This window comes from Alosa sapidissima, chromosome 12, assembly GCF_018492685.1.
Source record: "Alosa sapidissima isolate fAloSap1 chromosome 12, fAloSap1.pri, whole genome shotgun sequence".
NCBI lineage: Eukaryota > Metazoa > Chordata > Actinopteri > Clupeiformes > Clupeidae > Alosa > Alosa sapidissima.
The window spans coordinates 25,957,110-26,029,198 of record NC_055968.1 but is presented as its reverse complement, the minus strand read 5'-3'; the positions used below and the strand labels follow the sequence as shown (position 1 = coordinate 26,029,198).

The 72,089-nt window shown below is 41.6% G+C and overlaps 3 protein-coding genes and 1 long non-coding RNA gene across 11 annotated transcripts in view; 1 reads left to right on the top strand and 3 right to left on the bottom strand.

Moving 5' to 3' along the window:
- gatad2ab (GATA zinc finger domain containing 2Ab) overlaps window positions 1-345 on the bottom strand; it is a 21,657-nt gene extending 21,312 nt beyond the window's left edge. For 5 of the 6 annotated variants that reach the window (XM_042056511.1, XM_042056512.1, XM_042056513.1 and 2 more), the window contains exon 1: window positions 129-344. The gene's annotated coding sequence lies outside the window, so the exon portion shown is untranslated. Of the gene's footprint in view, window positions 1-128 lie in introns of all 6 variants that reach the window. The other variant, XM_042056515.1, reaches the window with a different exon arrangement.
- Window positions 346-1,351: 1,006 nt separating this feature from the next.
- LOC121678136 (MAU2 chromatid cohesion factor homolog) lies at window positions 1,352-10,822 on the bottom strand. Its single transcript, XM_042057372.1, has 19 exons — window positions 10,568-10,822; window positions 10,107-10,124; window positions 9,463-9,528; window positions 9,153-9,248; window positions 8,517-8,611; window positions 8,357-8,384; window positions 8,053-8,208; window positions 7,809-7,955; window positions 6,459-6,549; window positions 6,249-6,352; window positions 5,675-5,752; window positions 5,443-5,508; window positions 5,254-5,337; window positions 5,066-5,115; window positions 4,733-4,810; window positions 3,596-3,707; window positions 3,380-3,470; window positions 3,123-3,250; window positions 1,352-2,333 (listed from the first exon to the last, which is right to left on the bottom strand). Exons 1-19 carry the CDS (start codon window positions 10,802-10,804, stop codon window positions 2,259-2,261), a joined length of 1,800 nt encoding a protein of 599 aa, XP_041913306.1. The 5' UTR covers window positions 10,805-10,822; the 3' UTR covers window positions 1,352-2,258.
- Window positions 10,823-17,547: 6,725 nt separating this feature from the next.
- On the bottom strand, window positions 17,548-57,243 carry LOC121724884. Of its 3 annotated transcripts, none has more exons than XR_006035323.1 (4): window positions 57,198-57,243; window positions 40,518-40,581; window positions 28,614-29,959; window positions 17,548-18,034 (listed from the first exon to the last, which is right to left on the bottom strand). It is a non-coding gene; the product is annotated as an uncharacterized LOC121724884 (long non-coding RNA). The 3 variants fall into 3 exon arrangements; XR_006035321.1 differs by lacking the exon at window positions 57,198-57,243 and adding an exon at window positions 52,738-52,987; XR_006035322.1 differs by lacking the exon at window positions 57,198-57,243 and adding an exon at window positions 46,842-47,079.
- Window positions 57,244-62,386: 5,143 nt separating this feature from the next.
- The window catches only part of tmem161a (transmembrane protein 161A), a 14,305-nt gene continuing 4,602 nt past the window's right edge, over window positions 62,387-72,089 (top strand). Inside the window, exons 1-11 of the mRNA XM_042111759.1 lie at window positions 62,387-62,684; window positions 63,352-63,455; window positions 63,594-63,677; window positions 63,803-63,900; window positions 63,985-64,141; window positions 65,925-66,076; window positions 66,186-66,249; window positions 66,402-66,545; window positions 67,124-67,237; window positions 67,918-68,092; window positions 68,909-69,005. Coding sequence (XP_041967693.1) covers window positions 62,682-62,684; window positions 63,352-63,455; window positions 63,594-63,677; window positions 63,803-63,900; window positions 63,985-64,141; window positions 65,925-66,076; window positions 66,186-66,249; window positions 66,402-66,545; window positions 67,124-67,237; window positions 67,918-68,092; window positions 68,909-69,005 — 1,192 coding nt within the window. The 5' untranslated portion in view covers window positions 62,387-62,681. The remainder of the gene's footprint in view (window positions 62,685-63,351; window positions 63,456-63,593; window positions 63,678-63,802; window positions 63,901-63,984; window positions 64,142-65,924; window positions 66,077-66,185; window positions 66,250-66,401; window positions 66,546-67,123; window positions 67,238-67,917; window positions 68,093-68,908; window positions 69,006-72,089) is intronic.

The following is a 72,089-nucleotide window of genomic DNA, read 5'->3' as shown; positions in this document are numbered from 1 at the left end:
AGCTAGGTGTTGCTAGCTAGCTTGCCAAGTAACGTTAGGCTGAGGACTAGGAAAACTTATAATCTTCGAGGTCATTTAATTGATACCCAAATTGTTTTCACTTCAGCATTATATACAGCTGAACTTACGGAGAAGGAGTGATGATGCCGTAGTTTCCCTCGAGACTTTCCCACGCGTTCCAAATAACTATTTACCCCTTAGTTCGGTGTAAAAAAAAATCCCGGGGATCCCCTTTCAGCCCTGCCCGTTGCTTCTCTGGTTGCCAAATAATGAGCCGTTTACACATGGAGACTCGGCGTCACAGCACTAAGCATGCGCGTTTAGCCACACCGGGCAGCCGGTTGGGACAGTGATGATCAATTCTGAGATGAGAAAGATGAGTTTATATCATGTGACCTTGCCATTAGAGTATCTCACCAACAGATGGAAACAAAAATACAAACTTTGAAGCCTGTGCTGTGATTGACAATTATGAGGATGCTCATCTCAGCTTCCCTATCCAGGCCATTTAGTTCATATAGCAGATAGAACTTATTAACTTGATAAAAAACATGATATTTGTATACCTATACCAGACATTGGTCTGTCTCCCATGCTTGACCCATTCATGCTTATTTCACAAATTTTATTAAACCATAAAATTAGCATAATAGGTGAAATGTAAGAAATGTGAAAAATGTAAGAAATGTGTGCAAGATCTGACCATGGTCCCTATGATAATCTAGTCTACTTCAAATCACATGAAATTGTCAGTGTAGCTCAATTCCCCTTTTCTCACTTTTCACTAGTTTACACAAATATAATCATCCAAATACGCAGAAGTTAGCCTTGTATGTATTCCATTGAAGTTACGTTGCATTAATTCGTATTAATCATATATAACGTGTCTTTTCTTTTTGTTGGCAAGGGGCACAATTTGCATAGGCCTACTGACATTTCTGAGCCTTGGTCCAATGAATTACAATGTCCTCCAGTTAAGCAAAACACAGTAAAAGGAGAGTAAATGACCTCAAATGTCACAATGTTAAAGAAAGTAAAAAAAAAAGAAAAAAAAAAGCTGGTTCTGTGCCTTGACATTATATCCAAAATATATATGCCCTTCTTTGGCCCATGCTGTTGCACTCTTCCACTAATTATCATGAGAATCAGTCTGTTAGTGTTAGTTTGTGTAATCCTGTTCAGCACAATAAACTCTGATGAAACTCTGATAAACCTAAGCCTACCCAAAGACTACCAGTCATGGATATGTACACTTAGCATAATGGTCCTCTATAGGGTCATAAACCATTTCAGGTCTATTCAGTTCCAGAAAGAAAAAAATAGGAAAACACACAAAAGCACACAAAGATCATTTAAAGTGGCGTGTTTAAAAATTTATTTTGAAACAACACAAAAGTCCCATTCTGCTTAAGTATTTAAAATTTCACATATTTGAAAAGCCCAACGATCATGATATGGATATTGGCTGAAACAATCAATGTAGTTATTACATGTAAGGGGTTGAACTGTGTCACACAGCCAGATCTGGGGGTATTCCTCAATTTTTTTCAACACAAGAACTGTATTAAGAAAGAGTGAGTAAAAATTGAGGTAGAGAAATTCAAATGTCCTATGGACAGTCTTCAGGGAGAAAAAAAAAATCAGCATAATGCATGCATTTCTGTAATAGATTAAGCGGGCATTTTTCAAAAGTTTGAATGGGAAAAGAAAAAAAAAAAAAACTTTTAAAAGGTAGGAAGTAAGAATCTTGATTAGATGATCTAATTTGCAGTACTGTAGAAACTAAAGGTGCATCAAAAAGCGCTACAACGGTATTGCTATACACTCCCCATAATTGACACCCACTTATGTAGAAAACCTTTGCCACTTCACTTCAAGATAAAATATTCCCAAAAAGAAGTCATTACATGAGTCTGCTCTAGTTGTATTGTGGTCTTTTGTTAATCTGTGGTAAAGTGGAAAATTGAGATACTAAACCTTCTAAATGAAGTGAGAGCCAAACGCCACTGTATCCATGCATTAAAATAGGTTACTGACAGAAAGAAATTGGTGATGTAGAGTCTTCACACTTATAAAAATACACATGAATGAATAAATAAATTATTTAAGAGGACAGAAGCCCTGTTCATTATCTGTCCATGGAGAGGCCACGTCCTACAAGAGGATAGACTGGACAAAGTCCACGGGAAGAAGAGATGAAGTCCAACAGAGGCTGTTGAGCTTCTCACGGTGCTTCCATAGAATCACCTGTACACTCACTACAGCAGGCTGGCAAGGCTGGTGGTGGGTCCATTCTGGGCTTGGAACTGCACAGGAGGTGGTCCATCAGTCCACTGTCACAAAGACAAAGTGAATTAAAGGCACTTTAAAAACAAGGTCAGATTTTCATTGAGAACATTTCTTGTTCCTACTGCCAAAAAAAAGTCATGAGGCTCCCCAAAATAACAAATATTCAGTACACTTCAGACACTGTCCAACCTATCAGACAAATGACCTCTGTCAATCAGGGGCTCGGACTCAGGACAGGGAGAGTTAAGGAGGCATCAATGCATTCATATAGCTGACACGTTTATCCAAATCAACCTGGCATCGCGTAAGGTAACACTTTATTTTATGGGGTCCTTGTTCCAGTGTATCAACATAATGAAGTACAGTGTAACAACCTATGTAACAATATGTAATATCACATACTTAAGTGGTCCATACATAATGTATTTTGTGTACCTACAAATCATTAGTACAGGTGTAATAAAAAAGTGCTTATTACAATACTTTGCCAAAGTTGTCTCTCTCTTTGGGGAAGGAAAAAAAGTGGCTATGGGTTAAAGTTTGGCACTCTTGACACCCTAACATCAAAGTGTAACGCCGGAGTAAAAACAACCTAAAGGCTATTTACGGTAGTTAACAAGTTCAAACATTTAATTGAGAGCAAAATTACGTTAATTAACACTGAATGGGCTTAGGTACACAAAAATACACTATGTATGGACAGAATAAGTATGTGGTATTACATAGACGCATAGGTTCTTACACTGTACTTCATTATGTAGATACACCGGAACAAGGACCCCATAAAATAAAGTGTTACCTCAAGGAAATACAGAGTTTGGTAAGACACTCACACTGATGAGGTTGTGCTCAGGGAGGCTGCAGGCAGCAATGTGGTCTTGCAGCAGCTGCTGTGAAAAGTTCTGGTGCATCTGAGCAGCCTCGTGTGCATCTATCGTGTTTCCACAAGCCTTGTTCAAATCTACAAAGACATAAATCCAAGTGAGACATGGACCGCTGGGGATGAGTGCAGCATGCACTGATCAGCTTAAAGATCTTCCACACATTTTCACTGTTAATAATTTGTTAGCTGTAGGCATCTTCAACTTACCTTTGAGAAGCGCTGAAGACCACAGCTGAACAGACATGTCTGGGATCTTACTCGCCAACTGCATGGCTGGCACCACCATATTGTTGCTTTCCTGTTCACAATAAACCCACACACATAAGCAAAACACAGGCCCTTTTAACATTTCCTTTCCACACAGCAAACTTTTCATGGGCAAAGAAAAGGATAGTATTATCAAGTCTTCTCAAATATTCTTACCCGATGGTTTCCAAGTACATAAAATATATGGCCCAGCAGTACCAGGGAACATGCAGTCAATCTGTTTAGGTCCTCCGCATTTGACATCTTCAAAGTCTCCCGCAGGAACCGCCTGAAACCACAAAAGGAAATCAGTCATTTCTACAGTTGCATTATGACATTAAGTATCAATCTGGTGTAAACATTGGAAACTCAAGGATTCCTGGAATGCACTCCCTCTGTTAATCATTCGTCAGTGGTTTTAAAATAGACAAATGCTATGTAGGCCAACTCTATTTTGTTAAAAGGTGGTACAATACTAACACAATATATTACAATGTTAAAGGCCAGTACTTCATGTACCTCGTGTTCAACGTCTACTTTTTGTAGTTTTGTAGAAATGCATTTTTTGTTGTGATTCTCACTTTTTATATTTTACATTTATAGTGGATTTTGTGTGTCTTGTGCGTCATTTGAGAACAACATTTGATTTTGTGAGAGACGTTAGATAGTTACATCAACGTGGGTTGTAACACCCACAAAAGTAGTCACTCTTGCCTACCGCAAACATAATATACTATAATAATATAGTTATTATAATAATATAATAAACATCTGCAAACAGTTTTTGCATTTATGGGATGGTAAACAAAAGTTATTACATTCACTTCACACAAATTAAATTAATTCCTAACTTCAAATTCTGTCCATTTTATCAGTTGTAAGAGCATGCATGTCAAAAATGATTTTTGACCGATATACTCTTACAACTGATAAAAGAGCTGTAATAAATCACTAATTTAGTGTGATTTTATGTTTGTCCTTCTACTTTTTTCAAACTTTCCACAAAAGTAAGATTTATTACGTGCCGAAACATGCATATCATAATTAAGACATTTGTGGTAATTAGTTATTTTGTTTGCGGCGGGCAAAAGTTATGTTTGTGGGAAATTATTACGTTTGTGTGTACTACAGTGAGTGTTGCTTGGAAAATCTATGTATACATTTGAGAAAATGGTGATTTGTTTCAGAAAATGACAGGTCTGACAGGTATTTTGACATGCAAAGCATACTGTTGAGACATGATGGTGGCCATGTCAAGTAAGACATTTACGAGACCTTTTCACAGCAGCTTGCACAAAGCATATACAAACTTACTTGGCTTCATTGTAACGCCCTTGGAAGAAGGACAGGAGGCCTCGAATGTAAAAGGCGGCAGCTCGAAGACAGTGCGAGCTGTAAAACAACCAGACATCTTATTAACTCAAAAAGTCAGGACTTTGGCCATCACTTAAGTGAGTACTGTAACTCACATGGCTGGCCATTAGAACCACTGGGTTTGACTTCTGTGCTTGCTTTTGCTACTGTGCATTTCAAAAACAACTGAGGTCTTATTTTGCCAGTCCATTGGAAAATGAACCAGCAATCAGTTAATGAACACTAGCTTCTCCATTATCAAATTACATTGTACTTCTGCAGTAATCACCATACCTCACAGGAAAGTTGTGGTCTGGATTGATCCTTTCCAGGAGACTGTAGAGCTGCAATAGAAAACAGTACAACCATTAAACAACACTTTAAAAATAAACTCATACATTTCAACACATGCATGGACTCAATAGTCCAAATAGACAGTATACTCATGGCCCATCTTTAGACTTTAAAAATGGGTTATGTACCTCCTGGTGCCTGTTCCCCTCCCGGATATAGACACTGGCCAAATTAGTCACAATGAAAGTCCACAGCTCCTGGTGGGTGGTGAGCTAAAAGGGTACACCAAAAAAACGAGCTTAGCATCACTCAGTGCTGAACTCCAACACTATTAGAGGGGTTTAATGAGCGCGTGCCTGGTGGTGACCCAGACTCACCCGAAGAGCAGCACTGAACTGGGCCTCAGCATTGTCCATGCAATTCACAGAGATGCAGTACAGACCCTGAAATGGTGAGAAAACAAGACAGCCTTTACAACAACAAAAAAAAACCACACTTCTCTAATGCTAATCGATACCAATAGATATACCAATAGATACCCAACAAAATGTTATCACAAACTGGTCTCCCCAAAGGCAAAGCGCTCTTGAACTAGTTGAAATTACTTACAAGTAGAGTGTGAAGCTGGGCGGCATGGTTGGAAAATAACCGTGGGGACTGTTGGCATAGCTGGCAAACCTGGGAGATCTACGGAATAAAAATATAACGATCATAATTACAGTCAGGGTTCCCACTCTAAGTCAAAAATTCCATGACTTTTCCCTGACAAAAAAATACATTTCCATGACTTACTATACTATTTACTGACGTATAGCGTTCAAGAATATTTTACTTTTTAGAGTAAGAGATTAATAAATGGGCACTGAATAAACAAAGTTGGGATACTCAAGGAAGCAGTAAAACAAATTACCAGATTACAGATTACCAGTTCTGCGTGGAAATATTTGTATTGATGTATTTTGGCAAGTAAATTTTAAACTGCTACATCAAAATTCCCTGATATTCCATAACTTTGGCCCAAAAATGATCAAATTCCCTGACTTTCCATGTCTGGAATAGACTTTCCAAAATTCCATGATATTCCAGAAATTCCATGACCCGTGGGAACCCTGTACAGTCTAATGCAATTACGAGGCCTTGTGAGGTATTTTACAGTGTCCTGCCAGCACTCTAGTGTTCAGACCTCTTGGAGTGCCGTTGCTTTGTGTCCAGTGACCAGTCGACACATGATGATGTGTTCCAAGAGTATCACTTGGAAGGAGGAGAGGATGGGGCTGGAATCAAGCACTGGAAGAGCACAAGACAAGAAAAAAAAAGAAGAGTTGTTCATAGCAGAAACAGAGGGAGCTGTCTGGGGACAGAGGATAATGTGAAGTTTGCAGAGTGTACTTACTCTTCAGTTTCTCCAGCTGCATGAGGGCTTTGTCTGTGTATTTCTGTGCTTTCTCCAGATACCCAGCCTGCATGGAATGCATGACTGTAACCTAAAAAACAAAAGACTGTACCCTTTAAAAATGTGCTCAAAAGAGTGAACATAATGATAATGAAGAAAGCATCCACAGCTGAAATCAGAACGGCCCAGAAAAACGGGAATAGTTTGCATGTGCGTCTGTGTGCATGTGAAGACAGTGGTTGAAAATGCTGTGCAATATATAAAAGTTTAAAAAAAAAATCACTCTCAACTTGGACAGATTGTAGAATCAAAAATAAGCAATGAATACTTTGAAGAGAAGTGAAAATAGAAGTGTTATATAAATAACATATTCTAAAATCTCAAAATCTTTGTTGAATTGACCTGTACCGTTCTGTATTCTAAAACAGATGTCAGTGATCCACAAAATGTTCCCAAACCCAGAGCCTAGGTGGTCTGCTATTATCAACTCAGAGCATAATATCTATCAGTAGGTTCTGTGATGTTGTTCCACAACACTGACCACTTTAAGTCTTCTGTTAATTGCACAACCTGGTTAGAACATGTCAAAAGTGTAATAATTAAGTAATAACTAAATAATAACTAAAAACATACTGTACAAGAGAAAATAATTTCCCATTCAGTAATGTATTTACACCAGTAGCAGGTGATCTGCATGACCTCCTGACTAGGTTGTTCAGAGTTTGTGATTATTATCAAAATTGCTCTCCATGTGCCACCAAGTGGACATTCTGAGAACTGCGAAAAACATCTAAGTGAGCAAAGCGTAAGGAATCAGGTGACTGACTGACGAGCCAGACCCACATCAAGATGTAGGGTCTGGGGACTCACCATTCGCAGTGCTCAGTCGATCGGATAAACGATTGTCTTTCAAATTCCCTCTGCACGCAATAGGATAGTGCTACAACTCATGAGTCCCATGCGTTTTCCCACCAGCGGAGCTAGTTGTTCAAACTTTTGCCAACTTAAAAAAAGCTTAACTCGTGTCACGTTGTTCGCCAACAGCAACATCCACCTTCTTTGTTTTCAAGTAGCAGGGAATTCACCCCGAACCGTCGCAACTCTGCCATCATTATGTTAAGCCCGCCTACCAACTACACGATGTGATTGGCCTGATCGAAGTTTAATTTTTCCAGCTCGCAAGCCAACGGAGAGTTGTTAGACTATCCTGGCAGCAAATTACATTTGCTGCCGCTAGGGTGTGTCTAGATTTCTAGGCTAGTGACTGCTGATATTTAGTAGAAGACTATTTTCTTTCTTGATGAGCACACATCAGTGGTCTATGGACAGGAGAGGTTCAGTAGTGCATACCAGGTAGACCAGCACACACATGTGCTCCTTGGGCAACCAGTGGAAAAGGTCAGCAGGGTTGCTGGGTAGGATCTCATCATCGTGAAGTGTAGAGATGGTCTGAATACACTGCTGCAGCTGTTTCAGGCATGGCTTCACACTCTTCACCTGTAAATGCACATAGTCAGTCACAGATTACTGGCTTCCCTCGTGCAGAAAATATATCAAAATCCGATAATGGTCAGGCATTCTGTTGGGCCCTTACCTGTCCGGCATCTAGGTAATGTGTGACTTGCAGCACCAGGAAAAACACGCGCAGCGACTCCTTCTGTATGGGGTTTCCCTGCCAGTTCTCTACGATCTGCCCACACAGCGTGAGCAGAGGGTGCACCTCCTGCAGCTTGCGCTCCATCAGCAAGAGCTAGTGCAAACACAACTTTTATTCAGCAAATTAAAATCACATGCAAACACAAACACACTGTAACCTATAACAGGCAAATGAACCTGTGACAAAAAAAATGCCACACACACACTTATTTCACTTGGGGGCAAAAGAATCATCCACTTACCATTCCTTTGCTCAGCAGAAAGAGGGCTCTGTCAAAAACAAAAGACAAAAGAATAATTTTAAGTGGAAAACTATGTTATAAAGTATAAAATCTCAAATATCTGTAATGTCTAAATTTAAAGCTTGGCATGGACCTATAGTCTTAACACATCCTTTCCTACCTGGTGTATTCTGATCCAACCACTCGTGCATATTCTGCACCAACGCCCAGTAGGTCGCATGCTGACACAAGGTCTTTCTCCAATGTGTGGAGTTGCTGGAGGGGAAATAAACCATTTGATTACAACCTGCACATTCTACACACCTCTCTTCACATTATGTGGAGGATCTGGATTAGGCTCAATGGTGTTTTAAGCCCCAACTGTCGACTTCAAGGCTGCACTGCGACTGTCGACTTCAAGGCACCTAACCCTAAACCCTAGCCTAAAGGCCCATTCACACCAAGAACGATAACGGTGACTATACATAAATATTGTTCTCGTTAATATGAATGACTACGTTCACACATAAACTATAACGATAGCGACATGAAGAACTATATCGTTGGGGATCACTTTCAGAGCGATTTTCAGAACGATAAAAAGCTAATAGCCAATCAGAACCCATCAAATTTTAACCGTCACATTTATTAACACAAGGAGAGACTTTGTTTATCATTGTTCAGTGTGAACGCTTTTATCGTTATGGTTCTTGTTATCGTTCTTGGTGTGAATAGGCCTTAACCCTAGTGCCTTCCATGCAGCGTTGCCTGGAAGACGACGTTGGGGGCATAAAACCTGTATTAGCGGTACACTCACGGCCAGTTGAAACAGCAAACGGCAGTGCCAGTATGGTGTCTGCTGTGAGATCTGGATGGCTTTTCGCAGGAGGGGCTTCGCAGAATCCACCAGATTCTGAAGAGATCAGACAACAGACCATTATGCAAGACTTTCACATCGAAATAATTTAGAATGAGCTACTATATTCACATACAGTTCATTCAGATATTGTGCAGTCAAGAAAAATCTGAAATCCATTATGATTTCTTAAGACATTAATAATATATATTCCGCAAAGACTGAAAATGTCTGGTGTCTAGAATGGTCAAACAACCATCAAATGTGTTACCTGTTGGCAGTACAGTTCTGAGAGAAGACTTGCAGCTTCAAATTTGACATCTTCAAATTGTGCAACCTAGGAAATTGTTAGGGAAATCTACCATATGGAGTACAACATTTATAAAAATCTATGACAATAGACAGGGATATTAACAAAAAACAATACCTGTAATAATTATCTAAAAACAAAATGCACCACCTTATTTTAACTATCTGTTTATATAATTATCAACAAGTTATATGGTTTAGTTTTTTCTATTGCTATCTGCAAGTTTACTTCATATGTTTAATATTATGCACAGTAATTAGCACCCTATCACTGTGAATCATCTTTGTGGACATTTACTGATATACCATAGCATTTCCCTGCAGTGCCTCCATTGGTACATACTCCTTCAGTTTATATGGTCAGTTCCCTGTAGATTTTTGGGGAATAGATCATTTCCACAGCTGTAATTTCAAAATGATTGTTTTTATGAATGTGTAGTTCCTTTAGTATGCCATAAGCTATACATATAACATTTCCTCCAGGATGAATAAGTATCTATTAACTCCTCAATGCTATGGCAGCTATGAGACTAACCAGTTTTTCATGAGGGGAAGATGCAAGTTTCAAGTAGTTAAAATAAAATAGCAAAAATGACAAAAGGATACTGGTTGAGATATGTACCACTGTGGAGAAAAAGGAAAAGGCAAAGTCAGACTTGCATTGTTAGCCTCATTAGCCGACTAACATTACCAGTTTTGCAGTTAAACAAACTCCATTGTGAGCTAAGTTAAAGAGTACATTTTGTATAATTGCTTGCGGGTTGCTGTCTAATGTATCATACAATGGACATGCATGTGTATACCTCACCAACCCGCTAGACGTTATTAACTTTGCAGGGGTTACGATAAAATCAATCGCTAATTTAATCAACGATAGCCATCTAGCTGCAAGCTAGCGATACTAGCGCGTAGGCACGCTCTATCTCACTCCAGAGGTAACGTTACCACAATTTATCTCGAATAATTACTGTTTCAAAAGTAACTCTGTCAATTAAATTATTTTCTGGCTAAGTTAGCTACACTCTATACACCCCTTAGTCAACTTTTTTCATAACCCAAATAGCTACCGCTTTCTCCAGGTGACTCCGAGCAAGCTCAGTGTTCTTCGTATGATGGTAGAGAACGGAACCGAGCTGAAGATGTGTTCTTGCTTCAATCCTTGGAGGGGGTTTAAATTGGAAAACGGCTTGTAGACAGTGTACACAAAGTCTTATTTTTGGAGGACTCGATGTACGGAAATGCTCAGCAAAACCGAGAAGTGCGAGATACCACGGTTCCGGGGATTCGCCACCACCAGTCGCCATTTTGATGTCAATAAAAACAAGAACCTCACTTAATTCTCGCGTGATGTCCAGCTGCTACATCGAGAACGAGATTTGTTCGAAAGCCTTTTCGGAAGTTGTAGTCTATAAGTTGTAAGTGTAGATGATGCGAGTTTTGTTTTATTTATATTTTCCCCACACTGTACAGCAGAAACTAACTGAGCATAGTTGAAAATCCCACAGCTCATAGGCCGGATCATGAGTCTGTGTTTTCTTTGATAAGCTACTTTTATTCTTATGTAGGCTAGTAGGCCTATAGGCAGTTTTGCTCATCACTGTTAGTGTTAGGCCTACATAACCTTCATTGACATATAGCCTAAAAAGTTGTATTCAAATAATTAATAATGGATATCATTATCATCAAATTGCCTAATATTTCCGGCTTCAAACTTTACACAGAGCACTAAAGAACATAACCAGAAGATGGAGCCAAAACAAAATGAATGTTGAGTGAGACGGTTAAGAAAAATGCATTTGCTAATTTGTAGGCTAACCGTGGCTTTATGAAACATGAACATCTAAAAATGGAATTGAACACAAAACAAACCAACCAGACAAAGAAGAAAAGAAACAAAAATAAGGCACAGGCTAATGCATTCTGTAGGGTATGTTCTGAAAGTGATGTAGACTATCTGTAGATGTATTAAACAATCGGCACTAGATGGCAGGATTGTACAGTTGCCAAGAACTTTTATCGGTTCTAACCACGTCTTGCCCCGAACTTGACCTTGACAAAGTGGTCCCAGTGGTCTTTTCAAAACCACATTTGCACTCCACCTCCCAATAGGCCTACTCCTAAAGCTATTAATGTAGGCCTACTTTTATTTTATTTTTCATCCTTATAGAAGCCTGCAATTTTCTGTTATAGTATGGTAGTAGCCTACCGTGTTTTTAATATGCACAATAAATCTCAATAAAACCTTAATGATGATGTGAGCAGTAAATATGTTGTGTAATAAAAATGCCAATTTCAATGTCTAGACAACACAGTTTTCTATCTGCACTAATTATTGTTTTACGTGCTTCTTCATTTACTTTTGTTTTTGTGGCTGTGTGTGTGCTTGTGTGTGTGCGTGTGTGTGTGTGCATGTGTGTGTGTGCAATCGTCAATTTATTTATTTATTTGAAACTCATATTTTGACCACTGCAGTATTTCTGGTGAGATTTTATTAAGGTTGGCACAATAATTCTGCTCCATATCCCTCCTCAGTGGGAGTGGGTGGGAATGCCAGAAAGCAGAGAACACCTCCTGAACCCCTGTCTACCCTTGACTTTGACAGTGGTCTTTCCGCTTCCTTGTCAGCCCCATGGCCGGGAGCCACTTTAAGACCCAGTACAATCGACACAAAAGTGGCAGGAGGTGATGCAGCCTTCGCTTTTGGAGGGGAGGAGGAACGGTCAGAGGCTTGAGGCCACTGAGCGCCTCTCCGAGGTACGGTTGCCATAGGTACCTGGAAATGTGCCAGCGAAATAATAGCTCATTTGCATGTATTCAAATGAAGCATGAATAATTTACTACCCGGTCCTGGAAACCAATAAACAACGGCTATTCACACATACATTTACATCATTCTCCCAGCTCTCCCATCCGCTGTCCTTGTGGGAAAGGTGAGGGGGGTTACAGTCGATGGACAGGAGAATAAAAGCTCCCACAAAATGGATCCTGATTTGAATTGCTCCACAAGAAGAAGGCATTTCTACGTTGTTTCAAAGTTATATAGTTCTGCGCTTTGTCATTGGCTTATTCAGGAAATACATTAGGGATGATAACAAAATGGGTATTTATAGTTCTCTTTTAGTAAATGTAATCACTGTTACAAAGTTACAACCTTTGCTAGAGATGGCTTAGCAGTGAGAGTAAACTGGTATCACCTCTATGACATTTCTAAGTTATTTAGGGTAGGCTCTAGCTTCACAAGCACCTACTAGTCCATCATAAATTTTTGTCACATTAAAATGCCCCGAAAGACATTATGGGGAACATAAATAGCCTTGTAAAGCTGGCAAAACTGGCAAGTAAAAAGGTTGGGAAAACTCAAACTATCAGAAAAAAAAAGAATAATGCACACAAGACAACAATGTGTTTTTTTTCTTGAGAAAAAGGCTTTCATTTATTAAAGTGACATTTTCAATCACTTGGACACCACGCCATCCCCAGCTCTCTCTCTCTCTCTCTCTCTTCCTCTCCCCCTCTTTCATTCCTGGCACCGCTCTGCCTTTCTTGTTCATTTTATAAGATACAGCATATTGCCACTTATCGACTGGCAGTGCTGTAAAAGGACTGGGGTCACTGCATTACTGAACTGGCTCCATTAGAGAGGTTGTTCTGGCTGAGCTGCCCTCCTCAGTCTAACACAACCGAATTGGAAACTGTTTGCTTCCAATCGTGTGCGGTTTCCTTCGGGCTGATCCAATCAAACAAAGCTTCTGTTCGTCTGCTCCAATCCAACACAGCATCCTTTCATATGATCCAATGAAACACATCCTGTATCTCCCCACTGTAATAAAGCACAGTCTCTTTTGAGCCGACCAAATCAAACATAGCCTCCGTTTTACAAACACTGCCTCCACTAAGCTGTTCCAATTAAACCACGCCAATTGAACAATCTGAATTATACCCTTTGTCCCAGTGATCCAGTAAAATGCAGTCATTCCCTCTGGTTTAAATGTAGTTCATCCTCTTACGCCAATCAAACCCTCCTCCTACCTCAGGCCTATTCAAATGCTTCCTGGATCCCCTTGCATCAATCAAGCAGAGCCTTTAGGTATAGATGCTCCATGTTATTTTATGAAATGGCCTTCTTTAATTGTAAATTAACCACAGGTAATGCCATCTGGCCTGGTCCCGTGGAAGTACATTGCAAGCGGAACAATACAGACATTTTCAGTCAGTTAATTACAGTTTAAAACTAAATACCTCACTGAAATATGTGATGTATTGTGCATGCTGTGGGTGGCAATCCACTGGAAAAGGGTTGCTGGTGAATAGATGCGGAATATGGTACTAAAAGGCTGACATTAAGGTACACATATATTAGACACTGAAATTGCTTTACTTTTTGTATTACATATTGTATTTATTATGATATGACATAAGAAAGGATATATGAGAAACAAAGAAAAATCCTTTAATAATACTTTTTTGTGTTGATCAAGGTATCCTAAATGTTATATTTAATTATCTTTAAAAAGTCCTTATTCAGCGATTAGAAATACAAACACACACACGTATTTACCCAATATCCACAATACATAAACAAAGGATACATTGTAAAAGAACTTGAAAAGGCTAATCAAAGTTTTTGTGAGCTGTGCTGCTTTCTGTCTTTTCTTCTTGTATGGCTACACAGTAAAAGATAATGATATAGTTTTTCACACAGTTTCACTTCTCTATTTCCATACCACAGACACACCAGCCTAGCTCCACGAGGCGTGTGAGAGGCCCATCACCACTGAGAAAACAGGTCATTTATAAGCATGCATGTATTTGAGGGAGCGAGCTGATGATATACGTGCATTTTAGCGAGGGCCTGCTGTGCCTGGCCAACTTTGCATGAGAAAGGCAGGGGTCCTGTGAACCCTCTGCTCCCTGTGCACGAATTCAATAGCCACAACATGGTTAGCATGACAAACTGTGTGCCAAGTTCTCGGACTCATTTCTTAAACTACCCCCCACCCCCCTCCTGCCTACGAGCCCTCTGCTGTGCCCCTAACACTCCCCCTCATGTGAGTTTATGCTTTTTTGTGTTGGCCAACAAGGCAACAGGCCTTTTTCTTTTGGGCTCCCACTCACAAATTAGATGGTTCAAATGGATACAAACTGCACTGAAGCCCACTCAATAAATCATATAGGTATAACATTTTTACAAATAGGTTTATGTTTTCAATAACCGGCATTTTTGTACTTTTGAGGAAATCAGCATTTATTGAGCCGCATTCATATTTTAGTCAATATCTTCCGCATTTCTGTTTCACTATGACCTGGGCACACAGATATTGATCATATCTTCAGTTGAACATGCAGTATGTGAAAGCAAATACACTAGTGCTTTGATATTACAGAATGTCAGCTTTGAACAGCTGGAACAGTGAGTTCAATGCCACACAATGTACATAAAAAAATATTCTCCAGCAGTAATGGAGCAATATCAAAAGGAATCATGAAAAATATCCTGTTGTTGAGTGAATTCTATCATTTTGATATAAATGAAATCTTTCCAGTTTGTGACTCAGGTTAATTTATATCGTAAAATAACTGGACAAAGAAAATAATAATACTGGGTGATGTTAAATATGTATTGCCAATTCACTGATAAAATGTTAATATGGTTGGTTTTAACCACTGCTGTTGTGCCCTGGAGCTAAATTAATGACTGCTTTATTTCTACTATCCTTAAAAATATTCTTAATCGCTCCTTGAAATATGGCAATGCTGTCATAAACACAAATGCCTGTGCACACACACACTCACACACACACACACACACACACACACACACACACACACACACACACACACACACACACAAACATTATAGGGCTCTAGACCTTCTTGCAGTCATTATGTACAGATATAATAATAATGAGACATTAATCAAATTAAAACAGTAGTTCTAAATAACCCAAAGGCCTTATCCTGATGTAGAACACAATAATAACAAAATTCAAGGTAAAAAAGGACTGCATTTATTTAGATGAAGCCCTACTTTTACACTTCTCAAACAACTTTATTGAATCATATATACATTTCTGTAAAAATAAATATATAGCCTAGTTTTGTGTAGGCTATCAGTAAAAATTAACCTAAAACCTTAATATGTATATAAATATGTAATAAAATAAATTACTTTTTTTGGGCCAAAGAAAAATGAAACCCCCTGTACATAAACCAGATTTCAATTGTGGCATCCCCTGTTTTTGTATCATTATTAATAGTTTGAATCAATAAAGAAAAAACTAAAAGCAAATAATGTGATGACAGGAAAGGATTCCTTGCTTGTAATAATCAAGTTATTGAGTTTGATCCTGTTAATATGCACACATATCAGTGAATATTAATTTATTAATTAAATGAGTGTGCCTGTAATCTTGTGCTTTGGATTTAGTGATGCTATTTGAAATAACACTATACTCAGCAACTTCTTTGATAAAAAAAATAGCATAAATGTTTTGTTAAATCAGTTGAGATTAGTTATGTTTAATTAAAAGGCAAGACTGTAACAACAACCTTGTCTGAACATGTAATAAAATAGATGCTGATTTCAATTTTGACCTAAATTAGCTCATGCAACCTGCCAGTTAATCTAGCATGTCCTCTTGCTTGAGCTTTGCTCTAATGAAATACGTGCAAATATTTTTTTTTACAATGAGTGAATGCTTAGTGGATCCAGGACCTAGCAACAGTTCCTTACACTGGTACATACATGAGACCAGTATGTGAGAAACTGACATATAGAGACAACTTATTTTTTTTAATTTAACCTTTATTTTGCCAGGAAGGTCCCATTGAGACACAACGTCTCCTCTGCCAGGAAGTTCTGGTCAAGATGGCAGCAATGATTTAAATTAGACAGTTAATGGATAACATGGAACATGGATACAGTCCAAAGACACCAATAACACACACAGAAGACACAGAGACAGACAACAAAGGCTAAGGAAAGCTAAAAGAATAAATTAGAATAAAATAATTTATTGTAAAACCTCTGCATCTCTATACAATATTTTCTTGCCTTCACAGCCAGCTATTTCTCACAAGCTGATGTGGCCGTTCTCTTGATATAATCACCATCATTACACTGTTGGCATTATACATCATGGCGCTGTTGGCCAGTTTGCTCTGAATGCTAAAATGACACATCCTTGCCTCACAGGACGAAGACAATAAGAACCCTGGCTGAACTACTAATGGCAGTCTTATGAAGACCCAGAAGGAAGGCCAAGGATGGGCCGGGGGGCTCCTCGTCTAATCTTCTCAGCCCTGCTTAGAGAAAGGGGCTTGTAACTCCCAGGTTTATCCCTAGTGAGAGTGGGGGAATCTGCCATGGCCACTAAGCATGTATATCAGGCCATCACATGGCTCACTGGAGGCTCCATGGGTGGCCCATGGTCAATACCATCCTCTCCACTGGCTGAGCAGAATGGGCTAATCTCCCCTCTCCATTCAGGCCAGGGCCTGTCCTCCTGTAGTCTGAGGCACAGCCCCACCGGTCGGGGCCTGGCTTCAGGTCAGACTTCGTTAGGGTGGGTGGATAGGTGGCTGTGTGTGTGTTTGGGAAGGGGGGTGGGCGGGGGGTGCTAGCGCAGAGGCGAGAGCCCAGGAGCCTATTTCACCCGAGGCATTGGAGCGCACTGGGGGCCACTGGAGCATGGCATGAACCAACTGTTGGGGGGGGGGGGACAATAGGAGGTGCGATCCCCACCAAACAAACCCAATGTGTGTGTGTGTCTGTGTGTGTGGCTGTTTTATTCCGCTCCAGCCACCCTCAGTGCCCAGCTCTGGCCCTCACAGAGGGAGTTCAGTGCCAGCAGATATTTCGGACACTCTAACTGTCCCTCTCTGAGGCAGACCTGCAGAACTGATGGTGTGGCCCCCACAATTCCAAAGAAAGATTGCCCCCCGATAATAACACTAATAACACATACTTTAAGGACAAACAAAAATAAATCAAATCACACAAAAAAATCATTATTTTAATTTTTTTTATTGAGGAAGCACCAAAAGAAAGAAACAATATGCTTTCTGTATGAGTATTTTAGCATATTCATTTACAGAGATGTCTTGAATGTCTAGCTTGGCATGAATCAACAAAGCACTACTGAAATAGAAATTACTCATTTTCTCAAGAACTACAATTTCCTGGTAACACACAACATTTTAAGGAACATTTTTGCCTTTGATGTTAAAATTATGGTCTCCTATAATGTGATGGCAACACTACAGCCACACTTGAAGGAGGATAATACCAATAATAATAACAATACACAATTCAAACTTACCAACAAATACCTTACTTACCTTTTGAGAATCAAAACATCTATATGATAACCCTGTGTGAAGACAATCAAGTGTGTGATCATCCCATGGTCTCCAATTTTTGTCCGCACTTTAAGCAGAGGACATGAACTCCTGAAACACAGGCTGGGTGCATCAGCTGTTGGGTATGGGGCACATTTAATATCTGCATGGCTTCTCCCATGTGTTCCCAGCGTCTGAAAAGATGAAAGACATAAAAGCATATTTAATAGATTGCCAATGGCCAATAACAAGGCTAAACAACATGTCTGAGAACAATACAAAAAAAAAAAAGGGTTGTGCTGCAGCTGCTATGTATAAATGAGCCGGTAGGCTAGGCTAGCACTGTGCCCTGTCACTGTACATATTAACATAACGCCGCACTGGGGATGGGGGTTGGGGCTGGATATATAGCTGACTGTAGCAGCATCAGAATGAATCGGCTAGTCCTCCTTTAATGGGGAGTGCCCGTGTGCAGTGTCAGCGCCGATGACGAGGCACATGTGTCCGTGTGTGTGTGTGTGTCTATGGTTGCCTCTTAGCCAAGCCCCAGCCACGCCACTCTGTTTACCAGCACACACCCCGGCATGAGGGGGTGGTGCTTGGACTTTATCAGGCATCCAGATGACCCCGCGGCTCATAGACAGACTCAGGTCACGCAGAGGCTGTCTGGGCACCCTGCTTGACCTGCTCCTGCGAGGGCCCCGCATGGACACCCAGAGGGGGGAGGTGCAGGGCCTGGTGTCTGGGGCCAGACAAATATCACCTCTGGGATTTGGACGGAGACACAAACAACTGACCCCACTAATTCTCCGCCACACTGCACCATCCGCTGTCTGCGCCAGTCAGTATTAAGGAGTCTGGCTGGGTTACGATGCAAGAATCAGATAGAAAAAAAAATGGCTGCCCTCTGTTGTGTTTTAAAGGATGCTTTCTTGCATTGATGATGCAGAGCCACTCCATGCTTAAGCTGTTAGTGTACATCATTACATATATGATCCGATAAAAGGTAACAGTCATAGAAATAAGCTTCTGGATGTTCTTCTGTATACATTAATCTACTTGAACTGAGTAAAATTCCATTTATTTACAGAATCACAGATTTCATTTGTGTATGTCAGCGCCACATGCAAGCATCTCTGAAAGTGTGTGTGTGTGTGTGTGTGTGTCTGTATTGGTGTGTTCTCATCGCATTAGGTGATGATTAGAGCCAGACCACAAACACCAGTCAACAGTGAGCACTAAACATGCCTCTGGACCTCTGGCAAAAGGCACCTCTATTGAGGAGAAAGGGAGGGGAAGAAAGAGAGAGAGAGAGAGAGAGAGAGAAGTGAAATGATTTATCAGCATATTAAAGCAGGGGAGAGAGAGAGTGGATGCAGGGGAAACTGTGTGAGGCTCTGGAGGGCTGGGAGCAGCCTGGGAGACAGCGGCGGAGCACCACAACCTGCTGACTAGAGGCCCAGGGAGCGGCCTAATTTATTCCCCCATTTGGCTGGGGGTGGCTGGGGGTGTGTGCGTGTGGACAAGGGGGGGGGTGGCTGGATTGTGTCTGGGACCCTCAATGGCTTTGGGAGGCGGCTGAGGGTGCGTATGTGTACGCAGAGGCAGAGAGGAGGGGAAGGGGTGGCGGGCTGGGGGTGTGGGGTGTGTGTGGTTGGGGATTGTATTTTAGGAGAGAGAGGGGGTTGCTAGGTTCCTTGTTCAATTCAGACTGTCTGTCTGATGTCCCATTAAGATTTGGGCTGAGGGGCTGAGGGGAGGTGGGGGGGATGGAGCTGTTTAACCCCCCGCTAGACTGCTGCTGCTCTTGGGTCCTATTATTTAGGGAGAGCTGTCTGCTGCATACTAATTTTGCATCACCCAGACTTGAATTGGGGGGCTTGCATGAGAAGCAGGGTGCTCCGAATGAAAGGGGTCACTGTAGGGAGGCTGCATAGAGGCGGAGTGGCATATGCGTTATATGTGCACACACCCTGGCAAATGTCCAGTGGCTGGACTTAAGTCCAGCTTTAGGGAGCAGATGATGGGTTGTAGTGAAACAGCTTGCTAACTGTACACTCCCACTAGCATATGATTCTGATAAACAATATCACCTTATATCTTATATCTTTTATATTATATACGGTAGTATGTTACGAGAAAATAGATCATTCCTATAATTAGAAGAACATGCACAAATTTGAATACAAAAATGTGAAATGGGTGATTTAACAAGCACTTAAAAATCAGCTAAATAAATCAGATGATCACTAAAAGAGATTGTAACACCACGAGTCGAGTATCACGATACACAAGTGTCCTTGTGCCACTTACAGGGATTTTTTACAGGGCACTTTTGGCTGAGCAGAGCCAAACTGTTCGTGAAAAATACTTAAAACATGGGACCTCTGATGAAACTATCATGGTAACTAAGTGCTACGGTTTCAGCAGTGGAGGGCAGGTTAACAGCTCTACTCTTATGCATGTCAGGGTAATGGTTTTTTTTGGGGCTTTTTCCTCCGTAATGACCACAGGGGTCCTTTTTTAAAAAACGGGACACTTTTGGGCTGTCAGCGCTACCGGCTCCGGTTCCCCGGCCCCCAATTTTCGTGTGTCCGGCCAACAAAGATGTATGCGGCAGCAGTAGCGGCGCCTCATTAAAAATACATGTCATTGGATCACACCTCGCATGAATCAAACGATTTCCCCGCGCCATAAGTGACCATGACCGAGCCCTGAATGGGGCCTGGCCGCGGCTATGCCAATAGAGGGCCAGGCGGGAGCCTCGTGGGAACCGCCTCCTCACCCCAGGAGGGCTTATTTAGCCATTGTTGGTCTGTTTAACACTGCCTTTAAAAACACCTCTTTATAGACTGAGAAATGCAAACTGTGGCCCACATTTTCACAGCACACAAGGAGGGGAGAGAAAGAAGGAAGAATGCAGGGCCCAAGGAGAGAGAGAGAGAGAGAGAGAGAGAGAGAGAGAGAGAGAGAGAGAGAGAGAGAGAGAGAGAGAGAGAGAGAACAACAGGGTGAACTAAAATAAGGCCGAAATAATGAGTAGGAGCCGGTATTTTAAAAATCAGATTAAAAAGACAAATTCTACTAATTGACAAGCTTCTTCAACACTGTTATTATTATTTCATGATTAACAAAGGTGAAAGAGCAGATCACTGACAATGTGCATTTTAGCAAGATTTTCCCAGATAGAAGCTCAGACTAATCGATTGGATTCTGTCACAAGATGGCAATTAAATTCATTTACCACCAACCAGTCCACTACTGCTATTTTTCCCTTTCTGAGAGAGAGTGCCTTCTTCCCCAGACAAGTTGGCTGACAATGATGTGAATAGCAATGAACTGGCTGAAAGTGAAGTTCACAGCGGCAGAGACTATGGAAGAGGTCAGGTGCCAGAACCCATGCAAAGAAAGGTGTGTTTGTGTGGAGAAATCGAGTCCCCGAAAATAGCTTGATTTTCCCCTTGGGGATCAATAAAGTATCTATCTATCTATCTATCTATCTATAGCTGTGTGTGTGTGTGTGTGTGTGTGTGTGTGTGTGTGTGTGTGTGTGTGTGTGTGTCCCTACAGTTTTAAATACCTCAGCAGCAATGATAAGGTTTGCTGTGGAGGAGTCATAAAGAAGGGGAGCAGCTCTGCTCCCTCCCCTCCTCTCTGTGAGCTCATACAGCAAGGACCCCAACACGCACCCCTTTGCTGTTTATGGCGTGCCTGATGGAAAATCATGATGTACAGCACAGAGGCTGTGCGACGGCCGTGCACACACTCAAGACACACACAAACACACACACACACACACACACACACACACACTACACTACACTGACCTACTACAAAGCGAATCCTTCACTACTATCAAAGCAATGCTAGTGAGAAAGAAATGTTGTCTCATTCACATCTTCGGAAACAGGCACATACATTGCAGTGCACAGGCTCCACGAGCCTCAGAATTGTCGCTCTCTCCCCTCGTTTTTTAAACAGCTCAGGAGAATGTGTCGTGTTGATGGTCTTTCAGGCAGGCATGAATCTGAATACATTTACATACAGATTATGCAACGTTGGCGAATGGTTAATGTCACTGGGAATCCACCATGCAAGTCACTGTTCATGTTGTGCGGAAGAAAAGAAACAAGAAAAGCTTGACTCCTGACCTGGTCAGAATCAGGATTTTTCATCCCATATGAACAAGATGATAATAGTCATGTTGAAAATATTTATATGTTAAAAAGGCATGTACATGTAAATTCAAATGTGGACAAAAGATTATACAGGGCAACTTTGATTCACCACAAAAATGTTAAAAAGGAGCATTTGAGAGGGATACATTGGATACATTGGTATTATTACTGATTGTTTTATTGTTGTTATTTTATCATTGTTTGACTGCTACATTTTGGAATTATTTTCAGTTCTCACACTTAGACTTTCCTCAGTTTTAAATTGTATTTAATTGACATGAGTTGCCAATACACTATCAAGTCACCATTTACTGGTCCTCCACCTCTGATGTTAAAAACATCTAATTTCCCCACACATTGTAGCAAGAAGTCAAAGACGCACTCCAGGCAGTCAGAGCAGGAGAACGAGAGAGGGAGATAAAGACAGAGAGTGAGTGGAGGATGACGAGATGGGAGAGAAAGTGAGCATAGAGAGAGAGAGAGAAAAGGAGAGAGAGAAAGGGGTCAGCAGGGAGGAGGTCGAACCCCATACGCAAGTGTGTGTCAGCCCCAGCTGAGCAGACATTTTGTTGACACGCTGATAGGGATTTAAGCAGTGGGTGGGGAGGCGGCCGAGGCGTCCGAGAGAATGAGAGAAATGGGCAACTTGGTGGGGAAGGAGAGGGGGCTAACAAAAGTGCCGTTACTAAGCTTGATTTCAACGCGAGCTGAGACGATTAGGCCTGGGAGCAGTGGAGAGAAGAAGGGATGGAGGGTGTGTGTGTGTGTGTGTGTGTGTGTGTGTGTGTGTGTGTGGGTAGGGGGGTGCTTTCGTTCACAGGCCAGCCAGAACCAGGTCTATTGAGGTGATGGGGAGAGAGAAAAGGGGTGCCTTTCAGCTCGCCTAATGAAGCATAGGCTGAAATGAATAATGGAATCTAGCTGAGGGTGGGTTTGTGTCTTCGATGCCCATTCAGTTGCTTCCTTTCTTCAGGAAACTTGTCATGAGCTGCAGTCCCTCCCCTTAAAGGAGCACTATTGTTTAAAGTGGGGGAACAATGCACGGGCACTTACAGTATCAACACACTGGTGTAACAACATGGTAGATTCTTATATAATAGACGCAGTGCTGTTTGGCAAGGCCAACAGAGCTCACTAGTGCAGCAGTATGCACAAGGGCTAGCGCTATGGAAGAACACTGATTCTCTATGCGTATTCATTTCCGCAATCACAAATCTGCTGCCCACTCTAAGAATATCCCCCATGTTTGCCACCATGATTTTTGAAAAATTCACAAAAATATCAGAACACGACAGAGGCATAGGGCGCCATGGCGACACAGCTAATCACACCCTGTGTCATACAAAAAATTCCCCCTTTTTTCCGTCCCCCAACAGATTTTTTTTGTCAATATGTCCCAGCCCCCCCACACCCCCATTATTAAAACAGCCCTGCTCATCTCCTACGCGCACTCCCAGACACCCAGGGGCTCCATGGCAGACAGGACCCCCTCGACCTTGACCTCTTGGGGTCCTTCACCTGCTGCTGAATGGAAGTCTGTGCAGCTGGGGTGTCTAGCCTGCCGCCTGACTGGGTGGAACGTACTCACACCGTTCCCACGCTTGGTTAGCAGCCATTTGGATTCCGGTCGGGATCCACCATGGCGAGAGCTCGCCATGCTCTGTTACCGTGGGGGGAAGAGTATGGTGGAGAGCAGTGCGAATCTGTGTATCTGTGTTGCAGCCGTCTCTCCTGTTTAGCATCCACAAGAGTGAAAACAAACACAGCTGCACTCTCCTCCTAGTTCACTGTTCACTGCCACAAGAAGCCATTTTCATTTTCTTGCTATCTTTTTTTTTCACTCATCTCTTTTCCCTACCCCCTCCACCCCCACTCTACTCTACTCACAAAATCCTCTCGTGGTCTATATAGAGTCACCCTACCATCCACGGGCAAACAAGCCACTCTTTTTTTTTTTCTGCCCAGTGAGGCTGAGCTGCACATGGGGCTGTGGGACTTCATATTTTCATTATGGTCAAATCTCAGCCCCGTTCTTCAGCATGCCAGCCTATTCCAACACCCCCCTCCACACACACACACACACACACACACACACACACACACACACACACACACACACACACACACACACACACACACACACACACACACACACACCACCCCCGTGCTACCAAGCCGACAGTTTAATCACACAAACAGCACTCCATTTTCATTTCCCTTTACCACGCCACACATTCCAAGACCTCGGTGCCATAATTCTGTTCTGCGCGGCGCACTGTCTGCTCGGCTGAGTGTTCCGGGCTGGGGTGGGCTTTGGAATGACATAATCAGTGACTTGGATAAATGCTTGAATGTTTTTCCCCTTCCCCACTGTAATCAGCATGGGTCCTATGTGTGGCACTTTTTTAAAAGAACTGCCTGCTCTATTCGCTCTCTTTGAGTTGCGAGGGGCTGTCGTTTGATGGATTCCCTTTCGCCTTCTGTTTGAGGCTTTTACTGTTACCCCCCCCCCCACACCGCCTCCAAATAGAAACAAAACCAAATAGAACTTCAAGGAGAAATTTCAGAACATAAAAAGGAAAGAAAGTGGCTCCATCACAAACAACTATCCTTTCATAAGACCATATCACTAAAGTAAACAGCTGTAACAGACATTTTTTGAGCTATTTTCCTGGTTGTTTTAAACTGGGTAGAATGATGTATTGCACTGATTAAAAATACAAAAAAAGAAACAAAGAAAAAAGTAAAATAGTGAATATTAACAATAATATGATCATGATGCAGCAATGTATTTTTTTAAATCTAATTTAAAATGTTGCACATGCATTAGGTGTTGCATGCAGGTGAAATACGCAGGACTTCAAAACAGAATATTTAATTATGGCATTTCAGTGGCACTCACCCAATGTGCTGTCTTAATGTCAAAGTGGTAGGAAAAAAAGAGAACACTAAACAGGTCTGGGTGAATTGAGTTGCGGCTATAAATGCTTTCAGCAACTATTACTTCTGTGGGTGGACCACATTCAATCAATATCCAAGCAAATAAAAGCAGCTGAAACTCATGGCAAAGAGCTTCATGCGGAGTGACTGCACTGGAACACAGACCTTCCACAACACCTTGGCTCTGTAAAGATCTGAAGATTTTTTTACTGGATCTGGAATGAGAATTTGAACTATGAATATTGTCATCTGAAAAAAATTCTTGTTAATTATAAATGTTTAAAGGGTTCGCTGACATAAAAATATAATCCATACATTGCCCAACAGGGCAGAATGATAAATCATATAAAGAACAAAACATTAATGCTGATTATCTGATTAACGGCTTCAGTGATGACTGAGCATCTTTTTTTTCAGTTGGTGTATTCAGACACTGATCTTACAACGGTTGGTTAGCATTTCTCTTTTAGCAGAGATATACTCCTTGATTAAAGTATGTATAAAATCAATAGCACTTGTCTTATGAAACAGCTTGATATAATCGAGTTATTCTTTCCATTTGATCAGAGCGGAGTTATAACCATATTGAATGCAACTTTGAATTAATATTTTTTATGCGCTAAACTGTCATCCATTTGGCCATGCCACGGCCAAAAATCTGATTGGATTAAAAGGGAACCATAAACACACAGGCAGACTGGCACTGAGAGCATGCACAGCTATTCTGCACTCAGGAGCTTGCATGAGAACAAAGCGTGTGTGTGTGTGTGTGTGTGTGTGTGTGTAGTATATGTATGTATCTGTGTGTGTCTATGTGTGTGTATGTATGCATACGTGTACAGTATGGGTACATCTGTATGTGTGAGGGTCTGTGTGTGTGTATGTGTATATATATATATATATGTGTGCGTAGTATGGGTACAGCGGTGTGCGTGTGTGTGTGTGTGTGTGTGTGTGTGTGTGTGTGTGTGTGTGTCTGTGTGAACCTGTGGCCTCCCGGTCTGCAGGGGGAGATGAGCAAAGAAGCGCCCTGCCTGTATCGTGGCAGAGGAGTGGACTCCTTATTTCCTGCACCTAACGGGTGAAGCCTCTCCCCCTCCCCGCGTCTCCCCTCCTCCCCCTGCTCCCCTCCCTGCCTCTCTGCCTCCCCTCAGCTCCCGTTAGCACAGGACTGAATGCGTTTGGCTCTGCTGTTCACTTTGTGCAGAATTATGCATAATTGCGGAACACTACGCACAGCCATGGTCCATGTAATTACTATCTTAAGAGCTTTTGGGGGGGGGAGATGGTAACGAGGTGCTGTTGTACGTTTCTGGTTGCGAGTGTAAGTGACCGGTCTGAACCCTAAATTGTGTTTGATTTGTGGGGGGCTGGCGTGGGGCTTCCCATGTCTGCAGCTGAGGGTGTATGGGGTGTGTGTGTGTGTGTGTGTGTGTGTGTGTATGTGTGTGTGTGTCTATGCACCCACATGCTCACTTGGTTACAATGTTGTCTGGCGCTCACACAGAAAACATATGGGCTCCCCAGCTGTTCTGAATATGCAAATGTAAGCCAGACACACACACACACACACAGACACACACACACACGCACGGTCTGACCCAGACACACAATTGTTCCTGAAATTTCGTCTTTACAGACGGGATGGTCCAGACAGACAGACGTGCAGACCCCCTGCCCCCACTGCTAAGCTGCCCAACACACACACACACACACACACACACACACACACACACACACACACACACACACAAGCTACTGCAAACAGCACCATGCCCCTCCTCAATCCCATGCCTCACAGCAATAGAAAATCACTCAATGATCATAATATTTTATCCGCACAAGACCCTTCACTACCACATAGGTGTTAGGTGCCTTAAACAAAGCCATTATTCCTTGCTAATCAAATAATCAGTCTGTCTTAGCTGTATTTTAACAGCAATGCATGGAAGACCACGGTATATTACTAATGACTACAAAATTCATTGATGTGGTCATGATATATGACCTAAAGCTGTTGTTCAACAGTGGCTTATTTATTTCAGTTACCACTGATGCCAATGGGATGATAGTTCTACAGTTCTTGTTCATTTATGCAGACTGATTTCCAATGGTTGAATAACAAAATTGGTATTATTTTTAATAAGAAGAGTGCAAAACAAAACAGTGGTCTATGGCAGAACTCATGTATTTCGGTGGTCAACAATCCAAGTGATTTTTATGCCTGTGGTCAGTCTAAGAGTAAATATCAATATCAGTTAACAACCTTATTGATTTAAATCTGCAAAATCACCGCAGATACAATGACAGACAGCCTAAATGAGGCTCAGCAACAATTCCGATTAGACTAGATGGTCAACAGACTTGTGACCTTGCAGTGCATGGCTTATAGTGCCAACTGGCATTCAGCAGAGACAAACCATTTGCAATACCCATATAAAGGAAAAGTATACACAATTAAATTACACACTCACTATTTGAACTCAGTCTTTGCATGAAGTATTGGATACTTAATGATCAATTTCAACCTCAGTGAAAACCGACAGAGAGATGTTTCCGATCGCAGCATCCTTAAAGCTCTTACAATGCCATCTCAGAGTACACTTTTTCGACACGCTCTCCAAAATGTCTTATTTAATGCTGAGCTCGTCACTACATCTCTGACACAACGCGATCTACGGTACGCCTGACACGACCATAAGAAAATGAGTGTGAAGTTCTGCATTGTGTGGACGAGCACAATGTTGCCCGCTGAGCTCTGTGTGAAGGCCGCTCGCCGTTGGGTCCCAGACCCCAAGCCCGCGCCGGGGTCCTACAGTGGGGTGCACTATGCATGATAATGAGCTCATTATGGGACCGCCTGTCTGAGTTTGGAGCTGAGACCTGCCCTCAGTCTTACAGTCAAAGGATTTGTGTTTAAGCGCCCCCTCCCCCCCCCCCTCTAAAAAAAACCGAGCGGCCGGTCACAGATGTTATATATGGCTGAGGCTGGTGACAGCGCGCGCTTTTGACAGTACGCCGCCATATTTCTTTTCACACTCCCAAGAAGGAGCAACAAAGTGGCACCAGCGCACGCGGCGAACAAAGGCGGATCAGAACGATGCGGGAAAACAAAGGGGCGACACAGAGCGACATGCATGCTCTCTGCTTCCGCTCGCAGATGATGAGCCGTGGGCATTGTACGCGCGACGTCAGCCTCCTTGTGCTCCTCGGGGTGGACACGAGAGGAGGGGAACGAACGCCAAGCTTATGCAAATGCAATTATCCACCATTTGCATATCCTTGATGATGAGGCAGATGGCGGACGTTAAAAAGCGGGCGCCATCTTGGGAAACGAGACAGCTGGCAGGCAGCGGCAGCCATTTTGTTAGCGACGCTGCCCGCTGTACACACAGCATGGCACTGGCATCGGTGCCGTACTGCACGCCAGTTTGGCACGATGCTGTACCTCTTTAGAGCACAGACAGCTGGCAAAATGATAATGAGATCATAGCTAATGTCATTAGGTGATGGGAATGTCAGTCAAACAACAAGCAGAAGCAGAAGTCAACTGACAGAATTTAACCAGGGCACTATGTGAGATGTGTTCCTGTTCTTATTCAATCTATCTTTGGAAATGGAACTTGGTACAACTGCAGAGGCGAGTGCTACTTACCATATTGGATGATGGCCATTGTGTTGGTTCGGAGTGTCCCTGTTCGGTCCACCTCTGCAGTCTCCTGCAGTTCTGGCACAGACATTCGGAGACGCTGTACCCTCACTGGTTTAGCAAAGAACTTTTGTATCTCTTTTTAGAAGCAGTGCACATGGCAGTCTTTCAGTCAGTTTCAAAAAAAGTCTCCTCCTTTTTCACTTGGTGCCTTGGTGATCCATCATAAAAAAGGTTCGTGAAAATATCCAGCAGATCATGACACAAAAACATCAGTAAGTCCATTAGTGCTTCTTTGCTGAAAAATATAATAATGGTCTGGTAGTTGTCTTCCACAGATATTTTGAGACATAAAAATTAGGTCAGACACCAACAGAAGTGCGGCTAAATGTTCTCAGGATAAGATGTAATAGGAAATGTTTAAAAAAAATGTAGATTGTTTTTTAATGACTATCCAGGCTGGTCTGCTAGGCACCGCTCTGCGCATATTGGGAAAGAGGAAGAAAAAAAATATCAGTCTTTTGACGCAATCTTAATGGGACCTCCACTGAATGCTCATTCAAACAGTTGTGGGAAATGGTGGATGCTCACAGTGGAAATAAATGAAAAAAAAAAAAAAGACCTTTGACATTCTTTTTCTATTCCTTCTCTGGCAGACAAAGTTTTATCAAGTGGTGTTGGGCCAGTAAAGTCCCTCCGGCAGAACCACACACAAACTCGCTCTCTCTCACACACACACATACCTCCCCCCACACACACACACACACACACACACACACACAGTGTGAGTGAGGGGAGTTGAAGAGGGAGACCATCAGACACCAGCCCCTGCCTGATGTGCACAGACTGGGAGCAGGCCAGGAGAGAAAGGAGGAGGAGGAGAGCGCGGTGCGGCTCGGCTTGGCGAGCTGGTGGGGGGTCCCAGGGCTCCATGGCCGTGGGCTGTGCTGGGCGACCCCTGGCAGCCTCTCTCCTCCGTATTGATTTCCTGGCACTCCGCGCTCCGCGCTCCTCGCTGCGGCTGCTGCTGCCGTGGCGCGGGCTTCGCCGGCGGGGAGAGCCAGCCCACCTCCTCCCGCCTCCTCCGCGGCTCCCCGGGCCGGCCGGCGCCCCAGCCGGAGAGAGAGAGAGACCCCGCAGATGCAGCGCAGGAGCCCACAGGAGGAGTGGAGGGGAGAGAGGGTGAGAGAGACAGAGAGAGAGAGAGAGAGAGAGAGAGAGAGAGAGAGAGAGAGAGAGAGCCCATGGCGATGAACAGCTGTGTTCACCTGCTCTGAGTTCACTCCTGCAACCATGTCTCATCCTCCTGCAGAGCAGCTCCCACTCGTCCACCTCCTCTTCTCCTCCTCCCCCTGCACAAAGAGAGAGAGAGAGAGAGAGAGAGAGAGAGAGAGAGAGAGAGAGAGAGGAGAGAAAACAAGTTCAGTTTCACTTCCAGCATTTTGCCCATTCGAAGTGTCAGTCCATGCCTTTGATCATGGAGCTGTGGAAGGTGAGTGTTTTGGCATCCTCTCCCTGTTTGTAATGTGAACTTCATAACCTCAAAATAAAAACAGCTGAAACGGGAGATTTTTTGAGTTAAGTGTGTCAGGCTTTCACAAACTCGCTGCCAAGTACACTTACGGCCATTATCGTGATGGTTCCCATATAGGCAGCCGTGACAGTATCTCGGCCCATTATAGGACCAGCACAGCACAGACTGCCAGAATTCATTAAAATGGTTCCCATCCCAGTTTACCATTACCTGAATATCGCAGAAAGATGCAATTTACGGGCAATGTGTTGAAATGCACTAGTTTCCCACCATAGACTTTGTTTAGAGTTATTTAGGGAAATATTTATATCTTCATCAGTTCCACCACACCTCAGAAGACACAAACAATGGGGAACTTTACTTGAATTAAAAAAAATCTCTAACTCCAAAGCTCTTATCTTGCCTGAAATTATTCAAATGATTTCAGCAACCCCTCTTATTATGTTAATGATCAAGAAGGCCATTTCTTTATGGACTCTGGGGCCCATTGTGTCCACAAAGTGTGAAAGAACTTGGCCAGTCCACCCCCTCTCCCTGCAAAGCAATGCTGAAGGCCCCAAACTCCCTCACCTGCCAAGGAAAGTAAAAAATAAGGAAGGAAGTAACCTAGCGAGAGAGAAAAAAAAAGTCCAATGGCTGCCAGCAAACTGAAGATAGAGAGGTAAAAGTTGAGGAAGTTTGGAGTAGACGACAAATCACGTGTAGGAATGGCAGTGGCGGCAGAAGGGGGGGCACTATTGATGGCAGTGACGGGGAAAGAGAGGCTGGAGAGGAGTTAGGATGGGGGGGGGGGGGGGGGGGGGGCGATTGGGGAGGGAACCGAGGGACGAGGTGCACGTCTCAGACACAATAATACTATTCATTGGGCTCAGACATGGGTGTTAACTCCCCTCTGACAGGACACAATGGGGCTCCCTGGCATTCAGACAGCCCTGGCGATATTGTTAGTTCAGGACAGCACTCTCTCTGCCGCGGGATAAAGCGCCAGCATTGTGTGGCGGACGCTAGGATGGATGGAGGGAGGCTTGAGAGGTGAAAGGCAAAAGAAAGAGAGAACAGTGCGTTTGTCTATCTGTCAGCGCTGAAGGAGAGGGCAGAGGCGACGGGGGAAGTTGGGCTGGGGGGTGGTGGGGGGGGGTTGCCCCATGGCATTGGACTTGTGAGAAGCAAAAAAAAATGAAAGGGGGGGGGGGGTTTGGAAAAAAGATTGCGCTATAAATATTATTGAAGCAGCCAAATGCAGAACTAAAGGACCACAGGAGGGGGTGGAGAGTAGGAGGGAAAGCGGCGATGGAGGAATGAGTCTTTTTCTTCTTTTTTTTTTGGGGGGGGGGGGGGGGGGGGGGGGGTGTAGAAAACGGGGGTTGCATATGGATATGAGAGTGCTCATGCCTTTTGGAAGCATTTCAAGCTCAACTCGCCACTGCGCTGTGCTAAACAAAAACGAGAGGGCGGAAACCGAACAGAAATTGTATTTATCGTGAATCAGCAGCCCCAAAACACAAAAACAGAAAGAGGGAGAGAGAGAGAGAGAGGGAGAGAGAGAGAGATGGAGAATGTGAGACATAGAATGAAAGAGAGACACAGAGTAGAAGAGGAGAGCGAGAGAGGGGGGGGGGGTGCTTATTGCTTGCCGCAGATGCCGCGTGATTTGAGATGTGGTGGAGCTGACGTCTAACTACCGCGAGACAAACCTCTCTCTTGCTCTAGAACCCCATCTCTCCCCCCTAGTCCACACTGAGAAAGAGAGAGCGAAAGAGAGAGAGAGAGAGAGATAAAGAAAGAGAGAGAGAGAGCGCAAAGGGAAACAAGGGGAGGGGAGAGGAGCAGACCCGAGCAGAACAGGGCACATGGGCTGGAAACAGGAGCAGGAGATGGGCACAGCAATGCAAAATAAAGAGGTTAGGAGGACAAGATTTCTCTTTAAAGCAGAGCGGAGGGTACAATGTGTGTTTCTCTCTCTGTCTGGCACAACTATTTGCATCCAATTCAGAGGAAAATAGAGGAAGAACAATGGCAGAGGAAGAATAGGCAGGGACAATGGACACTGTTTTATACATAGCGAATACAAAAAATAGCGCTTTGTCATTTAATCATTTCAAGCATGTGTTTTCACAACCAACTCCTTTGGCCATTACCATTATCATACGAATGCGTTTTAGAAGCCTGAACAATACCTACCCGACCCTCAACTCTACACCAAGAAAATAACTAAAGGCCTGGGCAGGATGTTAGCATTTCAATACACCATGACCCAGATAAAAAGTACACAACTATTCCCCAGATCATAGAATTAGACTAGTTTAAAATCATGATGTAATCTGATGTAACGCGGATACACCGATAAATTATTCACATTTTACGTAGCAGTAAATAGGCCACACAGTTAGAAAAACATAAACATCTGCACAACTCGATGATATTCAAAATGACCGCTCCTGATGCTCTATAGGCTTTAAAGTAAGGGTGCATATGATGACTTCTACATGGTTGTGGTAATATAGAAGAGTGAACATGCAGGAAGGTATTGTTTACAGTTGAAATAGTAACAACACGTAGAACTCACAAGCACATTCTGGTCCCAATTACACAGCCATGCATGCACACATGTACACACACGTGTGCGCGCGTACACACACACATACACACAGATACACAGACACACACACACACACAGACACACACACACACACACAGTTGCACAATATCTGCCTCTTCCCCACAATACACTCGGCTTTTACAAAGAGTACTTTGTTTGCTTCCCCTCTGGTTAACTCTGACCATTAGTTCCCATGGCAACGCTGCTTCCTCTTCCCTGAGTGACTGATGCCAGCGCGGTGCAGGTGCAGCCAGAGCCAGAGCCAAAGAGGACGCCGACAGGAATCCAGGCTTCACCTCCGCTGGGCTGGTGTCAGCGAGCAGGAAGCCCCTCTCAGACGAGAAGCAACACCTCTCCTCTCTTCTCTCTGTGCTCATCTCTCTTCACATCTTTTTATTAATCCCTTATTGCTTTTGTTGTTTGGCCTCACAATTGTTTTTTTTCTTCGATTGTATGAATAAAATACATTTACATTGCTGGAAAGTGAGGCTTACATGAATTTAATTTGTGTAGTCTTTGTGTTGGCATTTTTAATTATTCTAATAAAATAATTCTAAAAAAGCACATTAAAAATAAGTAATAAGGAATTATCACTCAATATCAATTATTGTAGCAATATTTAATTCAATTCATCTCTCATTTTAGATTTGATTAAATCCTACATCAGACAGAATGCACATTAAAGGTTACCCAGCATAGCCAAGGTGTCAAAGCATAAGCAGGGTACACCATTAACAGCTGCGTTATGCTTTGCTGCCCTGCACATGGCGATGTTTGCTGTACTCCAGCGTGTGTGATAACGATCAGACAGCCCCGGCGCTGGCCCGGACTGCCCGTCACGGGGGAGCTGTCTCAGTCTCGCTCGCTCTATCAGTCCGTCTCCAGGGCCATCTCTGCGGGCATCTCACCAAGAACACTCTCTCCAGCGAGCACCACCACCACCACCACCAGAATAGCCAGAAATGCCAGCTCTCTGATCAGTGCATATCTGGCTGCCGTGGCTGTCACAGCGTTGCAAGCAGGCCTTGGCTCTCGCCTCCCCTCATTGGGAGGCTAATGTGTAGCCGGGAGCCACCGGCGTTGGGCCCATTGTCCAGACTGAGGGGATTACCCTGGCAGGAGAGGGCAGACAATGTGCCCCTCCTGAGAAGGGAGGAGCACGGAGCGCGGCCACAAACGAGAGGGGAGGTTATCTCCTCACTGGCTCAATTACACTTAACAAACAAGAGTTGGGCAAGGAGGGAGAGGGACTAATGACTGGAATGGAGGGAGAGTCACAGGAGGGAGAGACAAAAGGAGACTTTATGGAGGACAAACGAGGGGTCACTGCAGGGGAAGTAAAATGAAGTAGTGAAAGCCGGAACTCAGGGAGCCTTGAAATATAATGTGTTAATATAAATGTGTGGAAATGTTGGCAAACACCTCTACCTGATGTCAAAAGTCTGAAGTCACTCCACATGGTGAGATATCTTTATTTTCGGGAGGTAGGGTGAGGGGGTAGGATGGGGTGGGGATTCGACACTACAGGTAGGCACCGACTTGCAACAGATCGGCAGCACTTAAAACCAGGGATTTGGCAGCTCCGTTGATTGAACATGCCAAATCCCATTTGTCGGTGAGGGGGGTGGTGTATGTGTGTGCATTTGTGTGCGTGTGCGTGTGTGTGTGTGTGTATCGACATGCTGTAACCTTGCGCCTCTGTGGAAGGAGACGTCAGATGCACAATGCTAGCGGGCAGAGCACGCAGGCGGGCAAGCAAGCAGACCCCCCAACCTCCTTTCTGGGCTGCAAAGGGAAACCCCTCCACCCCCCCCCCCCCCACCTACCACCACCACCATCACCGCGAGCCCCTAGCCTATACAAGCCGATCCCCCAGTGCCACGCTGCCAGACTCGCACAAGAGCTCCGCCGCTCTCCAACCATTATTGATCCTGAGAGGGAGTGGACCGGAGGGCCGTCGTTCCAGCTCTCCAGCATCGCCTCTCTCTCGCTCTCACTCTCACTCGCTCGCTCTCTCGCTCTAACTCGCTCCCTCTCTGTCTCTAATGTTCTCCATCTTCAACTTCTCTCCTCCTCTTCCTTCCCCCCACTCCATTTATCAAGGTTAAAGAACTCTTAGAAAAAAAGACGGAAGAAGAGTGGATGGGGTCACTGGAATGCTATCTGACTTCATGGGAAAGAAAGGCCCTCCAGGCACTACAGTGAAAAAGGATTTTTTTTTTTTACTCTCCATGTATAATCAGCCACCCACTCAAATGAGCAAAGATCATCTCTCTGTATGAAAGACCCTGTGAAATATCACAGGAGTAGTGATGATGAAACCGACCATTTATTTTACACAACCTGACTGTAGTATTGTCCGAGAACGTAAAAATAATTCTGAAAAGGACTGTGCTCAAGCCATAGAGAACTACAATTCACAATGTTCTCTTTCCAAACGGCCATATAATTCAAACTAATTAACCAATTAAACACAGGACACTGCAGAGTTGCAGGGACTGGCATAGAATACAACATGATACATCTGACCAGTCCTCGCTGCTTCACTCTCAACAAAGGCAATGCATTCCAGGCAGGACGAAAATAGACTCCTGCCACACGCCAAACTAACAGGCCATACGTTTCCCAGTCTCTGTGCTCAATTATTGCCACAATGCATCTTCTTGTCGGGCTAATTAAGTGAGTCTCTTCTTTGTCTCCTGCCTCTCCAGCAAGGCTGAAGCCGCACAGAGGGGAGAGGAGGGTCCGGCACTTTGGGGGGGGGGAGGGGGGGGGGGGGGTTATTGGCCCTGCCACTTGTTTACAGAGGGAATGGGCTTGTTGCTTTTCATGGGAAACGTGCCATGAAAAGACTGTAAACAGGACAAGAGAGAGAGAGAGAGTGAGGGTATACCCAGTAGAAAATGTGGCCCACTGTTTAGAGGATGGTACACTGACCTGAGGTTCTCAAAGCTGATTTCCTCCTCTATTTATCTTTAAGGGTCTGAGAGGGCTATCAGAAAGGCCCTTACTGATGATATATATATATATATATATATATATATATATTATAGATTATGTATTTTTAGATAACATCAAATAAATTATGTCAGTAGGAATTTAAATACGCTATCCACTTAAATTATATTTGTAGTAGAAAATGTGAATGATCGCAATAATATAAGTGAGAATTAGCAAGATTTACACAGAGTCACCAGTTATCTTCTATAATTCGCCGATAATTTGTATATTCTGGGTATATATCACACACATTCTGATCATTTTCCCTTATTGTTGTGCAACTCCTTCAGGATTGCTCTCTCTTTCTTTGAACCTTGAAAACAACACTTGTCTATAGTATCATCAGCACATTAAACCCTGCGGTCTCATTTTAATTCCTCTCTTTCTCTGTGAGCTTCTGTGCGAGGGCTGCTACGTCTTCTCCCCATCCATTGTCTAAAGTAGCTGTCTGTCTTTCACGCTTAGCCCCCAAAAGAAGCCTGTCTGGGTCTGCCACACTGCTCTTCTGGAGGAGACACATGTGTGTCTGGAGAATACCAACCCCCTCTGTCTACCCTACCAACCTCCTCACACACACACACACACACACACACACACACACACACACACACACACACACACAAATCCACCCCCTTCGCTCCACCAGCCCTCGGCTCCAGCCTCATCTCACAGTCAAGTTCCTGCCAAGGGCCTGACAGACAGGGTGACATCACAACCGACCACTTCAGCTCCGCGACCAACACAATACAGGGCATCTGGCTCTGCAGGGGATCAGCACGCAGCATTAGCATTTCCCAGGACTTACCACATGTTCAAGGTTATCATACGAATCAATAGGAGTTTTCCTTTTCTCAGTAAATATATCATTCACCATCAAAACTAGAGGGAGTGAATGTGGAAAAAAATCTGGAGATGATGCAAAAGCTTGTGTCCTGATGCAAGAGATCCGCTCAGTCTCAATGTCACCAATCATACATAGGCTTGCATTATACAAATTATTCAAATTCAATGGTCAATGTAACACACAATTGTAGTCTTTGCATACTTGTATAGTTTTGGTGCAATGTATGGAAAACATGCAAAAATATAAGGTGAAAAAATGACATGTACAAATGCGGGATGAGGGACACTTTTTTAATCAATTCTAACCAGTAGGATTGTGAAAGTGAAACCAAATGTGTCTGCATTTTCATAATGGTTCTGAATAAAACTTTTCAATTTGTTGTTCGACTTAATGTTCGACATTGGTCTAGAACTAGACAATGGACACCATATTTAGGAGAATGTCAAGGTGAACCCTTCTCCATCTATGCGTCTGTATTTGTGTGTGTGTGTGTGTGTATGCATGCATGCATATGTGTGTGGAGAGGGGTGGAGGGTGTGTGAGCGTGTGTGTGTGTGTGTGTGTGTGTGTGTGTGTGTGTGTGTGCATACATAAAATTAATGAGCTGCGTGTATGCATTGTATGGGTACACAGGCCCAGTGTATATATTAGCAATGTGACTTGACCCTGGTGAGCTCGACCACTGTTTCGCGTCGTACTGGGCGTGGGAAAAAGGGGAGACCTCTTTTCACAGCTGCACTGGCCGTTGCATTGAACCAATGAAGGCCCGCCGCCCGGCCCCCCCTCCCTACCCCAATCCCATTCATTCAGCTGCCTGCTGCCTTTCAGAGGCTGCCCGGCCCTCTCCACCCCCACCGCCTCCCTCTGTCCTCCTCTCTCCCTCTCCCTCCTCCCCCCACTCTTCATAAATACACCTCCCCATTCAGCCTGCATGTTGCATGGCTATGCCAGAGGCCTCCACCACTTCTAGGAACCTGCCACTTATGCAAAAAATGGTCGTCCACCTCTAAAGCCACTACACATGTCAGCAGTGGACATATCCATCTACCTCTACAAAAGTACATGACTATTTTTTTTTTTCACCGTCGCGAACAGAAATCAGTTTCATCGGCGCTCTTTAACCCCCCCCCCCTCCGATAAGAAAATCACTCAACACAACTGCTCCGATTTAATTTATGTTAACATACGCCACCGCTCCCCGCACACTCCTCCGCCCTGCCTCAGCCCATTCACCGAATTCATTTAAAGAGATTTATTCCCTATCAGACTGGATAATGCAGAGGGCATAATTTAAATCAACTTATAAGAAAAGCCGCACAGAGGCTGTTTATGCATACAGTTTCCACAAAGCTTAGGCGGCCCTTTGTGGGCAGCATACTCCCACAACAAGCCAGGAACCCTCCAACTGCCCAAAAAGAACATAAATTCACCAACGCAGCCAAATCACCTCCAAATATCTGCCTACATATCTGCTCAAGCCTACATGTTGGTATACAAAACAATATATAACCTACATGATTCATCACTTCTCCTCTACCACGTATGGAGGCAGCAATGGCGGGGTCGTGCTCTCTAGTGCACTGATGTATCTGCAAGGGCCTTATTCGGGGCCGAGTCTGGAGCGGCACTCTCCTCTGCCCAACGCGCCATGAAAGGCTTGTGAGAGAATGGAGCGGGGAATGAGGAAAGCGGAGAGCTGAAATCAGAGATAGTGTGGACAGGGACTGCAGCGCTGGAAATGAAGGGATTACTGTTTCCTCCCCACAGCTTATCCATAAACATGGAGAGCGCAGTGGAATCGCGCAAACGCCTGAAATCGCAAATCCATGGCATTCGCGTTTCACACTGATATATAGTTTCCCCCAATAGACATTCAAAGCACATGCAATCAGATGGACGAAAGCTCAGAAGCAGTGATTGCGGCGGTTATGTGTCATTATCTATCATTGTTGCATACATCACAGTCTTTACAATGATATGTTCATACGCTGTGAGGCAATCACATCTACCTACAGTACATCTGATATATCAGTTCTTTTAGAGCATGCTTCCATTGATCTATTTACTTTTTTAAAAAAAAAGATATTGAACACGTATATGAGACAGATGGCTCCATCGAGTTGCAGAGGGAGAAAAAAAAATAGGAGCGAAAGGTTCAGAGGTGGTTCTATAGCATGGAATTGCCACAGGGTATTAAGTCTCCTCTGATCTTTGGTTTCAGACCCTATGATGCATCTCTTCCTTTGAGCAATACTAATATACAACCAGGCCGGTGTCTGTGAATAGGTGAAGGATGTTTTTATATTGATGTCTGGTGCAGTTCCTTTGTGAGCATGCATTTCTCCTTTTGACAGGAGATTTCTGCTTACCCCTATGGCTCATGACCTGAGAGCATCTGGTATGTTAGGCCAGATTACAGCAAACAGCCAAAAGCAACATGGCACTAACGGGTCAGTCACATTATTATTATTTTTTTGGATTAATTTGTCATCACTGTATTGTTAAACTAAATAGAACAAATATTGTTTTATCCTGCAAAGTATATTTCCAGTGCTGTTTGTGAAGGAGCTTAGCTATGGCAGAACCAAACCGCAGCCACCTTGAGGCATGCAAGGCGTGGGAGAGTGAATTGGCATTTTCTTATGTGCTCAAAAAGAAGGTGTTCAACAATGTGGGTGCATGTGCCCAAAGAATCACAGCAAAAGTTCACATAAGGCGATGAGAGAGGGAGGGGGTCCCCACCCCATCTCGCAATACCCACTAGAGTAACTGGGGAAAAAGGGGATAGAAAAAGTGCTATTGAACTCTCACTTGAGATTGTGCTGTTAAAGAAAGAGAGAGCGGAGTGGCCCTGGAGTGGGTCAGAGAAAGAGAGGTTTTAAGGGGACGAGAGGAGGGGGCAGGAGGGGTATTAGAGGGGTGAGGGACTGCGCCACCCTCACTGCTTTGCCACATGCGCACACACCTTTCAAAGAGCCCCTGCCAAAGTCCCCCAAAAATATGTTAAATAGATAACAGCTGCACAAAGGGTTTCAAAATGTACATCACACAAATTAATGCTTTTCACGTTATTTGCCAAAGCACACAAAAAAGTAGAAAGTACAGGGAAAATGTACATATTTAAAGATATTTCAGTTTTACAGACAATGGGATTCACAAGAATCTATGTAACAGCATAGAGCCACTGCCTGTATAAAAAGTTGAATTCCATTTCCTCTGAAATAAAAATTAATTCAGAAAAGAGGTTTATTACTGTCAAGTAGGATAGTAAGGGAGTAATTGACTCCAGTAATTTTAACACACTACTGGCTATTAAAAGCTAGTGCCATTTGGCTACAAACGTGCTTTACTACATAAAGCTACTATTATCCAATTTCATGAATCAGGGAGGTTAACATATTTCTTATGTTTCCTTGGTAAACAAAAGAGGATTTAGCTAAATCCATTCCGACCAAAATAGTCTCCACAAGGAAGCTGACAAATACCAATATACCAGACCCACATCTATAAGATACAGAATGAATATGCTACAATGAATGTTACACCTCGCAATTTTAGTTATTTTACTCCAATAACACATTCCCGGCAAGCTACAAGGTGAAAACCTCAACAAAGATCTGTTCCTAGAACTCCTTTCATCTGCTTTTGATTGTATATGCAGCATTGACATTCGGGCCAAAACAGGCATTCTGCTCATCTAGGGCGAATACAACTACTCATTCACACATGAAAGTGTAATGCACCACGCGCCCCAAAAGTGACATGCATTTGCCACAAACAGTGTAGCCAAACCTCGTGAGTACCTTCATTCAATAAATATATCCTAAATGGTACCTGTTTATGCATGGTGTATAATAAACAAAATGTCTGAGTGTAGCACCATGTTAAAACAATCTTTACAAAAAATATCCAAATGGCATTTTGAGAGCTTACCAGTGGTTATGTTGTCTTCTTTTCATGAGGCTTATGATGGGAATATGGCATCATCAACTCAGGGCTGCATAGAAGACAGACAGTAAGGGTGAGAGAGAGAGAGAGAGAGAGAGAGAGAGAGAAAGAAAGAGAGCAATCAATTTAACATGATAAGAAATATCTTCTGAGTTTTCGTTGTTTTAGTATCACAAAATCACAATAAACAAACTGTTGTTTAGGGCTAATAAAAAAAGGTACTTGAACTTGAAAAACTAGGCCTGTTTCTCAGGGTATAGAAAGTATTACAATGGACATCATAATTTGCATGTTACCCATCATCACATATCCACTAAAATAGATTATTCAAATTCATGAGACATCTGACAGAGTGGAAGTGAAACATCAACATGCTCAATGAAATCTATTCATGTAATAACACTCTGGACACGGGTCAGGAGTGCATACAGTCATGTGAGTTACATAACTCTTACTTCTCTGTATAACGTCTCTCTCTCTCTCTCTCTCTCTCTCTCTCTCTCTCACACACACACACACACACACCTAAAAGACTGTATTACACACACCTAAAATACTCTGTATCATGCATACAGGTTTAAGCCTAGTACAAATCCCTAAAAGGCCGTTATTACGCAATTGTAGCCTATGTAAAAAAATAGCAAACAACGAAAATATTCAGATCAAGACCGGTGTTATTTTAATTAACTCAATGAATTACCCGATAAACCAGAGCGCGTCGACGTTTACGATTACAAAGTCCTAGGCCTACAGTAGCCTATCCTAAATAAATAATTTGACAAAATCGAAGTTTGCCCATCTTCCCGCCTTCAGGACGGAATTATCAGTCTCATGTAGGCTAAAAAAAACAGCATTTTGACCGAGTGGGTGAGCATGATAAATAGTTGATCTCTGATCGGTCCGGCAATGATTACTTTTAATTCAGCATGAAATAATGACGGAGTGATAGCAACACGACAGCGTTTTTGAAGGCCTCGGGATATTCAGATTGTAAAGTAGACGGTTGAAGACTGTAAATATCTCACTTTGTGACTGGAACGGTTCATTTGAGGGAATCGCCAAAAAGTATGCCATATTTTTATGGGAACAACCAATTCAATCCAAAGAACAAAACAGTCGCAGCCAATGCAGCTGTAAATACTTCATAGCCTATTCCACTGCTCACAAAAGCAACCCACGAGCTGCTGGAAAAATATCCAAATTGTAACGTGTGTAATAATTAGGCTAGGCCTATTTGACGGCACAGGACCAGAGTAGGCCTAGGCCTACATTTTGAGGGCCACTCAAAAATGCGTATGATGTGTCAACATTAGGCCTTGTTCACTGATCGGCCAAGTTTAAGATTTTTTATGATCTATAGCTTTGCAGCTTAATTATATAGCCTATATCTTGAACCCCATTCTTCACATGTCAAGGTCTTATAATTGGAATTTTCATTTCCACACACTTTCTACACAAATTAATTATTTCAATAAATGGTTATTAATGTTGAAACATGGCATTACACTATTCTTTATAGTAAACTGCATTTCAGATTACACCTGTAGCCTGAGCAGTAGCCTTGGTAGTGAGTTTAGGACTGGGATATCAGCCTTTCCATTTCATTCCTTGGGTCAGGGGCTGTTGCTAAGCTACCACACTCAGAATTCATAAGTTCAGAGAGAGAGAGAGAGAGGTAGGAAAAGAGAGCAAGGATAGGAGCCAGAGAAAGAGTGACTGACATTTGCTTTTTGAAATAAATGATGAAAATAGCTGTCAATTAAAAGCCATAAATGTGGACTCAAAAGGTCTTACATTCCCAATCAGCACTTTAATGAGAAAACAAAATAATATGTTTGAGCACAAAGACTGTAAGCTAGCTAGTTATGGCAGGCCTAGGCTACTCAGAGTGAAGTTAGCCTCACTTACAAGGTCTTCATCTATAAAAACCTTGTTTTTTTTCTACCAGGCTTGCACAACACAACAAAACTGTGCTGTGCTGCTGTTGTATTACGACACTCCTATCTTGCTGTGGAGGACACGGGTACAGTGCTCGTAGTGCACTGCCTGTTTTGTCTCTCAAGTCAGGCAGAATTAAATAATGTTAGGCTACTAACAAGACCACAAAAATATGGACAACTTGCAAAATCTTTTTCAATACCTCTGCCGAGCAGGAAGCAGAGAAGGCCTAAAAGAGCATATATGGCCATGACCAATTACACACATTGGGTCTCCATTTCTTGTTGTTTGTCAATATAACATGCTGATTTTCTAAGGCAATGAATACAAGTGTAGACCAATATGTTCAGAGGAGGCTTCCACTGGTTGTGCAACTACAGCACATTACCTTGTGAATAATCTCGTATTTCAACCACATACGGAAGTAAATGCCTGGAAAGGAGGTTGTGCTGTCTTTGCTAAAAAGACAAAACTATTTTTTCACACAAATCTGGCCAACCAAGTTCAGGTCTACATGGGTAAAAGATCACTGATTGTGTATTCTGTGCATAGCATATTTAATAAACTAAGATGTAATGTCTTGGAAAGTAACAGTTTGAATTTCTTTTCTATAAACAAAATCACAGAAGTCATTACATTCTCTAGACTCTAGATAGATGATCACTAGGTTGGAGCACTCAACTTGCATCTTTTAACTTTCTGCTAAAATGATTATTATTTTTTTAATACAGAGAGTGTATATGAGAGGGTAGACATATTGGTGTTGCTTTTGTTCTGCTTTCTGCTTCAGTTTTGTGTTATTATATTTTTATTCAGCAATACATCTTCTTATAAAATATGTTTACAAAAGGCTTATTTGTTATGTATCCACTGACTGAAGGTCTAGATCTATAGTGAAATGCAAAAGAATATTCTGTTTGCTGGGATTCAAATTATATTGCCAGTGGGTTAGACAATAACCATGGCTACATATGCCAGGTGCTGAGACAAGACTCCATCTGCTAAGTCCCTCTCCCCAGACCAGACATGCACTAATGTGAGAAAATGTCTGGTCTGGGCCCAGACAGACCGCTGATTGCATTTCAATCACAGGATCATGTTTGCATTGTTCATTTGTAACTATGGCGGCACACAGTACATGAAATATTATAATCTGTCATGGCTTTGAGACGTCCACTTTATGCATTATCATCACGTCGTCTGACACTTAGTTTAAGCTACTCAAATAATCATCAAACAAAGTCTGTGTTCTATTCTAATATGATATACTAAAGTGCAGAGGATGTGATGCTTCAAATGAAAATAATAAAGGACTACATAAACAAAGCAACTTCTGTAGAGCTTCTGAATATACAGTCTATTAGCCGACCATGTTAGACAATGGAGGTTTTAAAATCATTTGAGAACTCACATTAAAGTGCTAATTCATAGGGTCAGCTCAGAAATGTAGTATATTCCACCTGGATATCTGTAAGTAGATTCATAGCGGTAATACAACGACATGCCCTCTGTGCTGAGCTTGCTCGTATCTCTTCTTGAACATGGTTTAAATTTCTCTGCTTTGCAAAGTCCTAACTGTGTAAGTGCTGCAGCATGCGAACACAGGCTGCAGTATGCACTCAGTATATTATCAAATCCACACAAGCATCCCCCACCGATTACATCTAAAGCAAAACCTATGGAGGAGGGGAGGGCAAAAATGGCCTAGGGCCTCTCAGATCCACAGGCCTTGGGCTACATTTGGTTGGACTGTGCTGTCTGACAAGGCAGGCATCATGCAAGTGGGCCCAAATCATTTATAAATATTCCATCAAAAACAATCAGACCAAGAGAAAAACAGGACACCTATGGCCAGACCAGAGCTCTGGTCCTTTAAAGGTTTGAAGGTGAGCGAACCCCACCAGGTCCGTACAGCTCATGCAGCATGACAAACTTGACCTGTGTAACGGTGGAGATGCTCCAGTATCCGTCCAGTTCTACACTCAGGGTTTGTGCAGCATGGCAAGGCAGCTGTTTTTAAGATTGCCATGGCGGTGTGCATCACATAAGCAGAGGGACACACATGCAGACAACACATACAACACCATATATTAATCACAAGTTGATAAACCATATCAAAACTAAAACATTTCCGATAATACCAAAGGTGTGTTAAGTTGTAATGAGCAGTCAAAATAAAATTTCCTTCACTAACTACTTCCGTAAAACTAATATGAAACTTAATCCAATCACTAACATACCACTGACACAGAAGAGCATATGTTGCAACATCCACAGAGGGGAGACTGCAACTAAATGTTTTTAGTGAAAGGACTGCACAAAATATGTTATTTGGGCAACTCGTATCTTCTGTAGATGAGATTTAACACACTATCACAAGTCATCAAAATAACATCAACTTCTGAGCCAGAACAACTGATTTGTGGCACCCAAAACTAATAATCTTCTAGTCAAATAAAGCAGCAAATATCAGAACCAATGTTAATCAACAAAAAACACATAGGAGGGCCTACTTTTGAAACAAATGGGAGTGCTAGTGGACACCACTATGTGACCTATTTTACCAATAATAGGCTATAGCCAGAAAGGTAAAGACTAATAAAATACTGACGTGGCAACACACTGTATAGCTGCAGCTTTGACAAACACATGGTTTGATTGTTCTGTTCTATATTGCATGATAGGGCACGAATTAAGAGCTACTGCTCAGTAGAACACGTGACCCATACGGACGAGCCAATAGGTAGAAACACTTGTTTTAACCAGCTCCTTGCCTCCCACTCATACATCAAGAACAACCTCGTTAATCTACGTTAATTACACAGAATTTGCATCTCCAGTCCTCATCTGATCTACATAATGTCTTGGCATCTGTATCTCCAAGTATCCCTCTATGGTCTGTATCGCGTATCCCCACATCTGCGTTTGAATGGAAGCTGCCTCGGTTATGAGCGGTGCGATTTTGAGCTCTGGTTATCCACATACGCATTCTCAAAGCCATCAGTATCTTAACATCAGTTTTACAACACATATCCTATTCGAACCTTATCGACTACCGGAATCTCGGCACGTCGGTATTTCCAGCGGACCCCGGCAGCTCACTGTTCCTTTACTCCACCGCTCCTTTACCTTTCCTTCGTGTGTCCCCCTGTCCGAGGCTCTCTGTTTTCCATTGGCGGTCTCCGAAGTCTTGAGAATTAGTTTATACATTCGGTTCTCTAGCTTTATGATATCACATAAACTCATACAGCTAGATAACCAAAGAGAAAAACTAACCCACGTCTCTTAAAGGGACCGCCGCTTGCGAGATGCAGCTTCTGTTGTGGTCACATGGAGCCATAGCGTTCGCTTGTGTGCAGCTCCGGCTGGTCGCCTCTCTCACACACTCTCTCTCTCCTCCTTCCTCACTCTCTCTTCCTCTCTCACACACAAGCACACTCACCACACACACCTTTACAGTACCTCCAGATTCCTAAAACGGCACATGGCCATACATGCGAAGAAAAAGGCAAACTGGCTGAATGCGCCATCTATGACAGTATTATAAACTAAATAGCATTGATATTGCTACCCAAGAGCATCACCTGCAGAAACAAAAACTAATATTCTAAACAGCTGACAAGGAGTCAGATAGTCACTTTAAATCCCGTAATATGCCCTTTGACTGGGGTGATGGGAATGATCATATCGACAGAAGCCACCCCTTGCACGGATGGGGTCTACAAAGCTGCGTGGCACACCAACACTTCTCTCAATTCTTCCAATATAAGCTATTCACTTGTACTTGCTGAAAACGTCGAAAAGGCTACTGAAAGGTGTGGAAACGGTACAAGCCTGTGGTTTTCATGTACACAGAAGACTATGCACAATGCGAATGTCATAAAAGCTATTTATAGTAGGCTACCATGTGGAACTACCAGGGACCATGTGAATGAGTATAGCCTAATACAGAATTAATATAAAGACTACACAGTGGGTCACCACATACAAGTCACCTCAAACTGTCTTACCATAGAATACACAAGTATGGGTTATTCCCTCAAAGCAGTAGGCCAGATGTATGTATATTTCCTTGTGCCAGTGTAACATTCTGCACTAAATAACCAAAAAGTAGCCTACCTAAAAGCTGTCACAATATGATACATTTTCGCACATTTTCGAGTATAAACTAGCCGTTGTCATTATGTATAGAAACATAATATACAGCGTCGAATTAAGGCACGGGTTACACGTAGGCCTACGGTCAAATGTCAACTTAAACCGGCAAATGGAGAGTCCGTGGATCACTCTGTTAAAGCCTCGCTACACACTTGCGCGTCTGCATTATGCAAAAAGTGTTATCATATTTCAAAGAACAAATATCATACTCACAGAGCTGAAGGGATGTAAAATCCATATTTCCTTAGTAGGCTACCAAGGAAATCATTCAGTCAGCTAGGCAACTAGGCACGATGCCTCCGCTCCGAACAATCAGTTTTAAGAACAAGTTGCTTGTATTCAGATAGTTGACGCCGGATAGATTCACAAGAAAATTGAAAAACACAAAATCGTCGTCATCGATACATTCCCCACAATCGAAGGCTTTCTCGCGTTGATGAGAAGAAAGGATAAGAATTAACAGCAACTAAAGGCACCGGTCTCCGGCAGCTCCGAGACAACACGCAAGGCCACTGGTGACAGACTGAAGGGTCTCTACGAGCCCGAGGGGCTCTGCTGGGCAGGGCCAGGGGGGTCACACCGCCAGTGGATGTGTGATGTCACCAGCATTAGCTATGCTTATTGATACACATGGCTGAGCATTTCTGAGAAGACTAGTCTAGATCAACCATGGCAGACGCTTTACTATTTATTTACATATATTATATATATATATATATATATATATATATATATATATATATATATATATATATAATTACTGAGGTACTGGCTGGGTTAGCGTAGAGTATCTAAAAATAAGTAGAGCCTAGCCTACATTTTAAGGATTTATGAAGGTCAGTAAGTCTCTATTACAACATCCACATACGCATTCTCAAAGCCATCAGTATCTTAACATCTACTCTACTACAACAATTTTTCTCCACGAAAAAAAAAACGTAAATTAAACAATTGCTTTTGTTTGCAATTTGCAAATTTGCAAATTTGCAATTGTGCAAAACAACATTTCTTGCAATACACTATTCCACTGAGATAATCCTATGGATCCCATGGACTATGGATAGAACTATTAGATAGAACTATTAAGGTCCAAATTATCTAATTCAATTAGGTTACTCTAAATTGTACTAGAATCAACACATAGGCTATAATAGGCTACACCTTTAGGAATACATCAAATTGACTGCATGGTCACAATATAACAATAGCTCATTATTATTATTACTAGCCTATGATTATTTTGTAAGTCAAGAAACGGGCCTACTGACGGCAGCTACGACAACTAACCAACATTTCCAAACTAGTTGTGAAAGGCCACGAAACAGCTAATGGGGTTTATGATAAACCATCACAATCATTAGACAAAAACAGACCAGTGATGGGATGATTTTAATAATGCTACTGGGAGTACAAGCAGTTTGCCTGTCTCATACACACACTGATCATACAGGTCGGTGAACAAAATATATACAATGAGCATGTGCCACTCAGAGAGAGAGAGAGAGAGAGAGAGAGAGAGAGAGAGAGAGAGAGAGAGAGAGCAAACGCGTCTACTGTCTCACTTCACTGGTTGGTACACACCACATTAAAGTCCCCCGTTCAATTTAGAATGGAATCACCCATATGCACAATATAACGGGGAAATCAGGAAATGGAATCGGCCACATGAAAGAAAACATAATGTGGAGGTTTCAGAAACGTTTTGAAAGGGCTCATTTGTTGATTATTTTATTTTTTTTCTTAATAAAGCCAAATGGACATCTCCTTGCACATTTTAATGTCTAAAGAAGGACCCATTCTGTCAGTGCTTCCAAGAAGAGAGCCTACAACAGGTCCAAAAGAATATCAGGCCATCTAATAACGACGAGAAGTTATGAGCTTTTCTGACATGGCACAGTTGCGTATTCAGAATATGCAAAACAGCAGCCATTATTTCACCGACTGTCTGAAATGTGTGCCAAAAAGTCACGTCATGGGAAATAAACTTTTTATACAGATACCATGACATTAAAACGTGCGAGGATTACGCTAATGAAATATTAATAAATATCACAGCATGTCATATGTTCAAATTTCCCATTGCAAACATATGTTGTAGCCCACTTGCCACCTGATAAAAATGATTCTAACGATGTATAATCTTTATTTAATTTTGGGTGGCCAGTGTAAATATTACACAAATTACAGGCAGTTTTTGTCGAAGAATTTCCAGTGAACGTGTATACTGAGGCACTTCGATAACACTTTTCTGCAATAACGGTTTATGCTACATTGAATTGTTTGAATTACTTTCAGTAACGTGTTTAGGCAAAGTCTGAGGATAGAAGTCACTATCTCAAGTTTCCTATATACATTTATTCCATCAGTCTATTATATATGTAATCTACATTACCTGCCTAAACGTCATCTCACCTGAATGTGCTAAATCTAACGTTATATTCCAACACATCACACACCCACACACCCACTCTCTCTGTCTCTCTCTCTCTCACACACACACACACACACACACACACACACACACACACACACACACACACACACACACACACACACACACACACACACACAGGAGAGGGGTTTACTGGTTGTTCTGCTAAAACTAACATGATTTTAAACGTTATGAGCAAAGCATTCATTTTGTTTCTGAATATGTCAAATAAGAGTCATGCTCGCTCTGAGCATAATTGTCATGCTTGTGTATGAACACTGTTGTGAGAAAGTCTGCAGAAAACAGTCAGACGGGTGCAATGACATTTATCAGGCAACGAAAGAATCATTTTTGCCATTTTGTCTTGTCTAGAGAATACTAGATTGTCTAGAGTTCCTTTCCATCATAGGCCTATTTTTGCCCATGAAAATGTGTATATTAAAAAAAAACTCTAAGCAGTAAGTTGAATGTGTGGTCATTGTTCTATGCATTTGATAATTTAAATTCAAGTATAAATAATTTGGAAATTCTTCAATTCTGAAACTGGTTCTCACTACTAAGCATTTGGTGGTTCGCTTGTGACACTGTTTCAGTTTTTTTCGCTTTGAGCATTTTCAAATATCGTGGCTTAGCCTAGTCTATTGAAGTATTCCACTGATATATTTAAATGTTTTTTTTTTTAAAAGGCAATGCGACACGTATGGTAAAACACTACATATCCTACCATAAGGTGCATATAGGCTACTGTAGCTCAAGCGCTCACGTAGCCTAAGGTGAGACGAGGCCCTGTCCTTGGTGCTGAAACATGCCGGAGCGATTATGTTTAGAATTTACATCCCTCTTCCTCCAATTACAGCATTTGCATTTGGCCGTTAAATGTAGGCCTAAGTGCAACTCATATTTGAAAGCTATGTATTAGTCCTAAATTTAATACGATGTGACCTTCAAATAAAAAACCTTGCTAGTCTTCGTCCCCTTTATGATCAAAGGTCAAGGCTATACAAACGCCTCAAATTCACTACGGCTCTAAGCATAGGTTGAAAACTATTTTATTAAATAACATTTCCAATTCCATAACCTACGTCTACATTGTTTAAGAACGCTGTGTGCTGCAATGTAAATGGCTCAATTGGTAGCAACATTATGCTACTTCTTCATATATGAGACCTTGATCTAGATAATGTTCAAAAACACATGTAGGCCTATACTATATTGGGCCAACATATCGAGAAAAAAAAAAAGTTTCAACACCCCCATACCTACACCCTTTCATGTCACCATGATGTTGTGTAGAGCAAAAAAATCAGTGTGGTAAATCAATCAAATATTTTCTAGCATAACAAGCAAATCAAATTATGCAACTGACTGGGCAACATGTTGTCCATCAGGAAGAAACGAGTATGCTAATAACTATGCCTGATATCACAACATTAACTGCAATTGGATTTTTAAGTAAAATAAAAATGATCTGAAAGATAAGCTACTGTCAAGGTTACAACCATCACTATGAGACGAGTGTGCACATTGACTGTGCTCACCTGTTGCCTATCTCTGACTGTTTTCTGTACAGAATTACAATTATATGTAGGCCTAGGTCATACATCAAGACCATACATTCAATGATTGGCATGATGCAAATACTATAACCTTATACACTAATAATGCTTTATAAAAGAACAGTAACTGATACCAGTGATCTTGAACATGACATTTTTAAGGCTGATGTGATTAAATTTCAAATAATTCCGCCGAATCCCTTGTCATATCGAACGTTTCATCATGATAATAGTTACATGCGTTTGTTCAGTGAAAGCACGCACGCGCAGACACCTGCGCTTCACAGCAAATATATATATATACATATATGTGTGCAAAACATTGGTGTAAGCTATACAAACATCAGTAAAACTACTTGTGTAAAAACAGTCTATGACAAAAATCTAACGCCACTTTTTAGAAGGCTTTAAAATGTGCAAAGTCTCCAGCACTGGCTGTTCAAATGTAAGTTCTATCACGGTTTATCTGAGGGGGAAAGCCCACGCTTTCAGCGCGGGGCCCAGTACTTCTGAGCTCTATTGTTGTCTATTGCATGGGCCTGATTAATTAATTTCACACTGTAGCTCCCCAGAAGATTTTCCCACAAACAAGTGACCGAGAAAAATGTAGCCCAAAAGAAAGAAGTCAACATCAAGTTCAACAACGTGCGGTCCCTCATTACCATGACAATAGAGTCTGGGAGCACAGAAGTCCCCTTAACAAGGGGGTCTGGCGTCAGGAGCCTCCACCTCCCAGACCTGGCAGCATTTTCCCAGGCTCCTAGAACAATCGCACAACTGTTTGCTTTAAACGCCTGCGCGGGGGCCTCTGTGCTAGTCTAATGATCGCTTCATACAATGCTCAGAGACAGATACCAGGGAAACATTTTGACATTTTAACACATTCTATATTTCCCTCCTGCGTCGCAATGAAAAAAAAAACAGTAGTAATGAAATCTAGAGCATTATATTGTAAAACTATAAATACGGCATTGTTCTCAAATATGTGAGAAACATCGTTATACAGTTTGGACAGTGGCCTTAATTATTCTATGTATAATGCCAGCGTTTAGTATTTTAGCATATTCTGGACACATACATAAAACAACAGTTGTTGTCACCTGTGATTAGGGTTAAAACAAATGCCAAAATGTTGCACTGACATCCGAAGTAGTCAATGTAATCCAAAAACGAAATCACTTGACAGCCATCGACATAATCAAACTGTACACAGAAGTTTCTTCCATTTGCAAGGATAATTGGAGCCTTAGCGAAAAATGTCAGTCGTATTCTATCGCGTCGCCATATGAAGAGAAGATAATAAATAAAATAGCTTTTGACGAAATTAACCAATTTGCGTCTACTTGTTTTCTGACTTTCTGACGACAAGACCTTTCCAAGTAGCTACTTTGCGCAGTGTACTTCGGTGCGTCAGAAGTCAAGCACAAGCCTCTCCCTTTCTCATCGTTGATAGACACCAAAAACTGAGTTCTTCAGTTCACTTGATAGTGAATAGGCTATATGTCCATCATTCAACTTTATGCATGGTGAACGTTTCTCTGAGATGGTTGGCAAGTGCCTAAACGAAGAAAAGTTAAAAGAGAACTTAAAAGTGAGCTTAAAACAAGGAATCAATTTCACCATGGTACAAAGCATAAGGTAGTACTCTACTTTCCCCACACAAGTGTCAACAACCAACTTCACTGACAGTGTCTATGAATCTATGTCTCTGAACGTCTATAGGCCTATATACATTTGCGCTGAAAATAAGACGTTAGTATTCCAGAATCCTAGAAAAGATCTTCCACAAAACGGATGGACATTTGTCTTTATGGAATGTTAGGAATGTTACTGTTGTGATCTAAACTTCTTATAATGCTGCCTCCGTCGGATCTGTAGTCGGTGCTGAGAAAGAAAAGGTAACCCAAAGCCGATTTCTGATACGCATACCAAAGCTTTGCGTGTGAAGTGACATTTTTCTTGTGCGCATTTGTCGCGCTCGTATGAGCCTTCAGATGAGATGTCCACCGTGACACCAAGTACCCAAGCTAGTAACGCAGTTGTTGAAACGGCAACATTACACCACACGAAAGCAATGGGAAATATATGAAAACTAAACAATTAAGACAGACGGAGGTATTACGTTTCAGGATGGATCCACAAGCCAGTAGACAGAAGGCACGGTGTTCCCTGGTGTATCTCAGAGACTCGTTGCTCTTCCATCTCCAACAGGGTAAAGCTAGCACTGCGTCAAATTCAGAAGATTCCACGTCACTCCATATCCACGTATCGATATAAAAACGTACACGTGTTAAAACTGATATTTATTCCTCTTATAAGTTTGGTTGTTTTCCAGATATGAATGACAAGCCGCTCACGATACACCATACGGTTGAGAGAATCACGTTCTCTGATGTTCTCATCATTTCACTACGTGAGCCATTGCGTCTTGACGTCAGGGCTAGGGATAGGCTGCCCTAAAATATTCCAAGACCTAGGGTACTATCTATCCAATAGTAACCGCGGAGATGATTTATGCCAGCAAACTGAATTCTGTTAAAATCTAAAACGCCGTTAAAAACAACAAGACTTTAGCAGAACATTGAGGAAAAAAAGCGCAAAAAAAGCTCGTTTAGGCGACAGGCTTTGAATAACGCATTCAAGAAAACGGGACTATTTCCGTCTGAGACTCGGGATCTTGAAAAGCATTTTTTTTCTAAAAGCAAAGATTTTCTAATACTGACTTTGTCATCACCTTAATCTCGACCAGGAATACAGTGTAGGTATACTTTTGGTTAGGCCAAGCCCACTTGAGCAATTTGCACCTGATTATTGTAAACATGTCTTGTAAAGTCTTGTAACAACCTATTTTTATGAACACCCAAATATGCCTTGAAAATAATAGGCCTACCCATACACTGTACACTCTTGTTACTGACTGAAAACTAAATGTAAGTCAATTGAACGTTGATATACCCTATAAGCCTATATAGAGTTGTGAGGGTTCAACCACATTTTAATCAGGTTCAGTTTGTAAATATAACGGATATTTGGCGAATCATATAGACCACACATTTATCATGTTATGATTGTTAAATATGATTGCTTTTTAAATTAACTTACAAGACAAAGAATCGATTTCAAAATTATTTTGAACGAAATTAGCTGTAACCTAGGCCTACTTTATTGTTTTCCGTTTTAGTCCTTTCAATGACCCATTTGGCTATTTTGCATTAACCTGTAAAAACCAAGAAAGTATAGTAACAAATATATGTTAAAGAATTAGGCCTATCATAAAATGAAACCATTATATTTCCCAATTAATTAGTCCATCTGGAAGGATGTTACAGAACATACATTATCCAGCCAAATATTGTACTATCCCAATATTCTACTCAAAAGTAGGCCTAGGCCAAAAGTAGGCACTTGATGTAGGCCTAGGCTATGCCAAAGACTAACTATAATTAACATTAAAACAATCTGATCTCAGAGAGCATGCAACTACACAGAAATTACATAATATTATTTTCCAGATTAGGCCTACATTAAATGTAAGAAATAACTTACGTGGAAGAAAATTGGCAGTAGCCTAATATAATTTTATTGAATGCTCTAATAATGCCTAAAAACCATCTCCGTCAATGTCTGTTCTCAATGATGGTCTGAAAAGAAATGAGTGGGGAGGCTCGTTGTAGGCCTACAATGCAGCTTCTATAAAACAGTAACAGCGACACCTACAGGTAATAGAAATAGCTAGGTCTCACTGCTGTAATGCTGTTAAGTGCAATGAAGAGCAAATTTTATCCAATAGCATGACGGGTGTCTAAGGTCATGTCAGATGCCACTCCTCATGTTTCTGCACACCTTTCGTTTCAGAAGCACCTGCGAAAAAGTTTCTGCTATGACATAACACCGCATGTTTGCAGAAAAAAAACACATGATAACCTGTCTTATTAGGACATAGCTTGCTTATAGGCCCACCTTCTAGTTATTCGATAATCTAATTTATTACCTATTTAATAAACACGTAATTTCGAGTGCTGCAATAGAGATTTACACATTTATAACAAAATGCAAATAGCCTACAACGAAATAGCCTACAAAGTGTAGGCAATGGAATTAATGGCCTCTCTGGTGAGTTATACTTTAACTAATGCAAGTAGATATAATAAATATTATTATTCATTCATATTTTGCCATATTCATTCATATTTTGCCAGGAAAATTAATTAGGATAACCTGTATTGTCTAAACACTTCGTATTCTTGGAAGCTTGGAATGTCGCGTCAGTCTGTTAAAATAAAATAAAAGATGACTAGAACTACAATTGCTTCAAATAATAGCCTATTGATAAGCAATATAAAATCTCTCCCCACTCAAATGTGCAAAATTAGGTTACTCAATTAGCCTAATTATTTATCGTTCAGCTGATGCCATCACCAGGCGTGACAGGATTGCGTTGAAAAACTTTCTTTTAAAAAAAATTAAAAACTGCACGGAAGTTTTTAGAATTTTTAAAGGAGAGCATGCTAGGCCTACCTGTAACGTCCTTATTTTTTCCACGTCGCCCGAACAAACATTGTGACATGGTAAAATACAATTTAGACATGAATAGGCCTATGTAGCTTATGGCATAGGCCTATGATAATATAAAATGTTTGATCACGCTAAAAGGAAAAATTAAAAAACATTTTAGCACTGTGCAGCTCCCTTAGATAAATGTAGGCTAACTATGAACGAATGCATATTCATAGGCTACAGTTTTAGCGTAGATTAGTGTGGGACATGTGAACGCTGAATTTATAATTAAACATTAAATCAAGGCTAGGCTATATGATTTGGCTTTTGGTGGCAGAGTCGACTACCAGTTATAATCAAGTCCGTGAGAAACTTAAACTTGAATTTAAATGTTCATTTAGCCAATTGAACGATAGTGGAATGGAATTATTTTGCTTGAAGCAAACAAAACATCACATCTTGTTTCTACATCGTGTGAAATGATAAAATAGGTATTTGAGTTTACTTGCAAAATTGAAATAGTTCATGTGTCTATACACCATGCGATTATGAGGTATCTGAGATAATGAGGATCCCACATGGTCCGTCCATCTTCTGTTACAGTTTTTGTTTGATTTGTTCCACTGTTGAGTCCTACATTATGTCTCTGCAAGTGACATATAAACGTGAATAAAATAAACTAAATTGGGGTTATTTTCTGATTCATTCCCCCACTTTTTGGGAAACAAATTATATATACTATGACTGACTATGATATCAACGTAATTTTATGGCATCAAATGAGGCAAGTCAATTTAGGACACACAATATACACCCAGGAAACTTAGAATTATGTTAATGGTCTAGCACCACAATAGTCTACTTGGGAGTAACTTTAAGGTACAATAGACTGTTAAAAGAGTTCCCATGATAGTCAATTCAAGAATATTAGCAAAATAATCAATCACATAATCAGAATAACCACTAACTTAAGACCACATCCATAAGGGTGATTTGTGGGGATCAAAAGGATATGTGTGATTCCATGTAAAGTCTTCAGCATGGTCTCAGAGTGGTACACCTACAGTGTCTGTTGGACTTGGCTATTGGAACTTCCTTCTTGATGTCTGCTAAATAAGGCTCACTCAAGTAATTGATGATGGTATGACAACAATGATTACAACCAAGGTAACCCTGAAATTAAACTCAAAATGAGCCTGTTTCTATAAAAGCCATGAGAGTGTTTATATAAAAGACAAGTTATTAAAGATTTCTATGCAAAAGATAAATCTTGCTGATAACACTTGTGGCATGATTCAAACTGAAGATATATCTGTTTAAACAGAACTTAATTTTGTTCTTCATCCAAATTGTGGATGAATGAAACAATATCAGTAAACTGGACATCAATGTGAATTCAACTGAAGATTCAACTGATATGATTTTCAAATTGAGATTATAATGTGAGACATCAATGCAAAGCAAATACTTGCGAGGCTATTTCTAATGAGCTCAAAAGCACAAGCAAATATGTTGTTGTTACATCTTTTCAGGGATACTGTTCAGAACCAATTTGTAGTGAAATCAACATTCTACATGGAATCTGCACAGAATAAGTAGCCTACAACTATACTGCCAAACATCTGCAGTGAAATACAAACAATGCATGTTTGTGGTACAGTACAGAGGCCTACAGTTTTGCCTTCAGTGGTTTCTAAAATGTCTGGATCAATTGATCATAATTTCTTAATACTTTATCAGTTTTATTGACACTATGTGTTAAACATGATTTGAAGTATGCAAGTAAAATTGATATTGATGACATATAGAAACACCAAAAACACCATTATTGTTATAATTTGATCATATGATTTGTGTTATTTTTCTAAACAATTGTTGATTACCTATTCAATTCTGAAATACATTGAGTACTAATGAACTTGCAAAAACACCTGCAGGCCACATTTGCGCCAAAAACACTATGTCCTTTGGTAAAAAATAAAGGCAAATGATAGGCATACCAAAATAGTGGACTTAAACACAATATTGGTTTCCTATGCCATGAACAGACTAGGAAAAACAAATCAAGAATGTAAAAAATCTTACCTTAAACTTCTCTGTTTTGGGAGAGAAGAGGTTTGGTAAGGCTCCCTGCCTTGTGTAGAAAGACCTGTTTCCCTCTGACACTCTCCTTTAATTGGAGACAGGCTGGATTTTATGATAATGAGCGTTGACATCAGTCTTAACAACTTAAGCCACATAAAAGAAGGGTGCAAAGGGGCAAATTTGCGTCTCCTTTCTCATGCAATTCCTATGGTCAAGTTCAAGCGCAAGTCTCAATCTCTTTCAGTCTGTGACCAATTGGCATGCAAGGCGTGTCCAGCATTCCACCAGAGCCTATGGGGAAATATATGATGGCGGGAAATTTGTGAATTGGACATGTGCTAGAATTTGTGAACATATAAGCACAGATACAAAAAAACAGAATATGAAATAATATAAATAATATAAAAGTTTTTTTCTGATTAAGCTTATATCATTTCAAATAGACGTGTTTGAGATGCATGTGGTTGTGATGAACTTGTGAACTGAACTGTGTACAAAGGACATTGTAAAATATCTGTGATTGATAGCTCATTCACATAATCTCATGACTACACAGCGTAAATAGAACAGTTTAGGTGAAGACAGGAACATCCTTACATTTGTAGATTGTGGCTTTGACACTCTTTGGTAAACTGTATGGAAGCTGTGTCTAACTAAAAATGAGAGCACTGCTGAACTTGACCTATATAGAGTGCCAAAATAATCTCAATCAGTCCAGTTGATAAAGATGATATAAAAAAAAACTAAACTAAAAAAACACTGAAATAAGGTAAAAAATTACATCATTATTTCGATCAAGATTTTACAAAGTGCACACCTCTATAAATCAAATGACCCATCCACATTTTTCACTTCAACTGTTCCTGATATGGAAAGAAAGCCATGAGAAAGGTTTACTGAATATGATGTTCAAATAAGTCACTCTTTTATGTCTGATAACTATAATATGTGTGTGGTTTCATCACCTCGCATGAACATGTATTTACCATAAATCAGTAATCCCAATCCCAAATCATTTGCATGCACTTATTATTTGGAATTTGCCGCTATTCTGTGTCAAGTTCAGACGTGGTGGTGATATAGTTGGGGGTGGGTGGCATTACAATGAGTCAACAGGGCCTTTTTCGAAGCTGAACTTTGGGGCCTCCCTGCTATCCATAATCTAATGAGATATGGCGGTGTGAAATGTCACCGCCATGAATCCTGACCCTCTGGAGCGACCCACCAACAAATCAGTGGTTGCGGTTGCCATAGGCATCCGCTGGCCCTGTGCATGCAGAGCAGCTCTGGGATCATGTGACTGCAGAAGAGGGTGGGGGGGTGTGGCCACTTCTGTAGTGTCACAGGCACATTTGCATGCATTCAAATGATGCAGGACAAAAAATGAATGCTGCAGTCAAAAAGAAAACCAAGGCAAGATAAGAAAAACACTGTGCAGTCTCTCCTAGCCTCACACTGCACTGCTCCTCAGCTCACCACCACTAAAAAAGGCCCCTATAACAAAATTACTCCAAAAGCTACTGTAGTTTTTTTTATAATCTTGTTTGACTAATGTTTATTTGAGGGATCCAGAGATTGGTACTACATATAAGTCATATACCAGCAAGGCATCCATGTCTGATTATGTCTTTGAACTTGTAGACGTAAATGGTAATTTACAAAATTGCTCATGGTACTGTATTTTGCAATCTTGCAGATTTTTCAACTTGACCTTAGCATTTCTTGAGCACCACATCCATACACTACTAATGAAGACAGTAATGGATTTTACTTCATCTCTGAATTAGTCAGCACAAACTCTTATTGCATGTGTAGTGCACTGTCTATTGTACCATTTTAAAAATCCTACAGACCTTTGGCTGTTTGAGCCGATGGGTAATTATGCAAAGGAATATTTAAGTTCCCCTGCAATATTTCAGTCTGTTCAGATTAGAAGTGATCAGGGCATGGGCCTCCAATAATCTTATCTGAGACTGGAAGAAGTGGCTAGAGCCAACATCAAAGGCCAATTTAGAATCTGAGGGTATCTTTTAAAGGTGCCATGTGTAAGAATTGAGGTAAAAATATCCAAAAAATTAGCTACACGCATCAAAAGAATGAGAGGTATAGGTATAGCGGTATAGTGCTGCAGATATATCAACCTGAATTAGCATGCTAAATTACTAGCCACAGCCCGACAGGTGTCATAATACCAGTTTCGGCCATGGGAGGCAGTTTGCGGGCAACATAACCGCCAGCCAAACTGCAAGACACGTTTCCCGGTTGTTACTCTAGGGTAGACCATCTTACTTTCTGGAGGTATACTGCCCCCTTTTTTTTTATGGAATGTGGAGTATGAATTGATTTTTTGGCGGCCATTACACATGGCACCTTTAAATGGAAAAAATTTGTTTTATGTTTAGTTATGTTTGTCAACATAAACCTCTGATGGGGATCATGATGATATGTAAAAGTTATTCACATATACACATAATGCCATGAAGAACAGAAGAGCCCAATACGTACTAATTAGAAGCACTAATATGCACAAGAAAACAAGGCTGTTTCACATTCTCCTGTAATTTGCTTTCACAAACCTCCTGTTCAGACAAAAGCATTTATAACAGTGGTTCTTTGTAAAGGAAGAAGATTTAGAGGAACAAAAGCACATCAGTATTTATCCACAAGATAGATGTGCACACATGCTGATTACTCATTTGAATACGATAATCATTTTGGCACAGTCAGAGTGAGGCTGCTTTTCTTTGCATCACTAGAAAAGAGAGCAGAGATGATCTGTCTTTGAAATGCACATCAACAGATTATCTTTCATCGTAATGCATGTCAAAAAACAACCAAATGAATGATGACAAAGGCACTCTGATTGAAGCCCCCCGAATCATTAGAAGTATCCCTAAGTAATGTTACTTTTTCATTTACTTGGACGGTCACAAAATGTGTAAGAAACATAGTGTGGTATGTAAATATCATATGAAATGACAGTCTTATGAAAATGTATGTTTACAATGTATATGTACATATTTCATTTTGTATGATTTTAAACTTCAGGCAAAATCCCCATTTAGAGAGCCATGATATGGCCATAAATGAAAACATTGTCATTTTAGTCTCTCATTCACCTCCCTTGATGGAGAATGGGCAGTGGATAATAAACATTGCACCTCTAGCTGAGGCATGATTGCTTAGAGACTTCTTGTGTGCATAAATTACTTTCTTGGCAAATGAAGACTGAGTATCCCTGTTGTGTTCACTGCATGCCAATGAGAGATTACAAGAAAACCAAAGCGATCTTAAGCAAGCAGTAAAGCATTTTCCAAACCACTGTTTGGAACTAAGTATCAGATTTAGTTGGTGACCTGTCCTATGAACAGATGGACTGACAATGGAAAACGGAAATTACAAAGACACCTATTAGTCAGACACAAGAGTACAGCTGACTTATAAGGGTGACACTGACTGAAGTAAAAGTGTAGGCCTACTGGAAGATACTACAGCACGGCAAGAGTGTCAATGAAGTCACAATAGCAATACTGTGATATCAATGGAGTCTTCTTGCAATGTCATACATTACAGCAGGAGCTAGCTAAGAGAGATGTACTCCCTCTAGGTCAGGGGTGTCAAAGATAAGGCCCAGGGGCCAGATCCAGCCCTGCCAGTAGGTTTCATATGCCCCCCCCCCCCCCCCCCCCCAGATGTTTTGGGATAGATAGGGGAAAATAAAGATATTCATCTAGTTGTCAACATCTAGGTATCCACTTGTCATGGACTATGTGTAATAAGCAATAAGTATAAGTATAGGTATATATACTCTTTTGATCCCGTGAGGGAAATTTGGTTTCTGCATTTATCCCAATCCGTGAATTAGTGAAACACACTGCACACAGTGAGGTAAAGCACACACTAATCCCGGCACAGTGAGCTGCCTGCAACAACAGCGGCGCTCGGGAAGCAGTGAGGGGTTAGGTGCCTTGCTCAAGGGCACTTCAGGCATGGCCTACTGGTCGGGGTTCGAACCGGCAACCCTCCAGTTACAAGTCCGAAGCGCTAACCAGTAGGCCACGGCTGCCCCAATATGTCAATATCTATGACATGATCAATTAATGAAGATAGAAAGAACAGTGGCAGCACCGCATGATAAACCTATGCCTTGTTGGCTCATATGTGGCTGTAGTAAAGGAGTATGTCATCAAACAACAAACCCATGCAGAAAAATGAAAGACCAGAATGATCATGACAGTGACGGCCCCTACAAGGTCTCATTCTAACAAATCCGGCCCACTGCCTAATATGAATCTGACAACCCTGCTCTTGTTATTCTTGTGGGTTTTGTAACTTTGCGGACAACTTTTTAAAGCTCTAACACACACAATAAGAAAAGGAAAAACCGGAAAAGCATAATAGGGTCGCTTTAAATAACTGCAAGCCTTTCAGTAAAAACAAAGCCAGAGATTTGGTTCCAGGCTTAGGCCTACATCAAAAAGGCACACTAGACTCAAACAGACTATAGTGCGCAGGTAAGATATTCCTTCTTGCTGAGCTCCTCCTCATGTTAGGTCTTACACTTAGGTCTTAGGTCAGAACTTGTTCAAATGTAGGCCTATTGTGCAAAGGCCTTGCATAATCTCACTATGAAACATGACATATTCAAATGTGCCTTAAATTACCCCTGAAAACATACCAAAACTAATTAATGTAAACGAAGAGGCCCTTCATTTTACCTTAAAATGCCATTTTATAAGGTGTGAGTGTGAAACCCCTTAAACTTTAAGATTACATTTTAAGGTGTTAGGTCAGGGGTCATTTGCTGTGATTAAGGGGGTAATTAAGGACAATTTAAGTATATCTTAATTTTATTTTAATCCAGGGATTCCTTGAAAAGGGGGGAATTAGGGGGAAATGGAAAAAGTAAATTAAATAGGCTTTTCTCCTTAATCGACCTAAATCTATGCACATTTCTACTTATAGAAGGGTTTTTAGGTCAAAAGTAAGGCATTTGGGCACAAATATACCCTAGGCTACCCAAATAGTCTTCAAGCATGGGAGATGTTGCCATCTTACAGTTCGCAGAAATATAATGAAGCTAGTCATACAACGACACGCAGCTCACTTTTTCCAGATTAGTCGGAGAGATGTATCGTTTTGGTTGTTTCACTTGCAGTCCTCCAGGCATAGCCTAGAAATCTAGACGCACCCTAGCGGTCTGGCTCGTCAGGCTACTCCAGGCAGGTAACAGAATTTCGGCATAACACTTGATCCATCCACAAAGATATAATCGGTGACTCAGAGAGCCAATAAGGACCTTGAATGCTCCATTTCGACCAATAGGATTTTAAGTCCTTATGTGGTAAGCACACCCCTTACTTTGAACGTACAGAGTACCCACATGTCATTGGAGTAGTCTCAGCTGTTCAGGGATTGAGATCTTTGCTGAGAGTTTGTCAATGGGAGACGTGTCCGACTGTTAATACCTCCACAAATACCAGAATGGTAAGTGCAGTTTGCATTTGACATTATTTTTCCTTTGCCTGTGGACGCGTAAATAACAGCATTCGTCTCTATGCCTCTATAAGATAATACTCGTCAACAGCCTTTTTAGACTTAGCTAGCCAGGTGAGTACTCTCAGTAAGCTAGGCCAGTTGGATAACAAGGCTGTTGGTTTCTCTTGAAAGCCCGTCACATGTGTCAAATGAGTTGACATGTTTCAAGTTGACTATTATCTCATGTAAGTTACGACCTAACGCAGTGTCCGTCTCAGTTTCAAAGCACCAAGTTCTCCATAATTCTCCTGCAGCAAGCTAGCATTGTGGGTTGACCTAGCATGCTATACATTTAGCTCTGCTTTCCATGGATTCCTCCTCCTCTTTAGCTAGCAAGCTAGTTAGCCATCCCATTTTAGCCAACTTCCTCTGATGTTGAATGACTGGCGCAGTTGTGGCCCTCAGCATAACTGCCTGAAGACTTTTGAGTTTGGACACGTGTACCTAGACGTTCACGTAATCTACTGCAAATTAGAAATGAATGACAATAGGTACACTAGTGGTCTGAAAACAAAATCACAATGAGTTGTCAAAAAATATTTGAAACTCCAGTAGCCTACAGTTTGTCTGTGTCTGTCGTGTCACACTTAGTTTGGTGTGATAAACTCTCTTTCAGGCCCTTATGGGAGTACAGCTGGTAGTCAGCTTGCTGGCTGCCAGCATAATGCAGAGGATGGCTCCGCACTGCTCCTTTGCACGCTGGCTGCTGTGCAATGGCAGGTACTGAAGTCTTGTTAAACTTGTTAGTATTGATGTAGCCACCACTGTAATTCATAGGCTATAAAACAGTCATGCTATTTTGTTGTTTAATTTAATTGGAGTGTAAAGCTGAAGACAACGTTTGTTTTCTGCTTTTAGTCTCTTCCGCTTCAAGCACCCGTCTGAAGTAGAGCTTTGTGCCTTGGCTGGGAAGCAGGTGACCAAACCTAACAAGAAAGACAGGTGAGAACTGTCATGGTAGACGTTTGTTTGTTAGTACAGCTGTCTTCAACTGCTACCATCAGATAGGCTACTGACAGATTGTACTGGGCTCTTTCATAATGTGTTGTTTTCTCATCTGCCTGCAGAAGACAAAATGGCAACAGAGAAAACAAGCCTCTCACAGTGCCGAAGGATATAGATCTCCATCTGGACAGCACTCCCATCAATGTACTTGATGCCTTAGGTAAATTACCAGATGTGTTTGAAAAAAGAGTATACTATCAGGATTGGATGATTATCACAGCATAAACTATCCCCCCCCCCACAGTTCTGAGGTTCTTCGTTGAGTACCAATGGCTCATTGATTTTGCCGTCTATGCAACTGGAATTTTTCTTTTCACCGAGGCCTACTACAGTGTGGTTGATGCCAGCAAAGAGGTCAACATTGGTGCCATCTGGTGTGTTTTGACTGTATTTTTCTGCCTGTATCCTTCTACTTGGTTCTGGTATGCAACTTGTATATTGCATCATTTATTGTCAACCCTTAAATCCTTTTTTTTACCAGCTATGGGGTCTTTGTGATACAGAAGCCTTGGGTAAAAAAGATATCACCATTGTCAGATCACTGGTCGCTGTTACTGTTTATAGTAGCACTCAAGACTTAACAACATACTATATGCTTCAACAATTATGTATTATATTCAACTGCTTGCCCTGTACCAGAGGTCGGCAACCTGCGGCTCAAGAGCCGCATGCGGCTCTTTGATCCCTCTGATGCGGCTCAGCTTTTGAAAATAATTAATGAGTATTTCATTAAAATGTATTTTATTTTAGTTCATTAATTTTCAAAATGTAATATTGTAGCTCTATCTGAGTAGCCTAATTTATATAACTTTCCACCTCACTTGACTCCATAACCGTAGCCTGCACAATATTGGTAGGCCTACATTCGTGGTTCGTTGCCATGTCAATATCAAACAAAATCACAGATTTCCCTCCATTCCAGTCAACGACTAGCCTGGCTAGCGCCACCACTTCTCAATGAGACGTGGTCTGGGAACCAAACGTTCATTTTCTCGTATTTGAAAAAAATGCCCAGATCCGTTTATTGGGTGCCACGGATGTCTATCAAATGCGTCTGTGCATAGCTCATCATCGTCTTGCTTTCCCCCTTGTTCTGTGATTGGTCCCCTATCTCAGGCGAAAATTTGCTCCATGGTCTCCAGGCTGCCTTAGCAGCGTGAATCAAATCGCGCGCAAGGCAGCATGGGAACACCCAGGCTAGTCAACGACAACACTTTAATTGTTATTGTTGATGTGTGCACTTGCTGTAGGCTAGATAAGGAAAATGTCAAAAAGGAAACGTCAGCGACCACAGCTTGCGAGCGCGAACACAAGCGGGCTGAAATGGGAAAGTTTCCATCCGAAGACTGATTCTGAAAACGCAAAATGAACTGCCCGTTATCGCACACTGCAACGAGTTAGTATTGCTGTGTTAACCCTATTCCACTTGCATGTGAGAAATCTTTCTCACATATGAAAAATATAAAGACAAACCTGTGCTCACGTTTAAGGGCAATTCCACGCAAAACTGTCACATCCATAACGACAACACAATGCCATGGTAGGCTATTTAGTTGGCGTTATGGATATATGACAGTTTTGCATGGAGTTGCCCTTAAATGATGACAGCCTCAATTCTTGCATGAAACTTCACCTCACTGAATATGAGCCAGCCAGACTCCAAGGCCATCACCAAATCTAATCTCTGGTAGGCCTAATGTTCAATTTCGCCAATGACATGTCAACGAAAATTGAGTGTGTTGATACTTTGCATACCAAAGGACACTGGGAAAATAGGGGGTGGTGTTTAGCCTACATGGGAAGCCTAAGGCCTATAGCCTACTTCTGTCATTCCACTTTACATTTCAAGTTACTTGCACATTACTTTTAAAACTAGTAGAAAATGTATTAAAAAATCCTCTGTTGAATGAAAGTAGCCTAACTGTACGTTAAATATCCAAACTTTTTCTTGTAATCGTTTTTATGTGGCTCTTCTGAGATTAAAAAAAAAAAAAAAAAATTGTAAAAGTGGCTCTCCAGGCAAAAAAGGTTGCCGACCCCTGCCCTGTACCAACCACATCTGACTAAGAACATGCTTACATGAGTCACACAGACAAGTTTAGTATCTTGAGAGGCTGTTCTGTGTTCTGCATACACAAGCTCACTCTTTCGTCCAGTTTGTCATCCTTGACCTGAGATCATCAGGAGGACTCTGCACACTCTAATGAGCCACTACTTCAGCGCCGACGCGGACGGAGAGAGCTCCGTGTGTTTGGCCTTTGGCTTCCTGTCCCTGCTGGTAGCCATGTTGGTGCTGGTCGTGAGGGAAGACTACTTGGAGTTCGGCCTGGAACCTGGTATGGACCCTTCCCCTGACATGTCATGCTTTGATTATACTTACCACAATGTGGTGTTGAAAGTCTTTGGTGACACCTGTTTCACTTGTGTTACTTGCATTTTGTTTAGGTTTTAACAGTCTTTTTGACAATCTGGAAGTTTTTGCAAAACAGCAAGGCTATTCCGAGTGGTCGTAAGTACCCTTTTAAAATCTTTAAAGAGGGTTACAGACAAAGTAATGTAAGTTGCAACTAGCTATATCAAACAATTTTACATTGTTATATTTTATGTTATTATGTTATGTCAAACTAATATATGTTATTTTTGAAATTGTTTTACCATTAGAGTGCCTGTTACCAAGTTGACTGTGAAGCTAGGCTTGGCTACTGTTTGTGGGTTCATTGGTGCCCTGCTGGCTTTTCCTGGACTTCGTCTCGCCCAGACCCATCTAGATGCCCTGCAGATGAATTCTGACCGTCCCTTCGTAAAGTAAGACCAGAACATCCCCCATGTAGAGGGAGTTAGATGAACATTGTTATATTTGAATGATATAACGTAGTCAGCAATGTTCAGCTAAATCATCAGCTTTGTTTGTTGTCTATGGCCTAGATTTTGAACCAGTGTGCTGTAAAAAATGTTTACATTTCATTTCATGGTCCAAAAAAATTAATCTTGCATCAAAGAATTGACAATCATACTGCCCTCCTTGAGCGCATGTTTGCGCTGTTGTTTATATGTAGTCACTGTAATGAGACTCTTCTACAACGAGAAGTTATAGGCTGTGGTTTAATTTTTTGTAACATTTGGGATGATGGTGTGACAAAATCAAGTCAAAGTCAAAAATGTTTCATGGCAAAAAAGGTTAAAAAACACTGGTCTATAGCATATGAATCCATGGCATTATCATGCCGTTGAAGGTTCCAAACTATACATGTCACGCTAGAGTTTATGACTAGTAGTATTGTTGGCTGAAAACAGTATACAAAATGCAGTATACAAATGATGACTGTCATTATAAAATCTATGAAGACCTCTCAAGGTGATGCTATGGATCTTGTCTTGTCCAGAGCCCTCCTACACATCAGCTTCCTCTCCCCTCTGTTGGTGATTGTATTGTGGGTGAAACCAATTGCCAGAGACTTCTTGGCCAATGCTCCAATGGGAAAGACAACAGTAACATTGTAAGCACATAATACACATACTTATACATAGCCATATTCTACTGCTCTTTATACTGTTCTTACAGCAAATACACATATTTTTCACTACTCTTATAAGGTTACTGTAACTAGTGCTACACTGCACATGTCTGTACATATTTGTCTATACGGTTCATACTGAATATCTATATATTTTTAAATATTATTACTGTTAATACATTTCATACAGTATATCTATATTCATTTTACTACTCTTATAATGTTACTGCTACTACACTGCACATATCTGTACATGTTGTTCATACACTATTCTTACTATATATCCATATCTATTCTGCTCTTATAAAGCTACTGCTAATACATTGTACATATTTATATTTAATGTATTATTGTAAACCATACCACTTTCTTAAATGTATACTACTGTCTACACTGCACTATATGTCTTATACTGTTTATACTGCACCACCTGTCTATACTTTGTACTGTATATCACATTGCACTTTTCTGCTTTTTTGCACTTCTGGTTAGACGCAAACTGCATTTCGTTGTCTCTGTACTTTTACTCTGCACAGTGACAATAAAGTCGAATCTAATCTTATATAATAAGCTTAACCCTAAAGAAGTTATGTTAAGTAATGTTAGCAACACACATGCTTTTTGGCTTCTCTGTGTCCTCATTTGGTCTTTCTGTTGGTCAGGATCCCCAGCTCCATGTTTAATTCGGTGCGTCTGTGGACAGTGGTGGCATTGTGTGTGCTGCGTCTGTTGGTCACGCGCTACCACCTGCAGGCCTACCTCAACCTGGCCCAGAAGTGGGTGGAGCAGATGAAAAGGGAGGCTGGCCGTATAGCTGCCATTGACATCCAGAGGAAGGTAAGGAGTTTAGGATAGATGGATAGATAGATAGATACTTTATTGATCCCCAGGGGAAATTCAAGCAGCAGAAAAAGGCATCATGACATCCAGAGGAAGGTAAGGAGTTTAGGAGGCATCACGCTAGGCATCACGCTAGGCATCACGCTAGGCATCATGCTAGGCTAGGGGGGAACCCAGCCTGATCTGCCGGCGATTTTCTTTTCTCGCCCTGCAGCTCAGGCTGGAAACCTGCGCATCTTTTTCTGCTGCTTTCATTACAATTTTTGCCCGGGCCCAATCACAAGCTGGCTTATCCACCCGGCGCGCTATTGTCAGGTTTAAAATGATGACGATAGCGGGAGAGCCTGGAGCCAGACTAGCATCATGCTACACAGGCATACATATATTTACACAGACATACAAAAAGACACATACATTTTGGTCAAAATGGTGTTTGCACATGCACACCGAATTCAAACTCTCAGGGCATTCCATTTGCCTGAATAGAACAGCATGTTTGTTTGAAACAACTCCCACTAGAAATTCGGAACACTAAGGTTTCAGGCAAATATAAGTTTCCTCTGATCACACAGAGTTGCATGACTTTACCTTGGAAACAAAGGAAGTAATGAGGTATCATGACTATAGTTTGTTACAAGCACAGCACATGCCTTGATTCTCTGTAAATAAAAGCTTTGTGCTGATTTTTTTTTTATATCTGTTTCTGTCTTTAATATTTTTATTCACACTATTGTGCTCTAAATTGAAATGGAAAAGGAGTGTGAAAACAAGGTAACCTGACGTGTGGATGTGTTTCTCCTTGTGCTCTCACAGGTTACCCGCATATTCTGCTACTTGACTGTGGTCACGCTACAGTACCTGATCCCTATTCTGCTGATACTCTTCTCAACCCTTGCGTTGAAGACTTTGGGTAAGCCAAGCCTTCATGAGTTTCGAAAGTCAGTTGTAGATAACCATCATGTGTGTGGTAGCTACCATTTCATAGAAACTATAGTGTGTTTATAGCCCTTGCTTTTATAGCTAGTTGACAACTTGATTGGACAGATAGCTGTATGTACTGAAATAGGCTGAAATCAATTTTCTCTGTCACATCACTGACAACTGACAGTATAGAGCTCAAAATGAAAAATTGTTTTAAAAAGACAAGCACGCTGCGATAAAGGCGCAATAATTAAGGAAAAAACCTCAGTGTGAAAAGGCCTCTAGACTGCAGTGAGAGGAGAAGTGAAGTGTGGTGTGGAGTTCTCTCAAGAGGCCAAAAAAGCTGTCAGTGGCAAGAGCAGTGTTGATAAAGATGTGAAAATGTGTTGATATATTTATGTTACATAGTCAGTAATATCAGAGAGGCAAATGAGTCATTGGCTATGTCTCAAACCGCATACTTCATTACTTCAGCTAGTGTGCACTGAGTGCTTACTTTGATTGTGCCCACTTTTTAATGGTTAGTATTATCCCAATATCTGCACTATATACTTGAACTAAGTATTTGAAGTGTGCAACCAGTATTTTAAGTACATGCCCTCTGCATACTTAGTTAATAGCACTCAGTAGCCCCTTCCCCACTGTTGAGCCAAAGCCAAGCGAATTAAGGCTTGTGGAGGCTAATCGCTTCCCCATTATTGTAAGACGTCACTCGTCAGGACCAATGAGGGAACTGGGAGTGGTCGAAGGAAATCGTGAAGCTGTCCGCGCGCTGTTGGAAATAACAATTGATTATAGAACCCCTGTTAACCTAATGATTCTGACCCCGCTAGATATGGAGAAGTTTCGGTCAACGTAATATTACTATCCATAGTAGGCCGATGTGGGCCTACCCACAATGCTGTTACAAGAATGCCTTCTAGCTATTTAATTAGACGCATCTTCCCCAAGAATAGTGTGCGAGGCCCTCCTCGGCCGATTAATTCGGGAGGCGCCTTCACTTGAGTAATGATCCTAGTGTGAAAGTCGGTCAGAGGCTATAGTGCTGGCCTGGACCACTATGCTCATCTGGACAGAACACCTTACCGAAGCTACAGAGGGTTCAGGGTGTGCTAAGGTTAGCTGTCTAATTCCAGACTACTAATAAAATCAGTGACCCACCACAGTACAATACGATGGCCAGTTCTCCTGGTAGCATGCCTACACTTTCACTGATTTAGCCCCCACGGCCCTGGAGACTAATCCTAGCCGTTCCTCCTGGCCCATCTTCAACTTGAGGGATATCTAAAGAAACTCTAGAAAACTATGCGGGTCAAAGCATAACAATTTATTTGTCAGACACAAGCTATTCATCCAATACATTATAGAAGGTACATCTAAATGAATAATGTGAAAGTCACGAAAACAGGTTAAAGGAACATTTAGGAAACCATATGAAGCAATCAGAGAATGAACATACCAGCTCAGAGGATGATGACTACACACCTTAGTGGTGCGGGAGATTCTGACTACAGAATGGCTCCTAGAATGCTCTGTGAACCTCACTTAAATACGGTAGGCTACCTAGTTTGTGGTTGGTTACATTGATTTGGGATCACATGGTTGGAGGTCATCTGATTTGAGAGTACTTTGATGAGACTTGAGACCATTGTTGTAGTGAGAGTGAATCAATCAAGACATGACAAGGTATACATTTGATTACATTTCCTGTCCCTATAGTTAACTGCTCCTGTGGACATGTGACAGTAGGCCCACAATAGGCCCACACTTAGTAGTTGATCAAGAGTCAATATATGACTGAAAAGATTATCATCAGCCTGGTAATTAGGATCCTTACAGATGTCCCCTTGACCCCTCTGGGTCATCACAGGATTGGACCTAGTGGGGTTATCAAAATAGGATCCTTAAAGCCAGTGTTTGCAGGACTGATGATTGTAGTTCCCAGAGAACCAAGGCTTGTTCTTCTGCAGTTAGTGGATGGGATGCTTGAAGTAGCAGCACTGTGCCAGGTTCAGGTAGTAGTCCATTTGTTGAGTGACCTGTTCATCCGAAAGTCTCTGTGCCTTCCTGGCACCAAGGAGAAACATGTAAATCCAGCCAATGATTATCTGGATGGGTTAACCCCCCATCGGAGGTGTTTATCTTCCTCAGGATAGTCCATCGCTCCAGTGTGTGCTTGACGCCTGGAGGACATTAGCATATCCATGCAGTGATTGAACATTGATGAGCTTTGTGTTATTATGGGAGAAAGGTTACAACATGTTACAGATATAGTGTATTCAGGTGTTTCATGACAACAAGTTAAAGTAGAAAACAAGGTCTCAGTCTCTTTTATAAAATATTCAATGTGATCCCATTTGTGATCCTGACTCTTTACCACTACATTCAGGAAAAGTATGGTGGTAGAATTGAGAAGATTCTGTTAAGGGCAAAGTAGCCTATGGGAACATAGCAAATAAGTTATTAAAGCTGGTATATACATTTTCTGTGAACATCATGAATGCTGTTAGCTCTGAATATTTTTTCTAACGTCAGCCATCCATTATGTTAAAGAATTTCCATTAGATAACTTAAAGCATTTCTAGGTGACTTACGCAGGCACAAATCTAGTATCTCCTGTCTGGTGACAGTGAATAAATCTTATGCAGTTCTACAAAGGCATGTTTGAGGTATCATGGGACATTGTGTGATTAGTAGTTGGAAGCGCCTGCGCCACACATTTTACTACTTTGAAACTATTCTTATTACTATTAGTGAAGTGCTGAAAAACCAGTCGCGATCTGGTTTACCAACCATACTGAATATTGGAGTTAACTTCTCTTAGACAAAGACTAAATCATCAATACGTGCCTGTAGTCACACATAGGTTTCATCATTGTTACAGTGCTATACATATAATGACAATACATTGGAGATATGTAAGACAATTTAAACATAAAACCCAGGATAGCTTAGTCTACATGTGGAAAATAAAACTGGTTAAAAGAAAAGTCTATTTGACCTGTTGTTTTTAAGGCAAAGAAAACTCAGTTGTGTTAAGGCAATGCATTCTTACTTCTGGACATTACATTTG

Coding starts and splice junctions, on each gene's coding strand:
- LOC121678136 (XM_042057372.1), bottom strand. CDS start 10,804: ATGGCGACTGGTGGTGGCGAATCCCCGGAACCGTGGTATCTCGCACTT. Junction 8,612..9,152: donor GTTTGCTGTTTCAACTGGCC/GTGAGTGTACCG, acceptor TTTCCCCTCCAG/CAACTCCACACATTGGAGAA. Junction 8,385..8,516: donor GTTGGATCAGAATACACCAG/GTAGGAAAGGAT, acceptor TGTTTTTGACAG/AGCCCTCTTTCTGCTGAGCA.